Source organism: Stegostoma tigrinum, chromosome 4 (assembly GCF_030684315.1).
Source record: "Stegostoma tigrinum isolate sSteTig4 chromosome 4, sSteTig4.hap1, whole genome shotgun sequence".
NCBI classification, from domain to species: domain Eukaryota; kingdom Metazoa; phylum Chordata; class Chondrichthyes; order Orectolobiformes; family Stegostomatidae; genus Stegostoma; species Stegostoma tigrinum.
In genome coordinates this window covers 122,246,273-122,318,361 of record NC_081357.1, presented here as the reverse complement: position 1 = coordinate 122,318,361, position 72,089 = coordinate 122,246,273, and the positions used below count along the sequence as shown (strand labels likewise).

The 72,089-nt window shown below is 41.5% G+C and overlaps 1 protein-coding gene across 1 annotated transcript; it reads left to right on the top strand.

The window, feature by feature from the left end:
• The first annotated feature begins 33,671 nt into the window (after window positions 1–33,671).
• On the top strand, window positions 33,672–62,370 carry LOC125452659 (tudor domain-containing protein 6-like). The gene is made up of 3 exons (XM_048531323.2): window positions 33,672–40,518; window positions 48,754–48,837; window positions 61,133–62,370. The coding sequence occupies exons 1-3, from the start codon at window positions 33,873–33,875 to the stop codon at window positions 61,498–61,500; spliced, it is 7,098 nt and encodes a 2,365-aa protein (XP_048387280.2). The 5' UTR covers window positions 33,672–33,872; the 3' UTR covers window positions 61,501–62,370.
• Window positions 62,371–72,089: the final 9,719 nt, after the last annotated feature.

Sequence of the window (72,089 nt, the reverse complement as noted above, 5' to 3'; positions counted from 1 at the left end):
CTTCATTTCCAGACTCCCCAACTGCTGCATCTCTCCATTTCCCTGAAAACATGTGCTCTCTCCTCTTACAAGCATAGACATGTTATAGAGTCACTGAGTCAGAAAGCTGTATAGCATGGAAACAGACCCTTGGTCCAACTCGTCCATGCCTAGCAAATATCCTAAATTAATTTATTCCCATTTGCCAGCATTTGGCCCATATTACTTTAAACCCTTCCTATTCATGTACCCATTCAGATGCCATTTAAATGTTATAATTGTATCAGCCTCCACCACTTCCTCTGGCAGTTCATTCCATACATACCCTCTCCGTGAAAAAGTTGCCCCTTATGCCCCTTTTAACTCTTTCCTCTCTCACCTTAAACCTATGCCCTTCAGTTTTGGACTCCCCAACCCTGGCCTTGGCTACTCACCCTATCAAAGCCCCTCATGATTTTATAAACCTCTATCAGGTCACCCCTCAACGTCTGACACTCCAGAGAAAATAGCCCCAGCCTATTCAGCCTCTCCCTATAGCTGAAACCCTCCAACCCTGGCAAAATTCTTGTAAATTTTTTCTGAACTCTTTCGAGCTTCACAACATAAGAAGTGGCTTGTGTGGAGGGGAGGGGAAGTCAATTTCAGTGAAGGGTGTCTGTCAGATCTGGGTGCCAAAGGACAATGGAATGAATGTCTGTGAATGTCAGGCATTCAAATGGGAATCTGAGGTACACACTAAGAAAGGAATGAGACCAAGCTCCAAACTGAATCGACTAGATAATTTCTGTACAAGAGAATGGTGGGAAAGTGCAATGCTTTGAGTGACTAATATTGTCTTTCAGAATAAACTGTGTCACATGAAGTCCTGGAGGTAGACAAAATGAAGACATCTTCACCAATCTTCATCAAACATGACTATCTGAACAGCAATCTGATCGCACACAGCTACAATATCTACACCAAACAGTCATTAGCAAACAGTTCTTGAAGCTGTTCATTCAAAGCAGAAACGGTGTTCTCATATCAAAGTCAACTATGCTGCCTACTTAGATAGACTTGACTGAAGAAATGTATTCTGGCCTTCCCACACAAAGTGCAGAGTGAAGTGGAATACACTTCGAGAAACCATTAACAAAATTGTACTTTTAATGTGTGCAATGTCAGAGCAGAAAAATGTTGACAGGTTCAAAGCTAACATCGCTACAGTGAAACATGTCATTCAAGCCAAACATCTGGACTCATTAATTACAAGAGATAAGGGCATCAGGGTGGCTCACAGTGCAGGGGACCTTGGTTTGATTCCACCTTTAGGTGACTGTGTGGAGTTTGCACATTCTTCCCATAATTTCATGGGTTTGCTTCAGGTGCTTCAGTCGCACAGTCCAAAGATGTGTAGGTTAGGCAGGTTTGGCCATGCTAGGTTACCTATATTAGTATGCAGGGATGTGTAGGCTAGATGGATTAACTGTGAGAAATGCAGGATTACAGGTGGATCTTGTTGGGATGCTCTTTGGAGGGTTGGTGTGGACTCAATGGGCTAATTGGCCTGCTTCCACGCTGTAGGGATTCTATGATTCAGGCCAAAACATTCATAATGCACCAAAAACTACTCATTTTAAAGAACAACAGGCTTTGAGATGGTGCCTCAATGAATTCTGGCCGTAAGTTTGCCAAAATATCCAGATATTCTGGTGAATGCTAGGAGTATGTATGAAGAGAGCAAAAGGGCAACAGATTTGTTCATCAAAAAGAAACAGCACATTTGAAATCAAAAACAGGGGAGGTCTTCACTGCAAAAAACAGTTGGAGAGATGTGTGTAACATTGCCTCGAGTTATACTGGAGGAAGAACATGGTCACCTGAGGGAGCTCTAAACACAATACACCAATTATGGCAACATAGGATAGACATTTCTCCATCAACCTGTTCAGAGATGATATTATGCACCTCGGGTGCAGGTGGGATGAAGCCAGGCCCTCCTAGTTCAGAGGTAGGGACACTACCACTATGTCACAACAGAACGGGATATTAAACTTAGAGCAGAGGAACTTAATAAAGTAATTGATTCACTTGCCATGGCATAAACTCCAGATGCTGGTGCTCTCCAGTCTACACTCATCACGCACAGGAAACAGTCAATCCTGCAGCTTCTGTACAACCACCTCTCTTTGGAGAGAGGAGTCTATGCCCTGGGATATCTGAAATGCCAAGGTTGTGCCACAATAACATTGGCAGCGATTGTAACAACTGTTGAGAGATCTTCCTGTTGAGCATTGTGGGATAGGTGCGTTGCTGTTTCAGATTGCAGATCTGGAGTGAGCCCACCTATCCTGAATCCCAGTGTGGTTCCAGAACTGGAAGAGCCACAACTGACACAGCCCTTTCGGTCTAGTGGCTTACAAGTGAAATGTCATGAATCAAGCAGAGAGCATAATGTTGTCTTCATGAATGTCACCAGGGAATTTCACCATGTGAGCAGGATAGAGGGTTTGGGTAGGCTGCAGGGGATCCTGTAATTCTATTTAAGCCACCAAAGGGAGTTTATTACCCTTTCTTTTTGAGTAACGACATGCTGGATAAGGTCAGCTGTGACATCAGAATGTGACAAGAGATCCACTCTTTGGCATATTATTCTTCTTGTTGCGGTCCAATGCCTTTTGTCCATTGAGAGATGGCATCTCCTTGCATACCATTAGTGAGGCAAGGCTGATCAGCCTTTCCCAACTGGAACTGGAAACAAAACAGCTCAGAGTCCTCATCAGAGATTTGATGAATGCCTGTGATACTGTGCAAACATTCCATACTGAAGAACATGTTGTTTTTCTGTCCTGACTCACACAAACTTATCAATTACACATCAGGGTGACTAATCTGGATCTAGGCTCCGTTTATTTGAATATATGTTACAGGAGAGCATAGCAGGTAGATTTTTGTCATAATGGTTTGGTAACTTTTCTTTCAGGAAAGCACAGCTGCATTCCCTCACATTGCATTCTGCAAGTTTGGCTGTACAATGGCTCCTTGTCTCAAATTCTACTCCCAGTTACTTGCTCATTAGTGTGTTCCCACCTGAAGTAATATATCAACAAACACCTTCAACAACCAAACTGCAAACTCTCTCATGCCTGCTAAGCATTTTGTTTGGCCTTCAGCATTTAGAAGACAAAATGTCAAAGTCTTAGATTTTATCAAACAGCCATCTACCAGCATCAGCAATGTGCCAATAACTTCACATATCCTTCAGACATGTCACCATTCATGAGGCCGCTACAGTCTCATCATCCACATCTTACACCCTGCTGCGCTCTTTCATTGACCAGATAGCCTGGTTGTGGGATGTTAATGCCATGGCTCAGTTAAAGAACCATGGCAAAGATCACTACAGCTATTACTAGGTTTCAACTTACTACTGGTCCCATACATTTTGACTGGAACAGTGAAATGAAAATTCTGTCTTTATACTTCTCAATAAGATCACATTGTTGCATCAGCCAGGGCTCAGAGATGGAAGCAAAGTCAGAAATTTTTGCAAAAGCTCAGCAGGTCTGGCAGCCTCTGTGGAGACAAGATGCACAGATGCTGCTTGACCTGCTGAACTTTTCCGGCAATTTCTATTTTTGTTTCTGATTAACAGCATCGAACATTCTTTCAGTTTTTACTGTGAGAGGTGGACATAAAAGATTCCTTGACACGACTTCAAAGAAGGGAGGGAGAATTACCCTCCTGCCTATTATTTATTCCTGGAACATCACAATAAATCTGGGATTGCACAGTTGGTACAATGGCTAGCACTGAAGCCTCACGGCACTAAGGATCCAGGTTTGATAAAAGTCCAGGATGACTGTGTGTGTGGAGCCTGCATGTTCTTCCTGCATCTGTGTGGGTTTTCTCGGGGTGCTCGGTTTCCTCCCATAGTCCAAGCATGTGCAGGTTACGTGGATTGGCCATGCTAAATCGCCCGTAGTGCCTAGGGATGTGCAGGTTAGGTGGATGAACCATGAGAGGTGCAGGGTTATAGGGATACAGTAGTGGGGTGGGTCTGGTAGGATGCTCTGAAGATGATTGGTATTGACTTGATGTGCTGAATGGCATCTTTCTGTAGGAAAGGTAAAAAATAAAAACAAAGTGCTGTTGCTGCTGGAGTCTGAAATAAAAACAGAGAGGGGCGGAGAAACTCAGCTGGTCTGGCAGTATTTGTGGAGGAAGAAGCAGTTAACTTTTTGAGTTATTAATCAGTTGCAACAAAACCATTATCATATTGCTGCTTGTAGGTGCTTCCTGTCCTTAAACTGACAACACATTAAAACATTGACTATACTTCAAAATACTTCACTGGCTGTAAAATCTGTGGTTGTAAAATGCACTAAATTAGGCCAAATCTTTTTTTGTTTACATTGTAAATCTCTTCACAATGATGTTGATCTGATCTGCAATTTACTGGAATAGAAATAATATGCAGGCATTCTTTCAGTCTGATCTAGACCAGTATGGTTCCAGGTTTCTGCAATTAATTTAAAGGTAGAAAATATTACGTATGTACAGAATGTTGATTAGTGCACATATCAGTGGTTAACAGTTGACTAGAATACAAAGGAGTAATTACACGTAACTATAAATTATGGTTAATTTTACCATTTTAATTACCTGCTGCTGGAAATAGTATCTGTATTTATAAGCTGTGACATTACTAGGTGTTTTAGATACTGTGGTAGATGTGAATTGAAAATAAGGTGCAGAAACTTGAATCTTGCCCATGAAAAGCTGAACATCGACAAGTTTCAGGATTTGTTGTACAGAAGAAGACACATTTTGTTGAAGCTAAACTTCAAATTTAAACAAAGCCTGACAATTACCTGTCAATAGAATTAACAGGTGCATTCTCCATGGCTGTTCCTCAAGGGATGCCTTAGTGGTATTATCACTGGATTGTTGATTCAAAGACGCAGATAATGTTCTGTGGGTTTGAGTTCAAATCCCACAACTGCAGCTGGTGGAATTTGAATTCAATAAATATCTGGAGTTAAGTGTCTGATGGTGACCATGAATCAATTGTTAGCAAAACACATCTGGTTCACTAATGTCCTTTATGGAAGGAAACTGCCATCCTTACCTGGCGTGACCTACACGTGACTCCAGACCCACAGCAATGTGGTTGACTCTTAACTGCCTTCTGCCATCCATTGCACGGATGGGCAATAAATGCTGGGTAGCTGGTGACACCCACATCCCAAGAATGAATATCGTTACCCATTTACCAACCAATCAACGCTCTCTTCTCATGCAACATCACACATATATATATAACAGTTCAAGGGATTTTTCCATTTTTTTTTATAAATGGTCCTAATGAGTACATGATAAAAAGTCTTTCTTTCAGCAATAATCAAGTTTTATACTATCAAATGACTACCAAAAGAAGAAAGAAATTTTTTGATAAAGTTTTGAATTTTTTGTACATTTTACCCTCTGTTGCATATTGTTTCAAAAATGACTGAATCTTTGCAAAGCTTGACACTTGTTTATCTCTAGTACATATATATCTTCATTATTTGTGGTTACTGCTGACCTTCCAAATCAGATGAGATGTGCCTTTTATACGATAGCGTTGTTCTGTTTGTTGTCTGATGATTTTAATCAGGAACTGCTATTCTAATTGAAGGGAGTGGATAATTTTCATGCCAAGATATCCCTCCAAAGCTCCCAGGAACAGCTTTCCACATCAGGCGGACTATAGTGCACACACAGACCAAGTAAATGGCAACCACTATGTCTGTCAGGCGAAACCTCATCATCGCTTTCCATGTGAAAACATAGAGCATAGAGCAGAGAACATTACAGCGCAGCACAGGCCCTTCAGCCCTTGATGTTGTGCTGAACTGTGAAACCAATCTGAAGCCCATCGAACCTACACTATTCCATTATCACCCATATGTTTATCCAATGACCATTTAAATGCCCTTAAAGTTGGCGCATCTACTACTGTTGCAGGCAGGGAATTCCTCGCCCTTACTACTCTCTGAGTAAAGAACCTACCTCTGACATCTGTCCTATATCTATCACCCCTCAATTTAAAGCTATGTCCCCACGTGCTAGCCATCACCAGCTGAGGAAAAAGGCTCTCACTGTCCACCCGATCTAATGCTCTGATCATCTTGTATGTCTCTATTAAGTCACCTTTTAACCTTTTTCTCTCTAACGAAAACAGTCTCAAGCCCTTCAACCTTTTCTCATAAGACCCTCCCTCCATACCAGGCAACATCCTGGTAAATCTAGTATCAGAGATAATGGGAACTGCAGATGCTGGAGAATTCCAAGATAATAAAATGTGAGGCTGGATGAACACAGCAGGCCAAGCAGCATCTCAGGAGCACAAAAGCTGATGTTTCGGGCCTGGACCCTTCATCAGAGAGGGGGATGGGGAGAGGGAACTGGAATAAATAGGGAGAGAGGGGGAGGCGGACCGAAGACGGAGAGTAAAGAAGATAGGTGGAGAGAGTATAGGTGGGGAGGTAGGGAGGGGATAGGTCAGTCCAGGGAAGACTGACAGGTCAAGGAGGTGGGATGAGGTTAGTAGGTAGATGGGGGTGCGGCTTGGGAGGAAGGGATGGGTGAGAGGAAGAACCGGTTAGGTTCCCCTGCAACCGCAGGAAATGCTACACTTGCCCCCACACCTCCTCCCTCACCCCTATCCCAGGCCACAAGATGACATTCCACTTTAAGCAGAGGTTCACCTGCACATCTGCCAATGTGGTATACTGCATCCACTGTACACGGTGTGGCTTCCTCTACATTGGGGAAACCAAGCGGAGGCTTGGAGACCGCTTTGCAGAACACCTCCGCTCAGTTCGCAACAAACAACTGCACCTCCCAGTCGCAAACCATTTCCACTCCCCCTCCCATTCTCTAGATGACATGTCCATCATGGGCCTCCTGCACTGCCACAATGATGCCACCCGAAAGTTGCAGGAACAGCAACTCATATTCCGCCTGGGAACCCTGCAGCCTAATGGTATCAAAGTGGACTTCACCAGTTTCAAAATCTCGCCTTCCCCTACTGCATCCCTAAACCAGCCCAGTTCATCCCCTCCCCCCACTGCACCACACAACCAGCCCAGCTCTTCCCCCCCCACCCACTGCATCCCAATATCAGTCCAACCTGTCTCTGCCTCCCTAGCCGGTTCTTCCTCTCACCCATCCCTTCCTCCCACCCCAAGCCGCACCCCCATCTACCTACTAACCTCATCCCACCTCCTTGACCTGTCCGTCTTCCCTGGACTGACCTATCCCCTCCCTACCTCCCCACCTATACTCTCTCCACCTATCTTCTTTACGCTCCATCTTCGGTCCGCCTCCCCCTCTCTCCCTATTTATTCCAGTTCCCTCACCCCATCCCCCTCTCTGATGAAGGGTCTAGGCCCGAAACGTCAGCTTTTGTGCTCCTGAGATGCTGCTTGGCCTGCTGTGTTCATCCAGCCTCACATTTTATTATCCTGGTAAATCTGCTCTGCACCCTGAAAGGATGCAATGACTAGAATTGTGACCATTTTCAGAGCTGGGAAGGTTTTCTTGAGCATAGATTATTGCACATGAAGTCCATGTGAGTTCAATTTGATCCTGTGGTTTTGCTGAACAGAAAAATTGTACAATTTATGCTCGAATGGTATCTACTTTCTAAACTCAATGATCATATTAGTGGTATTTATATAGCAAGTAGCCACAATGCCCTCACTGTGCAGCAAGAAACAATGCCCATTTTAATTAGAAATGAGATACTGGATGGAGCATTCTTACAGCTATCCTCTACACCATGACTGCTGGCATCTGGCCCATAACAGGAGAGGAGCACTTCATCTAAGACACTGGAGAGGATGGATTGGTTGGGATGTTTTTCACTGGAGCATAGGAGGTTGAGGGGTGACCTTACAGATGTTTATAAAATCATGAGGGGCATAGATTAGCTGAATAGCAAAGGCCTTTTCCCTAGGGGGCAGGGGAAGACAATGTCCCAGGCACTACCATCACTAAACCTGCATATCGCTTGTCCCACCGACAGCACAAACCTACAAGAGGTGGAGGCACAGTGGCATATAATTGGAAGGATGTTGCAAGGGGAGCCTTTAATATTGACTCTGGAACCCATGACGTTTCATGGTATCAGCTCAAGTGCGGTCAAGGAAACCTCCTGCGGAATCCCACTTTGTGGAAGTGCCGGTGTTGGTTTTGTCGACAAAAAGCAGGACAAATTCAACCAATAAATTGCTGCCCCAGCAATCTACTCATGATCATCAGTAAATTGATGGAAGTGCCATCAATACTGCTATCATATTTTACTTTCTTTGAATAACCTGTCCAATGACATTTGATTGGGTTCCATCGGGACCATTTACAGCCTTGGTTCAAACACGAATGAAAGAACTCAATCCCGGGGTGAGGTAAAATGGCTGCTCTTGACATCATGCCAACATTTGATTGAGTGTGGCATTGAGGAGCCTTAGAAAAACTGGAGTCAATGAGGGAAGCAGGGCTAAAGACTCTGCTTGTTGGAGTCATACCTGGTACAATGGAAGATAGCTTTGTTTGTTGGAGAACATTCATCTGAGTATCAGGGCTTGATGGCAAGAGTTCTTCATGGTAGCTCCCCAGGCCTAACCATCTTCAGCTGCCTCATCAAAGACATTCCCTCAACCATAAGATTTAGAAGTGGACCTTTTATGTTAATAATTGCAGATTGTTCAGCACCATTTGTGAATCCTTAGACACTAAACAAGTCTGTGTACCAACGCTGTAAGACTTGGACAATGTCCACGTTTATGCTGAAAAGGGGGCAAATAACATTTGTGTCACACAAATGCTGGGCATGAGCAGCTCCACCAAGAGAGAATTTGACATTCTTTGGTACTACCTTTGCTGAAACCCTCACTGCCAACGTCCAGGAGGACACCATTGACCAGAGACTCAACAGCATCACCCATATAAATGCTGTGGCTACAAGAGTAGTGACTAACTCACCTCCTATCTCCACAAAGACTACATACCCCCATCTACAAAGCATTCAGAAATATGATGGAATATACCCCATTGCCAACGACACTCAAGAAGCTCAACCCTACCCAGGATGGAGCAGCCTGGTTGATTGGCACTTCACCATTTTTGTAAAAATTCTGAAGAGTTAAACGTTTGTGTTACAATGGTTCCATCTACTCCAAAGCCCACACAGTCTGTGGGTGGAGGCAAACAATCATCCTCTTGCCTTCAAAAGGAGCCGATGTATTAGCACCAGCTCTTGAAGGTTCTTGTAATTACACCAGGCCAAATATAGGTGTACTTGAATGTGGCTGAAAACAGAAATTTAGTCAAAGCTTTCATCCTGCACTCATTAATGAAAACAGCGTTTATTATGGTATTTCTTTAAAATTTTCCAAATGAGCCACAGCATCGATAATGCTCAAGTTTTTTTTTACTCCCAAATGATTAGTCATTTTCGTACGTATTATTATCTAAGAACACTACTTCTTCGGTACTTACTTTACAGCAGTCCATCCTGCAATGTGTCTTAGTGTAGGCTTGGAAAAGAGACAAAAGCCAGCCATACATTTAAAATACCAAACCCTTAGTGAAGACAGGCTCTGGAAGGAGCAACAGAAAGCCCAAGGAGGTAAAGTTTGCCGTAAGTGCAAAAGGGAATAATTTCATGAGAAATGGCACAAAGACCAGAAAGGGAAAGTAAAGGCGTGTAAGAGAGGGTTTTCTAGTCTCACAACAAGGATTGCCAATGTTAACATCAGTGAACTGGCAGGAAAAGAAATTTTGGCCAAGGCTACAGAATTAGGAAGGCCTCAGAATTTACTTCAACTGAAATTGAGCAAATCTGAAGAAATTTAGTAGAAGAGTTTAAGCAAGAGAAGAAAAACTAGGACAAGTTAGAATTTTAAAAGTACCAGGATTCAGTAATTAAGCTGAAGTTTCAGCAGAAAGATTAATAAAGACTGCAGCCAGAGAACCTTGTTTACCATTAGTGTAGAAGTGCTTCATCTTTTAGACCGTGAAAGATAGGAAAATATTCAGTTTTGCCATCTATGCTGCAGAAAATGGGAAGCCCTAGAAGAAATGGGTAGTTACTATTTTGATCATTAAGGGCATAAGACTAGGGGCAGGAACAGATTCAGCCTTTCAAGCCCACTCTGTCATTTGATATGAGGGCATAGATGTAAGGTGAGAGAGGAAAGATTTAAAAGGGGCCTGAGGGGTAACTTTTTTTACAAGGACAATAGTGCATATATGGAAAGAGCGGCCAGAGGAAGTGGTAGAGTACAACTGCAACACTTAAAAAACATTTGGACAGGCACTTGGATAGGGAAGGTGGAGAGGGACATGGGCCAAACACAGGCAAGTGGGATTATTCAGTATAGGAAACTTGGTCAGCATGTACAAGTTGGGCCAAAGGCTCTATTTCCATATTGTATGACTATGACTGGATATGATCATGGCTGATTTCATGTCAGTTTCAATTCCACTTTCCTGCCCACTCTCTGTAACTCTTCAACCCATTACTAATTAAAAGTCTGCTTATTTCCTCCTTAAATTTAAACAATGTCCCCGCACGCATCACAGTCTGGGAAAGTGAATTCCATTGATTCACAAGACTTTGATAGAAATCATTTCTCTTCATCTTTGTTTTAAATCTGTTACTCCTTATCCTAAAACTATGACCTCGGGTTCTTGATTGCCCCATACGAGAAAGCATTGTTTCTAGTCTACTTTTTCAACACCTCTCGCATCTTATATGCCTCAAGTAAATCTCTCATTCTTCTAAACTCCAGAGAATATATGCTTTAACTGCTAAATCTCTCTTCCAAAGACAAACTCCGCATCTCTGGAATCAATCTAGTGAACTCCTCTGAACTGCCTCCAGTACAACTCATCCCTCCTTAAGTTAAGGGACCAAAATTGTACACGATACTCTAGCTACTGTTCTCATTAATGGCTTGCACAGTTGCAGCAACACTTCCCTACATTTATATTCTATTCCTTTAACAATGAATGACAAAATTTCATTTACTTTTCTGATTACCTGCCCTGCCTGCATACTAGTTTTCTTCATGAGGACACCCAAATCCCTCCATTTTGAAACATGCTGAAGTTTCTCTCCATTTAGATAATAAATTGCACTTCTATTCCTCCAACCAAAATTGATAACCTCACACTTATTCACATTAATCTTCATCTGCCAAAATTTGGTCCATTCACCTTACCTATTATGTCCATTTGTAAATTTTTCATTTCTTCAATGAAACTTATTTCCCCACCAATTTAAAATCATTGACAAATTAGGCTTTAGTCCTTTCTATCCTGCATCAAGTCATTATTATAGTTTGTAAGATAATAAAATGTGAGGCTGGATGAACACAGCAGGCCCAGCAGCATCTCAGGAGCACAAAAGCTGACATTTCGGGCCTAGACCCTTCATCAGAGTTCATCTGCAGTTCCCATTATCTCTGATACAATTATAGTTTGTAAATGCTTTGAACCAGCCAGGGATCTCCCAGTAGTGTGGTGGTCAGAGATCTGAAAAGAGATTGTAGATCTCACAACTCATTGTGAAATCTGCAATTACACATTCCTGTTATCAGGCAGATCAAAAGACACGGCTTGCAAAGTTTGCATTGAGAAACATTTGCTGAAAGTTAGTGTGAACAACAAATTCAGGAATTTTTAACTGAAGTTGTACCGATGTCACTACAGCATGTGAACAAATTGACACAATAAATCAACCAATGTCAGTGGGAGTTACTATTGAATAAACATGCATCTTTTATCGACATGACTGAAAATCTAAAAAATGTTTCCTTCAAAGTGTCAAATAACCACAATTGGTGACTGAAAACATCCAATGAGATCATAAACCTGAGGGAGATAAGCTGCATGTCTCATTACCATGGGGGCCAGACTAATGCTTACAGACTTAGGAAATCACCATGAAGAAGAAAATGCCTGTTGTGAATGTCCAAGAGACTGCAAAATATAGATTATCTCTTCCAATTTAAAGAGATTGCCTGATCAAAAAATACAGAGAACTACAATGAAAAAAGCATTCATTTCAACAGGGTAGCTGTCTTCTGTGATGGACATTCAGGAGACTAAATGTCCACCAGATGATGTTGTGAGACAACTACCTGAGTTAGCAAACAGGAGTTCCTCGGTTAAGGAAATTCAGGAGATCAAAGTCCTCCGGAAGACAGTGAGCCAACAAAAAGATCTACAAAGAACAACATCATTGGAAGGCTATCAAGAGTAGAAAGATTCTCCAGCAGAGAAATGTTCTAAAATTGGAATTAAGGCCAACAGTGCAGTGAAACACTAACCATTATCAAATCTCATAAGAGCACATTCTAAGAAAAGTCTAAAAGGTGCATTTGTGAAGTCAGAGACCTAGTAGGAAAAGTGGTGATGGTAAGGGCAATAGTGTTACATAATGGATGAAGTATGGAGTATATGTGGGTGGAAGATGTTGTATAAGATAATGGCTCTGAAGGCATTAATGTTCATATTATTTTGGCTTCACTCATCCAATTGATGTCACACATACTCTGTATGGGGTCATGGGTTTCCATTCTGGTTTTCAGAGGGAGTAGATGTATCTCTACCAGTTCTCTAATTACGCCTGACCAAATGCAGTTGTATTTAATGCTATCATGCAGTAAACCTTCTTGTTATGTAAGAACAGTGCCTCTTCTGCAAATATTCTATAGTGGTGGATCCTCCATCACTAATCATTTAGTACAGCCAAGGGAAAGGAGGATTGGTGTCAGCAAATGACCTCAAATAACCATTTCCTTGTATTATGTACTGGAAGAGGTGCAAAATATCACAAGTCACCAAGAAACATAATTGAAAAAATACTACAACATCCATTACATTCAGCATTCACTCCCTCTACCACCGACACACAAAGAAGGTGTGTACATCATCTATAAAATGCACTGCTGCAAGTCATCTTCAATGGCAGCTTTGAAATCTTTAACCCCTAAAACCTAGAGGAAATTAAATCAATGAATCTTAAAACCACAAAATTCTAATGGTACAAATGACATATTTGTTTGCTTTGGCTCTCTGAGCATTTCATTGCAGTACCAGTCTCCTGTCTTTCCTCATAATCTACAGCATTGTTTCTGTTTAAGTAATCATCTCATGCTCATTCTCTTTAACATGCCTCCAACACACTTCCAACCCTAACCACTCAATGTGTGCAAAGTTTTTTTTCACTTGTATTTGTTTGTTTTGCAAAATTCTTTAAAACTGTGCTCATCGGTTCTCAGTCCCTACAAGTCCTTTGAAGAAGTAACAAAGAGGATTGATGAGGGCACAATGGTGGATGTGATGTATAAGGATTTCAATAAAATGTTTGAGAAGGTTCCTCATGGTGGATGAATTAGCAAGGTTAGATCATACTTAATAGAGGGAGAACTAGCCATTTGGATACAGTATTGACTCAAAGGTAGAAGACAGAGGGTACTGGTGGAGGGTTGCTTTTCAGACTGGAGGCCTGTAACCAGTGCTGTTCGATAAAGATTGGTGCTGGATCCACTTCTTTTCATCATTTATATAAATGATTTGGATGTGAATATAGGAGGTACGGTTAGTAAGCTTGCAGATGACACCAAAATTGGAGGTGCAGTTGACAGTGAAGAACGTTATGTCAGAGTACAATGGGATCTTGATCAGATGGGCCAATGGTCTGAGGAGTGGTAGATGGAGTTTAATTTAGATAAACGTGAGTTGCTGCATTTTGAAAAGGCAAATCAGGGTAGGGCTTATGTACTTAATGTTAAGGTCCTGGGGAGTGTTTTTGAACAAAGAGACCTTGGAGTTCAGGTTCTTAGTTCCTTGAAAGTGAAGCACAGGTAGTTAGGTTAGTGAAAAAGGCATTTGGTATGCTTGCCTTTATTGTTCAACGCGTTGAGCATAGGAGTTGGGAGGGTCATATTGTGGTTATACAGGACATTGGTTAGGCCACCATTGGAACGCTGAGTGTAATTCTTGTCTCCCTACTATAGGAAGAATGTTGTGAAGCTTGAAAGGGTTCAGAAAAGGTTTAGATTAGATTATGTACGGTATGGAAACAGGCCCTTCAGCCCAACAAGTCCACACCATCCCTTAGAGCATCCCAGCCAGACACATCCCCCTATAATCCACACACCCCTGAACACTACGGGCAATTTAGCATGGCCAATCCACCTAGCCTGCACATCTTTTGACTGTGGGAGGAAACTGGAGCACCCAGAGGAAACCCACACAGTCACAGGGTGTATGTGCAAACTCTGCATAGACAGTTGCCCGAGGCTGGAATCGAACCCGGGTCCCTGGTGCTGTGAGGCTGCAGTGCTAACCACTGAGTCACTGTGCCACCCACATTTACGTGGATATTGCCAGGGTTGGAGGGTTTCATCTATGGATGGAGGCTGAATGGGCTGGGACTATTTTCCGTGGAGTGTCAGAGGCTGAGGGGTGAACTTATAGAAGTTTATAAAATCATGAGGGGCATGGATAGGGTAAATAGCTAAGGTCTTTTCCCCAGAATGGGGGAGTCCAAAATAAGAGGGCATAGGTTTAAGGTGAGAGGAACCTAAGGGGCAGATTTTTCACATGGAGGGTGGTGAGTGTATGCAATGAGCTGCCAGAGAAAGTCATGAAAATTGGTGCAATTACAACATTTGAAAGGCATCTGGATGGGTACATGAATAGGAAGGGTTTAGAGGGATATGGGCCAAATGCTGGCAATTGGGACTAGGTTTATTTAGGATTTCTGGTCAGATAGATGAATTGGACCAAAGGGTTTGTTTCCGTGCTGTATATCTCTATGAATCTATAAAAGTAGACAGTTTTTTCCATATGCATTCTGTCTCGATCCTTCAAAATATTGAAAATATTCATTAAATCTCCTCAACTTGTACTCTGGAATGTGAACAGTTGCAACATCTCCAACCTTTCTTCGCTACTAAAGTGTATCATCCCTAGAACTACTCTCCTGACTTCCTTCCTATAGTATGGCAAACAGATCTGTCTAATTAATGTCTAATATAAGTTTATCATAACCTCCGGACTCTTGAACTATATGACCTTATTTATGAAGCCTAGAATACTGTATGCTTTTTAAACAGCTCTCTCTACCAGTTCTGCCACTTTTAATAATTTATTGACAGATACACTCGGGTGTCTCAGCTCCTGTACACCCTTTAAAATAGTACCCTTTTATTTTGTACTGTCTCTCCATGTTCTTTGTTTGAATTTGCATTACCCGACACTTTTCTATATTGCATTTCATCAGCCACTTATCTGCCCACTTCGATGTATCAATGCCGTTCTGCTGTTCTGCACCTCACAGATTACAATTTTCCAAAGTTTTGTGTCATCTGCAAGCTCTGCGATTGTGCCCAACACACTAAGATCTAAATCAGATCTAAATATATGTTAGGGAAAGCTAGGGTCCCAAACGAACATCTGGAAAACTCCAGAAAAAAAAACTGCTTCCAAGCTGAGAAATACACATTATATGTTTCTTCTGTTTTCTATCCCTCAGCCTGGAACTTCTTTCTAACAGCACTTTGGATGCACTAACCACCACCACAAGCCAAACTCCCTCCTGCGCCCACTAAGCGTGGATTGAAACAGTTCAAGAAAGCAGCTCACTTCCACTTTCTCAAGTAAAGTTAGGGCTGAATAATAAATGCTGGACTAGACAGTGATGACCATATCAATGACTGAATAAATTAAAGAAATGTATAAGTAGCAGTTAGTAGCGGAAAACCTCCCACTCATGATACTCATTCCGTGCTTTAAAATCTCAAGTGCTTAATCTCTTAAAAATACAATCAAATATCCGTGGAGACTCCACATCAAAGGCGACAAATCATTTAATACCTATTTAAACTGTCAATCATTTTAAACTGTCAACCATGAATTGTCTGCTGAGGTAATTGTAGCTTCTTGTAAATCAAACAGGCATTCATAATAAATAACAATATCCCTTCAGAGAATATCAACCAAGAACTCTATTGCAACAGCACAACCAGATGGTAATGTTTCTTTCAAATCTACACCAGATGGTCTGTCAATCAATGAAGTACAGCAGACAGTCTTCAATTCTCATTGCCAGCTTAAGCCTCTTCTCATCTTTAATGAATGGGAGATCTAAAAACCTCAGATAATGACACTTCAACTGACCTTGTGCATTCTTTCAGAATATTTACATGCATTCCATCAATTTGTGCTTCCTGCGAACTAAGCCTGTTGCAAAAGCCAAAATGCAGCTGGTTTAAACTCAGCACTAAGTTCAAATGTCCTGGCTGAATTTGGGTTTTCCTCCTATCTGAATTATACCACGCCTTTGGCCTGTGGGCACAAATATTTTCATTGAGTTGGTTTTTAACATCCTGTTTGTGGCCAGTACTTTTTAAGATCCACAGAATCTCCACAATCTCATCATAGATCGGATGCTTAGTGACAATTCTTTTAGGTATTAGTAGGTGGAGAGCGCTGGGAAACTGTTAGCTCTTGTGGCTGTGACAAAATAATAGGATAATAAATATCAGATGGCCACTCATGGATCACAGGAAATAACTCAGAAGGAATTACTTTACATTAACAATCATGAGGACGTGAAACTCACTGCCACATGGGACTGTTGAAATAGTTTGCATTGATATTTGAGATAATGGGAACTGCAGATGCTGGAGAATCCAAGATAATAAAGTATGAAGCTGGATGAACACAGCAGGCCAAGCAGCATCTCAGGAGCACAAAAGCTGACGTTTCGGGCCTAGACCCTTCATCAGAGAGGGGGATGGGGTGAGGGTTCTGGAATAAACAGGGAGAGAGGGGGAGGCGGATTACAAGAGAGTTGCAGTGGGAGAGAGATTCCCTGAGGTTGGTTACTCTCCTCCCTCCGGACCAACCTCAGGGAATCTCTCTCCCACTGCAACTCTCTTGTAATCCACCTCCCCCTCTCTCCCTATTTATTCCAGAACCCTCACCTCATCCCCCTCTCTGATGAAGGGTCTAGGCCCGAAATGTCAGCTTTTGTGGTCCTGAGATGCTGCTTGGCCTGCTGTGTTCATCCAGCTTCACACTTTATTATATTGCATTGATATTTGGTTTGATTTGATTTATTGCTGTCATGAGTACCGAGTTTCAGCAAAAAGTGTTGTATGTGCTTTACGGGCAGATTGTACCATACAAGAGCATCAGGGTAACAGAACAGAGTGCAGGATACAAAATTACAGCTGCCAAGAAGGTGCAGGGAGTGATCAACATTAACATTTAAGAGGTCCATTCAAAAGTCTGATATATTTGCATAATGCTAGAAAACGTAAGGGTAGAGTTGGTGGAGCTAATTAGGAAGTGTCTGTACAGTGTATAAACACGCTAAAGATCAAGTGGGCTGAGTGGCCTGTTTCTTGGCTACAGATTCTATGTAAGATTTGACACAGGCTGTCATTTGCATGGCAAATGTAAGCAAGATGGGTGCATTGGTCAGTCTAACCCTACATTTGACTGCCTAGCAAAAACAGGGTTAAAATAATGCACAAGATAGTCCCTATTTAATCATCCCTTGAATACTACAATTCATTTCAAAGTTTTCTATTCTTGGTTTGCATTTCATGCTATGTGAATTATCTCTGGTGACTTGGCAGACACAAAAGTGACTACATATGAAATATGTTTGCATAACTTTGGGCAAAGACAAAGTGAATGGTAAAATGTGAGGCTGGATGAACACAGCAGGCCAAGCAGCATCTCAGGAGCACAAAAGCTGACGTTTCGGGCCTAGACCCTTCATCAGAGAGTTAAAATCTTGTACAACATAACCAAGCAATGCTTTTAGTTTTTGGCTTTGACTCCAAATGCACAAGTGCACGTGTCTGCCATCCATTTTTTTTGTATCAGTGGCTGGTTTGTGATTCAGAGTGACACTAACGTTGTAGTTTCAATTACCCACACTGGCTGAGATTACCTCACCTCAGGCACAGTAACCCTCAGGTTAAACTGCCACCAGTTCTCTCTCTCACTCTCTCTCTCTCTCTCTCTCTCTCTCTCTCGCCCTGATGAAAGAATCGTGCAGCAGTCCAAAGGCACAAAGATATAGGTTGAGGGATGCACTAAAGGTTGTGACAAATGCCTCCATGGGGAAAGGCCAGCATCTAAGGTGGATGTAATATACCAGGGAGCTGTTAGTTTACAGAACCTCTTGGGCATTATGCTTGAATGGAAATGTGTAAATGCCTTGTCATGTTTAGTGAACGTTCCACTTTTATATTTGGATTGAGGCACCCAAAGGTGCAATGTGCTCAACTGAGAAATGTTGAGCAACCACATGGATCGGTAGAACAATGGTTACTTTACCTTTCGTCTTGGTTAGTAAACATGAAATGTCCTCACTAAAAGAGGGTGGTGTACCTCAATCCATAAAGTACAATGTTCACTACTGTTATAAACTTTAGAAAAGATAATAAGGGCACTATAAATACTTAAAGGCTTGTACTTAAATATCATTATTTTGGTATAATTTTCCTCAACTATATTTGGGAGTCATGAAAAACAATTGTAGTTTCAACCATATTCCTCGATTGGCAACACACCAGTGTGTGGCATGAAACTCACCTTGCAATCAACAGATGCATTAAAGATACACATGGCATGGAGACTGGTGTCACTAGACTTCTCACGTTATTCTACCACAAATTTCATTTGGCTTACACCATTAAAGCCCCTATAAGGTTCCACTCAAAGTAATTTTCTCAATATAAAATATGCCAGAAGCTTACTGTTGAACATAAAGAAATTAAAAAGAATTCCAGAGTAAGAGTGGGAATAGTTCTCGTTAGAACTAGCATGGAAATCATTACAATCACATTTTCAGATTTTCTGATATGGTTTCTAATCTATGTTTAATTAATGGCTGCCATCTCAGTTCATCTTTATAACCATCTGTCATCCAGCTTTTGGCTGAAGGCTATTATCACAGAGACATCACTCTGCTGGCCTTTCCCCATGGAGGCATTTGTCACAACCTTTAGTGCATCCCTCAACCTATATCTTTGTGCCTTTGGACTGCTGCACGATTCTTTCATCAGGGCGAGAGAGAGAGAGAGAGAGAGAGAGAGAGAGAGAGAGAGAGAGTGAGAGAGAGAACTGGTGGCAGTTTAACCTGAGGGTTACTGTGCCTGAGGTGAGGTAATCTCAGCCAGTGTGGGTAATTGAAACTACAACGTTAGTGTCACTCTGAATCACAAACCAGCCACTGATACAAAAAAAATGGATGGCAGACACGTGCACTTGTGCATTTGGAGTCAAAGCCAAAAACTAAAAGCATTGCTTGGTTATGTTGTACAAGATTTTATTTTCCTATAGAATGTTCAATCAGGATTTTCCTACAACTATATTTCTATCAAATGCAAATAGTTTTCCATATTGTGCTTTGCATTATTTTATAACATTACTTTTATTACGTTATTATATGATTTAGCACTTCATTCCAAAGGAATTTAACAAGAATATATTTCTGAAACATGCACTTTAGAAAAGCATAAAATCAAAATTATTTCAGTTTCTCAGTGAACAATTGAACTAGGTATAGTCTCGACACATGAGTACAAATAGAACAAGCTCCTAGATCAATTTTCAAAAATGCAAAGTGTTTTATGATTAACAGGGCCATGGATACAGATTCCAATGGATCTTAAAAGGCTTCTGTTCCTACTTGAAACCTGCCCATTGGGTAGCCTATTAGAGCTCTGCTGGCCAGTAGGTGAAATGTTAGGCAGGATTGCCTCAATTAAAGGAAATACAGCAGATAAAATCACAGTATTTAAGGATATGGGGATCTCTTCAACTCTAACACATGCAATAATTATGATGACAAATATCAGCCTGATTCAAACCTGTGCCACACTTACATATGGGAGCAACTAAACAACATTCTCTGGCCTGAATAAGAATGTGTTATCATTTGAAATTTTAGCTATACCAAAGATTACGGCTTCCTTGACACTATGCTGCATATTATGGTTCAGTATCAGTAAAGAAGAGCGGAAAGTAATGACATAGTCTTTTCAATCTTCGACACTTGTCCATGAATGTGCATGATAGTATTGACTGAACAATGTGATTGACATTTAATTCATCCTGTAAATCTGGATTTTCTAAACTGCTTGGAATCTGACAGGATTAATTTTAGTGTGGCTTTACATTGTCCCCCTGTGAGCACTGAGTAATTTTGTTAACATCAGGCTCTTTTAAATGGTGTTGACAACTGTGAAGAACTGTCACCTGTTGGTTGAGCGAAGGGAGGGAAGAGTTAAGGCAGTTGGAGGCTATTGTGGCTAGAATCCCATGGAGTTACCCCAAAAACATACACAATTCTAGCAAAAATGCACTGATTAATTTTGCCAGTCAACACAGTCCCTTAGTTCTCAAATCACTCTTCAACTTTCTTTCAAAGGCTATCCCAACATGTGGTATGTGAAACAGCGTATTCAAGTTTTACTTCACATCTATGAAAAGTCTTGGCTGTCCTTGGTGCAGGTTGATGATTTGGCAAAAGAGTTCCTCCAATGCATTTCCTCCTCCCAAACACTTGTCTCCAATTATGAATACTGCATTAAATTCTGGTCTGCCTGCCACAGGAAAGATGTTGATTAAATTTGAAAGGGTTCAGAAAAGATTTATAAGGATTTTGCTGGGACTGGATGGTTTGAGCTATACAGAGAGGCTGAATAGGTTGGGGCTACTTTCCCTGGAGAGTCAGTGGCTGAGGACTGACCTTATATAGTTTTATAAAATCAAGAGGGGCCTGGATAGGGTGAATGGCCAAGCTTTTTTCCCAGAGAAGGGGAATCCAAAATGAGAGGGCATAGGTTTAAAGTGAGAAGCGAAAGATTCAAGTGAGGAGGGACCGGAGGGGCAACATTTTCACATAGAGAGTGGTGTGTGTATGGAATGAACTCACGGACGACATGACGGGAATTAGTACAAGTACAAAATTTAAAAGGCATCTGATGGGTACATTAATAGGAAGAATTTAAAGGGATATGGTCCAAATACTGACAAATGGGACTAGATCAGTTTTGCATACCTGGTTGGCGCAGATGAGTTGAATTATGTTTCCAAGCCATGTAACTCTATGATTCTATGAGTGACAGACTGGAATGTCCAACAGGTGTCATGCAGCTGTCACATTATCTGCATGAAATCCATCAGGCACCTAATGTTTTATCATACATTTGGACAAGGTAGGATATAGATTGAAAGAGGGCATGCTGGGCTCTACACAACGCCAACCACTACATGTTATTGATTTCATTTCAATGGAGAAGGCAGCCCACAACTAGAGGAGGGGCACAAAAATTGGAGGTGATCGTTTGATCCCCAAAGACATTTGTGTGTCATAAGGAGAAAAACCTGAAAATATATTGAAGTAAACGTTGTTGAGGTTGGTCGGCTCGCCAAGCTGGTTTCTTGTTTCGCAGAAACTTTGTTACTGTGCTTGGTAACATCCTCAGTGCAGCCTCCAATGAAGGGTCGGTGTGTTTTCGCACCTGGTTTTTAAACTCTGGGGTCCATTGAGATGGATTGCCTCACTTTGGTTTTCCTTCGTAGTGGAATGTACATGGGGTCGAGTTCAACGTGTTTATTAATAGCATGCTTTGTGGAGTGCCATGCTTCCTGGAATTCTCGTGCCTGTCTCTGCCCAGCCTGTCCCAGGATCTTGATGTTGTCCCAGTCGAAGTGGTGGTTCTCCTTGTCCATGTGGATTGAGATGAGTGAGTATTGGTCGTGTCTTTTTGTAGTCAGTTGGTGTGCATGTGCTCTTGTTGTTAGTTTCTCCCTGTTTGTCCGATATAGTGTTTCTCGAGTCTCTGCAGGGGATCTTGTAGATGACATTGGTCCTGTCCATGGCAGGGAGTGGGTCTTTAGTTCAGGTGAGCAGTTGTCGTAGGGTTGACGTAGGCTTGTGTGCCACTCTGATGCCCAGCGGTCGTAAGAGTATTGTGGTGAGTTCCGACATGTTCCTGATATAGGGTAGTGTGATGAGTGTTGGGACATGTAGTCTCATTCTGATGCTGTTTGTGTAGGCATCTTCTGACCCAATTCTTTGGATATCCATTATCCTTGAAAATGTGGAAAAGGTATTGTTCTTCTTCTCGGTGTAGTCCCGTGTTGCTGCAGTGTGTTGTTGCCCGTTAAATAGTGTTCGCACGCAGCTTCGTTTGTGTGTGCTGGGATGGTTACTGTTGAACTTCAGTACCAGGTCTGTGTGTGTGGCTTTTCAATGTACTTTTATTTGCAGCTCCCCATTTGTCTTGCGCTCCACCATGACGTACAGGAATGGAAACTGTTTGTTCTTCTCCACTTCTCTGGGGAGTTTTATTCCGTTTATAAGTTTGTGCATCTCCTCTATTTTGGTCTGTTTAATGATGACAAAGGTGTTGTCTATGTAACGTGTCCTTAGTTTAGGTTGGATTTGGAGAAGAGCAGTCCTTTCTAGTCTTTGCATCACTGCTTCTGCTATGAGTCCGGAGATAGGTGATCCTATGGGTGTCCCATTGATTTGCTTGAGCATGGTAGAGCATGGTAGGGCATGGACATCATGGTAGAGTGCAAGATAAATGGGGAACTGCAAATGAAAGTACGCCAAAAAACCACACACACAGACCAGGTGCTGAACTTCAACAGTAACTATCCCAGCACACACAAACAAAGCTGCGTGTGAACACTACTTAAAAGGGCAACAACACACTGCAGCAACATGGGACTACAGCAAAAGGAAGAAGAATACCTCTTCCAGGTGTAAGGATAATGGATATCCAGAGAATCGGGTCAGAAGATGCCTACACAAACAGCATCAGAAAGGGACTACACGCCCCAACACACTCGTCACACTACCCAATATCAGGAACATGTCGGAACTCACCACAAGACTCCTACGACCACTGGGCATCACAGTGGCACACAAGCCCACGTCAATCCTATGACAACTGCTCACCTGAACTAAAGACCCACCCTCCGCCATGGACAGGACCAGTTTCATCTACAAGATCCACTCCAGAGGCTGCGAGAAACACTATATCAAACAAACAGGGACTAAACTAACAACAAGAGTACATGACCACCAACTGGCTACAAAAAGACATGACCAATACTTGCTCATCTCAATCCACATGAACAAACTTCGACTGGGACAACACCAAAGTCCTGGGATAGGCTAGGCAGAGACAGGCGCAAGAATTTCTAGAAGCATAGCACTCCGCAAAGCGTGATATTCATAAACACATTGAACTCGACCCCATATACATTCCACTATGAAGGAAAACCGGAAGTGAGGCAATCCATCTCAACAGGCCCCAGAGTTTAAAAACCACCGGGAAAACACACCGACACTTCATCGGCGGCTGCACTGAGGATGTTACCAATCACAGTAACGAAACGCCTGCGAAACAAGAAGCCAGCTCAGCAAGCCAACCAAGCTCAACGAGGTCAACACCCACAACCCAAGCTACAAATCTACTCCAAAACCTTATATTGAAGTAAAGTTGATTGAAGGTCTGAGTGAGAAAGAGTTTGGTAGATACATATTCATTGTGCACACTAGAACATGAATGGCAAGGTCTTATGTGCTATTTTCCTAGATTTCTACTAAATTCTAAATAGGTTGAACAGAATAGAAACATGTCATTCAGTCCAATAGGACCATATTAACAGCAGCTTCACAGAATAGCTGGTCATTATCAGAACAGAACTTGGTGTGAGCTTATTGTATGCGACTAGGCTACTGTGTTTGCTACATTACACCAGTATCTACAATTCAAAAGTAAATCTTTGGTTGTAATCAATTTTGGGACATCCTGAGGTCATGAAAAGTATAAATGCAAGTTTTTAAACATACCACATGAGCAGAATAGCCACTGAAGGGCCACTTACCACCTTATCCAGCTTCTCCTTCAAGGCTTTTTGTCTACAGTACTCCTCGTGGTAGCAAGTTCCATGTACTAACCACTCTCTATGCTGAAAAAAGGCTTCCCCTGAATTTGCTGTTTGGTATTATATTCACACTCCTACCGCTGGTTTATCAGAGAAGTGGGTGTATCTTTTCTACATGCCTAATGATCAAATCCTTTAATAATCTAGAAAACTCCAGAAAGTCACCCCTCAGCCTTACCTTTTCTGGAGAAAAGAGCCCCAATCTGTTCAATCTTTCTTGATAGGTATAGGCTCTCAGATCTATTTTCTTCCAACTCCTTCTATGCTTGCATATTTTATTTTAAAATATGGAACTGTTCACAGTACTCCAAATGTGATCTAACCAAAGATCTATATACATTTACGTCGATGTCATGCAGAAATTCCCTGTGTTTAAATTCTATTATCTCAAAATGAATGTCAGGACTTTGGTTGCCTTTGTTTAATGATGTAATTAACTTTGGCCAAGACTTTATGCTTTGTGTGCGTGTAACTCTGTTTTGTATTCCACTTAAACTCATATGAGACCTCACTATTGGTCTTTCCGAAATGTACAACCTCACACTTCAAAGTTCAATGAAGTACTCAGTCTTTGTTGTCTACATTGAACAAGACAATCCAAAGGTTGAGAATTTACTACCTCCTATGTTCTCAAAATTTTAAAGACAAATATATCCAGGCTGCATGATTACGGCTAGTATTAATTTGGTAGTTAGCTTAAGGTTTGTCTTCTATACCTATTTATATACACTGCAGATATTGTGTACAGCAGTAAACCTAGCTGCCACTTGCTTTGAAATTGTTGTTTGGAGCGGGTTCATGTAGGAGCGTAACCCCCTTCCTACAACCCCCACCACAGACCCCCAAAGCCCAACCAGGGACAAAGACTCAGGCAGCACGCAGGATTCAGGCAAGTGGCAGACTTTTATTCAAGCAACAGTCAAGTAATTCAGGGAGAGGGCCAAAGACATTCCCTGAATCTGGCCTTGACATGAGAACCCAACCGTTCTCTTAGATAACAGCTCAGGTCAGAAGAGAGATCAATGACTCACTCTGATTTTTACAGTGAAATACAGCATTTTTATAAATTTTGTGTTACAATAATCACATACAGTGTGATCATTGTGACCTTCCCCTTTTTTTTCCATACACTCAATCCTGTAAAGCACCTAATCAATCATGGGCATTCCTAATGACAGCCCCGGGCTTCCATGATCTCATGGTGTTTAACAGACATTGTCATCTCTAGGCCTTGGGATTTTTCTATTCATCCCATAATTAGCATTCCAAAGTTACCAGCTATAGTCCTTCAGGTCTCCTCCAGACTTGCTTATCTCAAGGGACTGCTTGAATTCTGTTATTCATTGCATTCCATGTGCCATCTTTATAAAATTCAGTTATTCCGCTTATATTTTCCACTGTCCCAATTATGTACATAAAAACATAAAAGACAGTTTGTTTTAACCAACTGCTATAAGATTCATAGAATTAATTTCTGTTATAACATTAGTTATAAAGTGTAAAGTTATATAGCTACTTCTACTGTTAGCACTTTGTAACTAATAAGTTGTGACCAGTCTATTTTGTTCAGGGCATACCAGGCATCTCTTTAGCGATAAGAGAAAGCATTTCCTGAGACTAATTGGCCTTCACATCTATGTTTGAATGCCTTTCCCCTAATACTTCTTTTATACTTTGGTTATACGTATATCTGTACTTATGTTGATAGCTATCTCTATGATTATCTGAAGAATCATTATCTAATCATTTCTTAATATTGTGAATAACTTCAAAGACACAAATAATTATTACTATTTAACTGTAGCTGTTGTCTTCAGAGCTGCTGAATGAGTTTGGCTGTTCACCTAACGGGACAGCATCCTTTCATTAATGAGACTAGAATCAATCATTTGTCTATCCTTAGGCATCCTCTTATCAAACCATCTTGGATCGTTGCTTGTAGGGTCCCTCATTCCCTTGGAGTAGCCCTGTTCAAAGGCAACATTATGCTTCACTTAAATGAACTCTTGTGGCCATTTTGTGTCTTAATGCTGGAGCAGGCTGTTTTATTATGTTTAACCCTTGTTGGCCATTTTGCATCTTTCCAACATGGGCCACCCTTGCCGTTCACAGGGTTAGCAAACGGCTTAGTTTGCCTTGCATCCATCTCCAACAGCAGCAACATCTTTGTGCTGCCACCGTTGGAAAGAGGTTTCGGTGTCGGTGCTGGTCCATCATGTGATGAGATTGTGTTTCCTCCTTCCATTTTATTGATGCTACGACTCCATTAACAAAACATTTTTTTTAAAAAACTGAGTTTTTGCAGGACTGCTGAGACCTTTGGATATATAGGCAAGTAAGAGTCAATGGCACCAGCAAAGGAAGTCAAAGATAAAGTTCGTCAGGATCAACAATATGGGAGTAATAAGTTGGGAAAATAAACAATTTCCTGGTTATTAGTGGTTTAAATAAGGAAACTTCACAGGGAACTTAATTCTATTTTGATGCCACCACTGCTATTTTCAGCAAATTCAAAGCTTGGGGGCTTGCTGGGTGGTGCCTAGTGCAAGTTGAGATTGGCTTGTAATATGATGTAGCTATCCTTTGATCCATTGCCCTCTTCAATGTATCACTCCAGCAATGCCATCTTGTACAGTACGTTTTCTGAATTTTATATCTTTTTAATTTGTAATCCTAATCTCCTTTCTGCTCCCGCACCAAATAGAACATTTAGACAAATTGGGGGTGAAAGTTCTGTCATGGGTAATTTCTGTGATTAGACCTACGCAGTTATTGCGAATTGTTTCCGTAACTAGACTGGCTTTATTTTATTGTTTTCGGGATTTGGGAAAAATGGAAAGGCTGTCTGCATTGTCCAGTGATATGACGCTAGGCCACTTTACAGGCAATTAGAAATCAACCAAGCAGCCATTGAAATTGGAGACACATGGAGGCCAGACTGGGTAGTGTTTCGGTCACTTCCTTCCATGCTTTGATGAGCCAGTTGGGTCATTAGTAATAATCTGAGAATTTATTTTTTGGCAATAGCCCCCAAAAACACGATACTTCTGATTAATTTAACTTGCCACAGTGAAATTTAAACTCCAAGTTGCTTGACCTAACCAGGTGACTATAATTTGCTTGAATTCAGCGCATGAGACTGATTTAAATGTCTCCAACAATCACGTAAACTTGCGAAACACTTGCTTAAAAATTCAGGACAAATGGAGACTTCTTGCAGGTATCTAATCATACCGTGAATGAAAACACTGATGATACCCTCAGAACTTTAAAATAAAATTGCAACAATCCCTGGTGCAATTTACATTGGATGATTGAATTAATCTGGATTTGCTGTTCTACCAAAGGAGGGAGTAAACAATGTTGAAATTCAAAACCACGTTTATTAACCCTATGTTTACAGGCAATGGATGTATTTCCCTTGAACAATATAGTGTTAATGCTTCTGTTCACCTCCATGTGCTCTCAGAAATATTTTACATAAACATGACTCCTTCACTTAAGTGAAAGTCTAATTGTTGGCTGGGAATTTATCAAAGAATTTGGTGACAGAGATGGAAGAGATTGTCCTACAAGTGAACAGTTATGTTCCATCTTTGATGCTGTAATAAATTGATCTATATTTGCAAAGCTGCACGACATTTATAATGACTTATCATGCTAGTTATTTCTGCAGCCATTGGCTTGGCATACACTGAAAATCTTATATTTCTTTGATTCCTTTAGGGTTTTCTCAAATGAAGAAAGTTTACAACCCCAACTGACCGGTATACTTGCTTGCAAATTGTGTCAAACCCACCATTTACCCAAAACACCAGCACAGGCAATAGCATCAGAGTAAGCATAAGACATGAGTCTAAGAAACAAACATACAGAATGCGATAGAAACTCAGCAGGCTTGACAACACCTATGGAGAGAGAAGCAGATTTAGGTTTTTGAGTCCAGTCTGACTCTTCTTCAGACCTTCCCATAACGATGATTCTGGAAATCTGAGCCATACAGAACGTACTGGAGAAACTCAGCAATCATCTTCATGGGAAGGTGTGAAGAAGAGTCAGACTGGACTCAAAAACTTAAAGTCTGCTTCTCTCTCCACAAAATGCTGTCAATCCTGCTGAGTTTCTCCAGCATGTTCTACAGGGTTCAGATTTCCAGAATCCACCGTGCTACAAAGAACAATACAGCATAGCAACAGGCCATTTGGCCCTCCAAGCCCGTACCAACATATTTTGCCCTTCCATCCTAAAACTGCCTTCACTTACAGGATCTGTATCCCTCTATTCCCTTCCTATTCATGTATTCATTCGGGTGCTTCTTCAAAGCTGCTCTTGTGTCTGCTTCCACCATCTCCTCTGACAGCATGTTTCAGGCACTCACCACCCTTTGTATGGAAAATCTTGCCTCGCACATCTCTTCTAAACTGCCTGCTACCCACCCTCGCCAAACCCCCACCACCACCGTGAACCTGTCTCTCCTAGTAATTGAACCCAACACCCAGGGGACAAGTCTCATACTTTCCACTTTATCCATTATCATTCACAATGTGCTTTTTATGAACATAATCACAGAATTGTTATGGCACTTGAAATGGGTCTAACATCTAGCGGCAATCCCCCTCAAATTTTCCTCAAATCCCTGTACACTATTTCCAAACAAATCATCGTCCAATACCCACTTGAATGCCTCAATTGAACCTGCTTCCACCACATTTCCTGGCAATGCGTCTCATACCCAACTACTACCGATGTGAAAGAGTTTTATTATCTCATGCCACCTTTGTTTCACTTGAACATCACTTCAAAAAGGTTCATTTTGTAGTCTACAAGTCGGAAATTGTAAATGGAAGTGCAATAAAGGAAGAAAATCAGAACTGAGTTACAAAGCAGAATATGCATTGACTACCTTGGCAAAGGACTAGTATCCTACTTGGTTTTATTTATGTCTGTAATTGAAATAGATGCAGAAGGTCTTTTCCACCTTTTTTTTGTATACAGCCTGCAGTAACCAGTGGCAAAGAGGCAACATTGCATCATGTCCTGATTGCAGTCATTTCTGACATTTTTAACTTAACAAAAACTAACCACTTTTACAAACGGTGGTGACCTTGATTGTCAGGGTGTGGGTTCATGGGTTGTTCTGTGCAACAGCTGGAGCTATGTAAAGCATTACAACATCCCATTGTGATTTTCTCAACCTTTGACGTAGTTGGTTGGGGTAGAAAAATGTTCAACCACCTACAGGTGTCTTTTACCAGTTGGATTTGAAGGACTTAAATTATTTGGAGATAACAATAGCAGCAGGATTAATCTATAATGGAAACACTACTCTTTACTCTTCGGTAGACTGGTGGTCACAACAGTCTAGAATTACACTTGTGCAGTTTCTTTCAAATCTAAATGGGAATACTTCATCAACAATAACGCAATCGAAAGAACAGATGTTACTTTCTCTGAAGGTGGTTGCACTAATCTTCCACTTCATCCAAGTTTTTCAAATGTTGAGGAAGTAGCTGAGAGTGGGAAGTGCTTGTGTTACTGCAAATGGCTCCAGCTATTGTAGGCAGTACCAATGCAGGTGCGGCCTCCATACCTTCACAAAGGACAACTGCAACCTATTAGCAACGTGGTTTCCCTGCCCAACTGTCATATTCTTCAGAAAGCAGTTTTACCCTGAGATCACAAAGGGGAGTACTGTGATCACCAAAGGGAAGCATGGGAGGATTTTGTTTTCTTTAAATATGATTTTGTGGAAATTTGCAAATAGTGATCACTCATAAATGTACAGCCACTAACTGTTCATAATCTTTAAATAATTGAGGCATCACAAACATAAAAGTATTAGGATTCGCCTACCTAACAACTCTATTTGTAGAACTAACAAGGGTTGAATGGCATACTTTCCTGTTTCTGCCTGCTGTGATTACCTGCAGCAAAAACAGAAGTTGCTGGAAAAGCACAGCGCGTTTAAAGGAAGGGTCAGTGGACCCAAAACGTTAACTCTGATTTATTTCTTCAAAGGTGCTGAGGAGCGGCCACCGGACCCGAAATGTTAATTCTGAATTAATTTTCTTCACAGACGCTGCCAGGCCTGCTGAGCTTTTCCAGCAACTTCTGTTTTTGTTCCTGATTTACAGCAATCCGCAGTTCTTTCGGTTTGTATACTCCCGGGAAATATATTTGCCAGTAGAAAATGTAATAAACGGCAGCGGTCAGACGCCTACATTAAGGAGCAGCTATTTCCCGGCAACCAGGCAAGACAGCAGCTTTTTAAACATTGGTTGTGATTTTTGATCCCCCGTACTACTTCCAGTCTGATAATAGATGCTGACGGTACGCATTTGCCTACGGCTGCAGCAGTGAGACCGGTTTGAAAATTAAAACAAACATGAGACGGATGATAACAAACGATGAAGATTGACCCAAAAACTGACTCTTCAGATACAGAGATAATGGGAACTGCAGATGCTGGAGATTCCAAGATAATAAAATGTGAGGCTGGATGAACACAGCAGGCCAAGCAGCATCTCAGGAGCACAAAAGCTGACGTTTCGGGCCTAGACCCTTCATCAGAGAGGGGGATGGGGGGAGGGAACTGGAATAAATAGGGAGAGAGGGGGAGGCGGACCGAAGATGGAGAGTAAAGAAGATAGGTGGAGAGGGTGTAGGTGGGGAGGTAGGGAGGGGATAGGTCAGTCCAGGGAAGACGGACAGGTCAAGGAGGTGGGATGAGGTTAGTAGGTAGCTGGGGGTGCGGCTTGGGGTGGGAGGAAGGGATGGGTGAGAGGAAGAACCGGTTAGGGAGGCAGAGACAGGTTGGACTGGTTTTGGGATGCAGTGGGTGGGGGGGAAGAGCTGGGCTGGTTGTGTGGTGCAGTGGGGGGAGAGGATGAACTGGGCTGGTTTAGGGAGGCAGTGGGGGAAGGGGAGATTTTGAAACTGGTGAAGTCCACATTGATACCATATGGCTGCAGGGTTCCCAGGCGGAATATGAGTTGCTGTTCCTGCAACCTTCGGGTGGCATCATTGTGGCAGTGCAGGAGGCCCATGATGGACATGTCATCAAGAGAATGGGAGGGGGAGTGGAAATGGTTTGCGACTGGGAGGTGCAGTTGTTTGTTGCGAACTGAGCGGAGGTGTTCTGCAAAGCGGTCCCCAAGCCTCCGCTTGGTTTCCCCAATGTAGAGGAAGCCGCACCGGGTACAGTGGATGCAGTATACCACATTGGCAGATGTGCAGGTGAACCTCTGCTTAATGTGGAATGTCATCTTGGGGCCTGGGATGGGGGTGAGGGAGGAGGTGTGGGGACAAGTGTAGCATTTCCTGCGGTTGCAGGGGAAGGTGCCGGGTGTGGTGGGGTTGGAGGGCAGTGTGGAGCGAACAAGGGAGTCACGGAGAGAGTGGTCTCTCCGGAAAGCAGACAGGGGTGGGGATGGAAAAATGTCTTGGGTGGTGGGGTCGGATTGTAAATGGCGGAAGTGTCGGAGGATAATGCGTTGTATCCGGAGGTTGGTAGGGTGGTGTGTGAGAACGAGGGGGATCCTCTTGGGGCGGTTGTGGCGGGGGCGGGGTGTGAGGGATGTGTCGCGGGAAATGCGGGAGACACGGTCAAGGGCGTTCTCAATCACCGTGGGGGGGAAGTTGCGGTCCTTAAAGAACTTGGACATCTGGGATGTGCAGGAGTGGAATGTCTTATCGTGGGAGCAGATGCGGCGGAGGCGGAGGAATTGGGAATAGGGGATGGAATTTTTGCAGGAGGGTGGGTGGGAGGAGGTGTATTCTAGGTAGCTGTGGGAGTCGGTGGGCTTGTAATGGACATCAGTTACAAGCTGATTGCCTGAGATGGAGACTGAGAGGTCCAGGAAGGTGAGGGATGTGCTGGAGATGGCCCAGGTGAACTGAAGGTTGGGGTGGAAGGTGTTGGTGAAGTGGATGAACTGTTCGAGCTCCTCTGGGGAGCAAGAGGCGGCGCCGATACAGTCATCAATGTACCGGAGGAAGAGGTGGGGTTTGGGGCCTGTGTAGGTGCGGAAGATGGACTGTTCCACGTAACCTACAAAGAGGCAGGCATAGCTGGGGCCCATGCGGGTGCCCATGGCCACCCCCTTAGTCTGTAGGAAGTGGGAGGAGTCAAAAGAGAAGTTGTTGAGTGTGAGGACGAGTTCCGCTAGGCGGATGAGAGTGTCGGTGGAGGGGGCCTGGTCGGGCCTGCGGGACAGGAAGAAGCAGAGGGCCTTGAGGCCATCTCCATGCGGAATGCAGGTGTACAGGGACTGGACGTCCATGGTGAATATGAGGTGTTGGGGGCCAGGGAATTGGAAGTCCTGGAGGAGGTGGAGGGCGTGGGTGGTGTCACGGACATAGGTGGGGAGTTCCTGGACCAAAGGGGAGAAAATGGAGTCCAGATAGGTGGAGATGAGTTCGGTGGGGCAGGAGCAGGCTGAGACGATGGGTCGACCAGGGCAGGCAGGTTTGTGGATTTTGGGAAGGAGATAGAAACGGGCCGTGCGGGGTTGGGGAACAATGAGGTTGGAGGCTGTGGGTGGGAGGTCCCCTGAGGTGATGAGGTCATGAATGGTGTTGGAGATGATGGTTTGGTGCTCGGGTGTGGGGTCATGATCGAGGAGGCGGTAGGAGGTGGTGTCGGAGAGTTGGCGTCTGGCCTCGGCGATGTACCTCCCAGTCGCAAACCATTTCCACTCCCCCTCCCATTCTCTTGATGACATGTCCATCATGGGCCTCCTGCACTGCCACAATGATGCCACCCGAAGGTTGCAGGAACAGCAACTCATATTCCGCCTGGGAACCCTGCAGCCATATGGTATCAATGTGGACTTCACCAGTTTCAAAATCTCCCCTTCCCCCACTGCCTCCCTAAACCAGCCCAGTTCATCCTCTCCCCCCACTGCACCACACAACCAGCCCAGCTCTTCCCCCCCACCCACTGCATCCCAAAACCAGTCCAACCTGTCTCTGCCTCCCTAACCGGTTCTTCCTCTCACCCATCCCTTCCTCCCACCCCAAGCCGCACCCCCAGCTACCTACTAACCTCATCCCACCTCCTTGACCTGTCCGTCTTCCCTGGACTGACCTATCCCCTCCCTACCTCCCCACCTACACCCTCTCCACCTATCTTCTTTACTCTCCATCTTCGGTCCGCCTCCCCCCCTCTCCCTATTTATTCCAGTTCCCTCCCCCCATCCCCCTCTCTGAAGGGTCTAGGCCCGAAACGTCAGCTTTTGTGCTCCTGAGATGCTGCTTGGCCTGCTGTGTTCATCCAGCCTCACATTTTATTATCTTCAGATACAGAGCCGCGACTTTTTCCCGGTTCAGAACGTTCCGCCGGAATCATTACGTCACAAACGGACACGCTTCCGTTCCGCGCATGTGCGTGCCCAACACACGTGATACCCAAACCTCGGCGCAGTCCACCTCCTGAAAGGAGGGAACAGTTGCTCGGTTCTACGTAACTCACCAGAAACCCGAAACAATAAATCATGATCTCCACAATAAAAATGCTACCAGCGGTCGAAATTAAATATCTGACTTTCGAAAATGTCAATTGTCTACAGTCAACTCTTCCATGCCTGCTCCTCCTCCACGACCTTCCCTCGCCGTCACCGAGTGAGCGGAGCCAGGTCGGCGCATGTGCAGTGGGGGGTCAACGGAAAGACATTCCACCGCCACTTTTGAAAAAGCCGCTCGATTGTGGCCGCCATGGTGCCAGGTTCCAATCGAATTCAAACGCTAACGGCCCCGGGCTCGTGAATGGGGCTCTGCCCGTTTGCGAAGGAAAACACTTGGACAGGACAGGTTGAGACGAGACGGCACAAGGAGCCGTACATCGCGGTCGCATCACGATGTGCTCGACGGCCGGGCTGCCGCCGGCGGGCGCCTGCCTCGCTTTCCGGGTGACCCGGGTGGACCCACCCCGGCCCGGCTCCGTACTGGTCAGGCTGTGGGGCCGCTTCCAGCAGCGGGAGAGGCAACCCGAGTACCAGAAGCTGCACAACGACATACAGAGCTGGGCCAAGGCGACCCGGCTGGGCGTCGGGCGAGGCGCACAGCCGGCCCCTCCGCTGGAGATCAACGAGCGGTGCCTGGTGGACACGGGCGGCGAGTGGCACCGGGCCAGGGTGCTGAGCCGCGTGGGCGACGATTACACCGTCTTCACCCTGGACGAAGGGCGGGCGCTGCCGGTGCGAGCCCGTAGCCTGGACCGAGGTAAGAAGGACTTTTTCCAGCTGCCGCCCGAGGTGGTCTGCTGCATCCTGGCCAACCTGGTGCCGGCGGCCGGTCCCGGAGGCGGCGGGAACAGCAACAGTGGCGGCAGCAGCAGCGGCAGCAGCCATGTCGTCGCCGCCACCACCAGCACCTCCTCATCCTCCGCCGAGGACGATCAAGAGGAGCCGGAGGAAGTCGAACAGGAGGCGGTACCGGAGGGCGGCAGCGAGGATGGCGGCGGCAAGCAGCGGGGCGGCACGACCTCCTGGCCACCGGGGGCGCTTTCCTTCTTCCGGGCCCTGCAAGGCCGCACCCTGGAGGCGCAAGTGGAGGCCGTGCTGCCCAACCGCCTGGTGCTGGTGGACGTGGCGCGGGTGTCGAGGCAGTTGTGCGAGCTGGGCCTGGCCCGGCCCATCGACCGGGGCGCCTTCCGGCTGATGGTGGAGATGTCCACCTCGCGGCCTTGCGGAGCGGGAGGAACGGCCTCCGCCGCCTCGTCGTCCTTCAGGAAAGAGCGTGTCCCGGTGCCGCTTGGAGGCGGTGCCGGTTCCGCGGGCGAAGCGTCCTCCGCCGTGGCGCACCCGCCGCCTGTTGCCCCCAGCGAGGCGGGATACAGCCTCAACTACTTCTACCCGCTGCTGCAGGTGGACGAGACGGTGACGGTGAGGGTGACCCATGTGCGCTACCCGGACCGCTTCTTCTGCCAACTGCGCTGCCACTGCCCTGAACTCGAGCGGCTGCACGACAGCATGCACCGTTACTATGACAACAGCCGCGCGGCGGCGGCGGCTGCAGGACCGAGTTCAGGGGCAACGCCTGACACCCCGCGCCGCCTCGGATCGCCGTGCGCGGCCAAGAGCGCGGACGGCCGCTGGTACCGCGCGCTCGTGCAACAGACTCTGGCCGACGGCGTGCTCGAGGTCTTCTACGTTGACTACGGCGACCGCGAGGTGGTGCCGGCCCGCGCCGTCCGTAAGCTCAGTCCTGGCTACTTCAAAATGCCGGTCGTCACCTACCCGTTCGCGCTGCGCGACGCCTCCGACTACGGCCGTGGCTGGTCGCCGCGCCACGTAGAGCTGCTCAAGTCGCTGATCCTGCGCCGAGTGCTGCAGGCGAAGGTGGAGTACTATAACTCGGTGGAGAATGTCTATTTTGTCACCTTGCGCCAGGAAGACGGCTCCTCCGTAAACGCGGCTTTCAACGCCCAGGCCGAGAGCCTGCTGACTGGCTACTGCGAACAAGCCCGGGCTAGACCCGACACTCAGAAACTCAGTGCGCTCCAGTGTGGCGGTGACTACCTCATCGGGGACCGAAGGACCGAAGGGGTCTCCTGCAAGACCAAGGATCGTGTCTCTCTGCTGAAGAATGCCAAACTCAAGCTCAACGCGTTTTATGATGTTCTAGTCGAATTTGTGAAAGATCCTTCAGAATTTTGGATACGAACCATGGAAACGGCCAGCGAATTTGAAAAGCTCATGAACAGCATTGCCAAGAAATATGCAAACGTGGGTCGAAATGAAGGATTAGTGAAGAAACCAGAACCTGGCTTGTTATGCTGTGCTAAATTCAAAGCTGACAACTTATTTTATCGAGCTGTTATTACTGAGATTCTTGATGGCCATTTCAGGGTATTCTTCATTGATTATGGAAACATGGAAGTAGTCGACTGGCATGATGTTAAAGCCTTGCTTCCAGAATATAGAAAATTACCTGCCTTGGCAGTGAAGTGCTGCCTTGCTGATCTTGTACCTAAAGATGGGAGTTGGAGTAGAGAAGCGATTGCCTATTTTGAAAAGTCGGTGTTTGAAAAGCATCTGGTGGTTCATGTTTTAGAGAAGGAAATGGACAAGTACTTGATTGAACTTCTCGATGTAGAAGATGAGGGAGAACCCAGTGTGAATAAGTTAATTTTGCTGGCTGGTTATGCTGATCGCAAAGAACTTAAAATATCAAACTTCAGTTCAAAGAATTTGGATTTATTAGGCCATTTACATGTTTCTCATTCATCTGAAGAAATAGTGCACACACATGGCAGAAACAAAAGAGACAAATTGGAGCAAAGACCAGTGACTCCTGACAAAATTAAATCATTTGCTGACTACTGTGGGACACCAACAGCAGGCTTAAGTGATTCTCTAACCACATTATTTTCCAGTCAAGGTGAATTTGAAGGTAGCGCAAGAACCCATATGATGGAATCTGTAATTATGGAGTCCCCATATAAACAAGAATACCTTAAAGTGGGAAGCACTGTGGATGTGCAAGTGTCTTACATTGATGAACCTGGTGACTTTTGGTGTCAAATGACTAAAAATACACATGAGTTGAAGATATTAATGAGTAAAATACAGGAATATTATAATACACATGAAGATAGTTTTCAGCCTGGTCAATCTGCTTGTATTGTAAGATACTCTGAAGATGGAAAGTGGTACAGAGCGCTGATTCTTGGGAAAGTGACTGCGATGGAAGTGGATGTACTGTACATTGATTATGGAAATAGAGAGAGAGTACCCATAAGTGAACTGCGTCTAATAAAACCTGAATTTCTCCTTTTTAAAGGTCAGGCATTTAGGTGCAGTCTTTATAACATCATTCAGCCCATGGGTCCTGATCCGTTCATGTGGAATGAAGATTCAATTGCTGCATTTCAGGAATTTATTGATAACGCTTTAAGCTTGTACATGGAGCTCAAATGCACAGTATATGCATTGACTGTTGTAGAAGGCAAAGGGCTATGCAATGTTGTGGATTTGAATACCCCTTTTCAGAGTGCTTGCCAGTTACTTATTGAGCGAGGCTTGGCTAAATTTGTGGGATCGCCTAGTGTTCTTGCCCCATCAGTAAGCCTTTATACTTATTACTATTCAACTCATGATGTGAAAATTGGTAGTGAAGAAGAAATGTATGTGAGCCATGTTGCAAGCCCAACAAAATTCTACTGTCTACTTGGCAGAAACCTGGGTATACTAGATAAACTTGCTGACAAGGTTAACAAATTGTCTTCCAAGATGCAGGGCTATACTTTTACGCAGGGAATCGATCCTATCTGTCTTGCAAAATACACTGATAACCGGTGGTATCGTGCTTTAGCATGGCCTATGCAAGACAGAATTCGGGTCTCTTTTGTGGACTATGGCAATAAATTAGATATTAATAAAGATGACTTGCTTCCAATACCCAACAGTGCAAAAGATGTTAAATTCTTACCCATGCAAGCAATTAAATGTGGCTTGTCTGATATACCAGTGGACCTGTCTGTTGACATTATTATCTGGTTTAAAAAAGCTGTGATGGATAAGCCTTTAAAAGCTGTAGTTGTAGCAAAAGAAACTGATGGAAAACTGATAGTTGAACTATATGATGGGAACATGCAAATTAATGCAAAGATTAAGGAACAGCTATGCTTGCAGAATACCAATGAAGCCAAAATAAATGGAAATGCCAGTAGGCAAAAAAGTAAAAATGAAAAGTCTTGCTCCCCATACTTGGGGAAGAGTGACCATGATCAATCCCCCCTCAAAAGACGTGCAGCTGAGGACCAGGGTGATAATCGTGAAACTGAGAAAGTAACTATAACTTGCAAGCAGGACAGGTGGAAGAACAGAACAGAGGTTCTTGCACAGACTGAAGAGACTGGAATAAAGAAATGTGTTCACAACAAGATGTATACAAAGAATACAAAAGAATATTTGGATGTAAAATCCACTGTGGAAATTACTGATCACAAATTGGATGGCATTTTGGTTGAAAACACGAGCAAAAAGAACTCTAACTTAAATATACCTTGGCCTAAGCTGACAGATCTCCCTCTGATGACCTTAAGTGGTGGATTTACAAGTGAGGTATCTGTTTCACATGTCATCAGCCCATCACACTTTTTTGTTCAGCTTCTCCAAAATGAAGATAAAGTAACTGCAATGGAAGAAAAGTTGAATACATGCAAGATGAGTGATAACAAAGTTGGAAGCTTTCAGATTGGTAATGTAGTCTGTGCAGAATTTCCTGAAGATGGATCTCAGTACAGAGCTGTTGTAACTCAAATTCATGATGATATGGTTTCTGTAGAATATATAGATTATGGTAATACTGCAACAGTGGATGCATCAAAAGTTTTTCCTCTTCCTAAAGACTTCTTGGAAGTCTACCGGCTTAGCATACCGTGCTTTCTTGCAGGATTTCAGGATTCCTGTTTCGCTGAAAGAAGTGAGGAAGTTGTATCTGAATTCATGAAAAGAACAAATAAAACTGGGATAACGTGTGAATTTATCAAACTGTGTGGGCAACTCTGGGAGGTTCACCTTTACGATGACCAGGGATCAGTCGTGGATTTGTTGAATAGCATTGCATGTAGAAATTGCACACAATATTCCGAGGATCCTGCTGAATACCCCATAATTGATATAAGATCTGCATCAAAGCTTGTTGCATATGTCTCTACAATAAACTCTCCTCATCAGTTTTGGTGTCAGTTTAAGACAACAAGTGATGGCATACTTATTGAATCACTTGAGAAAATGAAAGATAACTGCCATAACTTAAAATCAAAGGAAGATTCCATTCCTAGGGTGGGTGATCTGTGTTTGGTGAAAAGTAAAGCAGGTAATAATTGGGCTACTTGTGAAATTGTGCAAGTTTGTAATAGAGGTGTTGAAGTACGTTTTCTGAAAGAAGGCAATAAGGAAGAAGTAAACCATGAAGACATAAAGGAAGTAACTTCTGTGTTTACACTAACTTATGAGTGTAAGTTGCATGGCTTGTTTCCAATTGATGGAAATAGCTGGTCTAAAGAAGCCACTGAACTCTTTGAAACTTTAGTTTTGCACAAAGCCGTGACTATTAAAGTGATTGACATTTCTGAAGATAATGTATTGCACGTGACTGTATATGATCCCTTGGATAACATTGTAAGCAACAGACTAATGGCTTTAGGATTAGGTGTTGAAAAGCTAAATGTGTGTGTATCTGACACAACTAGTTATGGACGATACATCAAGAAACTTCCTTTAGTGGGACAAACCATTGAAGGGTATATCACTACAGCAGAAAGCCCTAGTTATTTCTGGTGTCAGTATTCATCCCCTGAAGTTCAAATGTTATCTAGGAAAATGCAAGAAGTTGGAGTACTTGGTGTTACTAATAGGGAATTACTCTCTGACATTTCAGTTGATGACAGCTGTTTTTGTAAATATTGTGAAGATGGGCAGTGGTACCGAGCTGAAGTAAAAAAAGTAAATGGAAACATGCTATCTCTACAATATGTTGATTATGGGAATGAAGATGATGTTGGAATAGAACAAGTTAAAAAAATGCCCAAAGAGTTGTTAAAGATTCCCACACAATCTTTTCCATGTTGCCTTTCAGGGTATGATTTGTCTAAAGGATCTTGGAAAGATGGTGCTGTAGATGCTCTCCTTCATCTTTCAGATCAATTGTTAAAAATTACTGTGGTAGTAAATGAATGTAAAGACAACAGTTTACTGCCTGTATTGTGTGTTCAAATTCAGTATGCTGGTGGTATAATCAATGACATGGTGAGACACTTGTGGAGTCCGCACATTGAAAAATTTAGCAAAAGCAGTGAGGTAAACGATAAAGAGTCATTGCATACTGGTCAGTTAACTCCTTTGTTGTCTAGCCTCGGTGGTTTAAATCGAGAAGATAAACTTATGCAGGCTCTAACTTCAAACAGAGCATGCTCTGAAGTACCAGATTTGGAAAACTTTGGTAATTTACACGAGGAGGAAAAATATCTTAATCCAGCTGCAAATATACCAGAAGAAAATACGGAATTCATAATTAATACTCCAAGTATTCGGTCATCTCCCGTAGTAGATGGTATAGATAGTGAAGTATGTGAACAAAATACTTCAAAAACCCATGAATTTGCTGCATTGTCTTCAATTCCCACTGAAGATACTATTGACACAGTTGCAGTTTGCAAATCTGAAAATTCTGTGCCTTCAGATCCAGATGAAGGAACGTCTACAACTCAGGCTTGTATGGAGCAACACTATTTAAATAACCAGATCGAAGATGTAGATCTTAAAGCACAAGGGCCACTTGCTTCAAGTGAACGTCTGCAGGGCTCTGTGCAGAGTATTGATTTGTATGAAGAAATTTTTAATTGCCAACAGAATCAACCTTTCACAGAGGAGATCGGTGATGATTCTATGACCCGTATTCTCATCTCCCATGATGACGATGATGACTACTATGATGATCAAAACCTGTCAGAGCCACAGGTGAATGCCAGTGAAACGGAGGACCATCTTGAGACAGGTGGGTAAGAACTTAGTGTTAAAATTTTAACTATTTCTAGGCTAAAATAGATTTTGGAATCTACAGCTTTTGAATATGTGAATCAGTCTTGACTTTGATGTACCCTTTGGGAACTCTTTTCAATAATTTCTAAGTTATGTTAATTTCTTGTGTCACATTTGCGTGATGTTACATTTCATTGGCTTACGAAAAACGTACACCATATGCCAATGAACACAGAGTAATGGAGCAATTTCTTTTGTGGCTAAAGATCAACAAGTTCTCTGGACTTGTATCCTGGGGTAAATTAATAGGCACCCATGGAGACAGTAATGAATGTGATTGTAGTGATCGTTCAGAAATCCTTAAATTTGGGAAGAAAGTTCAAGGATTGGAAAATTGCCAGTGTAATACCTTTTTATTCAAAAGGGAAGCATAGTGCAAAACATGTAACTGTAGTCAAGTTTGCTTGGTTAAGCTGAGTCAGCTAGCTTTGAGAAGGGAAACCCTGCTTGATAAATTTGTTAGAATTATTTAAGATGGATATATAAAGGGGGCACAATAGATGTAATATGCTTGGAATTTTAGAAGGTATTGTTAAGTTAGCACACGTTCAGCTATTAAGTCTGTAGTATTGAAAGAATATTTACATAGATGAAGGATCGGCTGACTAATAAATGACAAGAGTTTGGATGAAGGGGTGGTTTTCTTAGGCTGGCAGTCTAACTGATAAAGTGCCACAGGGATCGGTGCTACAGCTGTAATTCCTTACAATACAAGGAAGGAAAAGAATATACTAAACCCAAGTTTGCAGATGACACACAGGTGGAGTGGCAGGTGATGAAGATGACAGCTTTCAGAAGAATATAATAAAGGAGTTAAGCATGTGGGCAAAAACTTGACTGATTAAATATAATATGGGGATATATAAGGTTATGCAGTCTTCTAGAAAGATTAGAGAAGCCGAACAATATTCATCAGAATAGGGAACGATGAGGCAACCTTGTTGAACCATACAAGATTCTTGGACTTGACAGTTGTGAAAAGGATGTTTTACCCTTGTAATGTCTCTGAGCAGAAGGCACAGTCTCAGAAAAGGGGTCATACATAGATCGAGAGGAATTTCTGCTGAGGGTAGAGAATCTGTGTAATCCTTTCCGGCAGAAGGCTGTTGAGGCTGAGTCACTGAGGATATTCAAGGCTGTGAGAAACCGTTTTTTGTCTTAATCAGTAAGTGAATCCAGGATTATGGGAAATGGCAGGAAAGTGAAATTTGAAGATATCAGATCAACTATGAAAGGCAGAATAGGATACTTTTTGTCATGTTGCAAGTGTTTTAATTTAAAATTTAAAACATACCATACAACTTGTCTCAGCTCATGTGCCGATATTTCGAATAGTTATTTGGAAAGTTGAGCTCACTTCCAAGCTTCAGGTGCAAGGCTTGTTAGATTGGATCTAAACTGCAATCCTGCCACATCCAGTAATGAATGCTCCATGAGTATATTTATCTTCATCTTTGAGGGAAGCCCAGTACATTAAAGCAAAAGACACTGCTGAAATATTTTACTTTATCTACAGCCAAAAGTGCTGAACAGATGATCTATCTCTTGTCGTCTCCTGAGGTCATCCAGGACCACAAATACCAGGCTTTGACTGATTTGATTTCATTCTGTGATACCAAGAAGCAGCTGAAGGCACTGGGTACTGCAAAGACTGTGCCCTTGATAACATTGAGTGTTGTACAGAAGACTTGTGCAGCCGTGCTGAGGTATTTCACGGTGTACAGACATACGTCGTGTCCGTCACCAAGACTTAGTCCCAGTATGTCTTGCAGATGATAAACACTATATAGAACTTCACCAAGGCTCTCTCAACAACCCCTTCCAAATCCATGACTACTACAATCTAGAAGGATAATGACAGTAGATATATAGGAGCACAACTACTGACCAGTCCCCTTCCAAGCCAGTCACACTGTCCTAACTTGGAAACCACACTGTCTCACCACACTGACCTAGCAACACCTGAAGGAATGGCAGAGTCCTAGAATTCTGCCCCTCATGGCATTATGGGTCTACCTAGAATGGATTGCAGCCATTTAGGTATGTAGCTCACTCCACCACAAGGGCAACTACAGATGGATATCAAACGCTGGCTCAAACAGTGGCATTCACATCCCTTGATTGAATGAAAACAAATACCTTTCTGAAGAAGGGGCTCAGCCTGAAACGTCAGCCTTCCTGCTCCTCCAAAGCTGCTTGGCTTGCTGTGTTCATCCAGCTCTATACCTTGTTATCTCACCTACTATAACACTGACATCTACCTGATGACATGGTAGAAAATGGTCCAAGTATGTCCTGTGAGTGTATACTGGACGAATTCTACCTGTCAAATTTCTGTCCCATAATTCTATTTTCCTTCAGCAAAGTGATGGAAACTGATTACACCCAGTTTGGGGCCCTAGGGTCACTCCACTGCTGACCTCTGTTACAGCCTTAGAGGGCTGAACGTCAGAGATGAGGTGAGTGATATCAAGATAGCAAGCCTCCTTTTTGACCAAATGTGGCATAGGAGCCTTAGCAAAACTGAATGCAAAGACTATTTATAGATTCTCTACAATGTGGAAGGATGTCATTTTTAGTCCATCAAGTCCATCCTACCCACTGACCCTGCTACCCTCTCCCCATTACCCTACGTTTTGTACGGCCAGTCTATCTAGCCTACGCATCTTTGGACTGTAGGAGGATCCCCACCTAGGCATGGGGAGAGTGTGCAAACTCCACGCACAGTCGCCTGTGGGTGGGATCAAACCTGGGTCCTTGGTGCTAAGGAAATAGTGCCAGCCACTGCTGCTCACTGCGGTTCTTGGTTAATCATTTCCACCCCAGGACATCGTATGAGCAATTCCTCCAAGGTAATGACTGAAGACCCAGCAGTGTTTATTAACTGTGTTTCCTCAGTTAAAGCCAGAAGTGGGAATACACAATGTTCACTGCCATCTGCAACACTTTGGATCCTGTAGCAGTCGCTGTCCATATGCAATAAGGCTCAGACTAATAACTGGAAAGTGATGTTAATGCCAGGCAATGACTATCTTGAATATGGCATATGACAGTCACCCCTTGAAGTTCAGTGGCATCACCAAAAACTGAACTAGTCTATCTGTACTCTTGGACTTCCAAGATTTGTGGTCTGTTTATTGAATTCAGGCAGGTGACCATTAAGTAATTTTCAGATAATTTAAAGTTTGAGTTGTCTAGCTACAGTGCATTATTTTTGTCCAAATTAGATATACGTCCTGTCATGGGTGACAAATGTTTTACTGATCCCAAAGCCACTTTGTAGAATGGAGGAGCAGGGTTGTTGGACCCCTGTAATTTTAGGGTTTTGTAGTCTTTTGCTCTTCCCTTGGACTGAGAGTCAGTGGAGGCATGCAGTGTGGAAATAAGCTGTTTGGCCCAACTCAGGTTTCTTGAACTGAACTAGTTGCAGTTGCCTACTTTTGGGCCATATCCCTCTAAACCTTTCCTACCCTTGTACCTGTCCAAATGTCTTTTTTAGATGTTGTAATTGTACCCCCCCTCAACTTTCTCTGGCAGCTGTTGTTATTGTATAATTCTATAATGTTGTTATTCGCATCTTCATCAAACTCCTAGAAGTAAACTTAATGTACTGACATGTTCTAAAGTTAGTCCATTTAAAACACTTGCGAGTTGGGATCATACATACTTCCTATTTGCTATCTAAACTGTTTTGGTTCTGTGTGACCTGTCGTACATGCCCTGTTCTGTTCAGTCCTCCTGTGTTGGTTTGTATATTATGTTGGCATTATGTTTCAATCATGTGACTTGAGTTTATCTAACTGATAGCATATCTTTTTGTTTTTAACCAGAGCATTCTAATTATGGGCAAACATTGCCATTTGTGCTGTACTTTCAAACCAGATGAAAGGCACACCACAAAAGCTAAATACTGTGGGTTCTGGAAATCTTACATAAGGGAAGTATTCAGTCAGGCAGCTAGAGAGAGAATCAAGGTTAATGTTACAGTTGATGACCATTTACAGGACCTGGAAAAAGTTGGAAGTTTAATGGGTGTAGAAGAACTGAAAGTGGGGGGGCAGCGGGATGAAAGAGTCTACAATAGAAACGGGGAAAATGAGAGCTAAAGTTACTTAGGGTTTCTTGTAATCAAAGGGAGTAGTAATGAGGCCAGTAGGGCAATAATGTGCCTAGTGGAGATGCTTAGAACCTTGGGCAGGCAGAGGGAAGGATGCAAATAATGCATGGAAAGATGGCTTAGAGAGAATGACAGGGTTAAATTATTTGTAAAAGAAATGGTTCCATTCGGAATGAGTGCTTGCAAATGCTTAACCCTCCATCTTGACTTCCCTCTATCTTTCTCCATCTTCTCCACAAATCCAACCCTGCCGACCCAAACGCTTGACTTACTGAATAAATATTTCCCTGATTATCCGATACCGCTAGATAATTTTAAACTTGTTGGTACTGAGTGCATGTTGTTACGGGAATATACTATTCCTTTGTGTACAACTCATTGTGAAGGTTTTTGTGATCAGAAATAATGGGAACTGCAGATGCTGGAGAATCCAAGATAACAAAGTGTGGGGCTGGATGAACACAGCAGGCCAAGCAGCATCTAAGGAGCACTAAAGCTGACGTTTCGGGCCTAGACCCTTTGTCAGAAAAGGGGGATGGGGTGAGGATTCTGAAATAAATAGGGAGAGAGGGGGAGGTGGACTGAAGATGGATAGAGGAGAAGATGGGTGGGGAGGTAGGGAGGGGATAGGTCAGTCCAGGGAGGATGGACAGGGCAAGGGGGCGGGATGAGGTTAGTAGGTAGGAAGTGGAGGTGCTGCTTGAGGTGCGAGGAGGGGATAGGTGAGAGGAAGAACAGGTTAGGCAGGCAGGGATGAGCTGGGCTGGTTTTGGGATGCAGCAGGGGGAGGGGCCACTTTGAAGCTGGTGAAATCCACATTGATACCATTGGGCTGCAAGGTTCCCAAGTGGAATATGAGTTGCTGTTCCTGCAACCTACTGGTGGCATTATGGCACTGCAGGAGGCCCAGGATGGACATGTCGTCTAAGGAATGGGAGGGGGAGTTGAAATGGTTTGCGACTGGGAGGTGCAGTTGTTTACAGCGAATTGAGCGTAGGTGTTCCGCAAAGTGGTTCCCAAGCCTCTGCTTGGTTTCCCCAATGTAGAGGAAGCCACAATGTACAGCGGATACAGTATACCACATTGGCAGATGTGCACGTGAACATCTGCTTGATGTGGACAGTCATCTTGGGGCCTGGGATGGGAGTGTGGGGGCAGGTGTAGCACTTCCTGCAGTTGCAGGGGGGTGTGGTGGGGTTGGAGGGGAGTGTGGAGCAGACAAGAGCCGTGGAGAGAGTGGTCTCTCCGGAAGGCAGACACGGGTGGGGATGGAAAAATGTCTTTACTGGTGGGGTCGGATTGTAGATGGCAGAAGTGTCGGAGGATGATGTGTTGTATTCGGAGGTTGGTGGGGTTGTATGTAAGGACTAGGGGGATTCTCTCTTGGCGGTTATTGCGAGGGCGCGGTATGAGTGATGAGGTGTGGGAAATGTGGGAGACGCGGTCAAGGGCGTTCTGAACCACTGCGGTGGGGTGGGAGGGTGGTTGCGGCCCTTGAAGAACGAGGACATCTGGGATGTGCGGGAGTGGAATGCCTCATCCTGGGAGCAGATGTGGCAGAGGCAAAGGAATTGGGAATAGGGGATGGGATTTTTGCAAGAAGGTGGGTGGGGGGGGAGGTGTATTCCAAGTAGCTGTGGGAGTTGGTGGGCTTGAAATGGACATTGGTTTGTAGGTGGTTGCCTGAGAAGGAGACAAAGGTCCAGGAAGGTAAGGGTTGTGTTCGAGATGGCCAGGTGAACTTGAGGTTGGGTTGGAAGGTGTTGGTGAAATGGCTGAACTGTCCGAGCTCCTCTTGGGAGCATGAGGCAGTGTCGATACAGTCATCAATGTAACTGAGGAAGAGGTGGAGTTTAGGGCCGGTGTAGCTATGGAAGAGGGATTGTTCCATGTCACCTACAAAGAGGCAAGCGTGGCTTGGGCCCATGTGGGTACCTATGGCCACCCCCTTAATCTGTAGGAACTGGGAGAAATGGAAAGAGAAGTTGTTGAGGGTGAGGATGAGTTCGGCTAGGCAGATGAGGGTGTCGGTGATCATGATCCCCATCCTGAGTGACGAATGCAATAGGCTGTAAGTTGAAAGTAGTTCAGATAAATTATTCTTTGACTTGGAAGGGCTTTTTAAAAGCTTGGACAGGAAGAAGTGAGGTAAAGAAGCAGATTTTCAACTTCTGTAAAAATGTGAGGGTGTACCTGGTGACTGAATTGGTTCATGATTTTACAAAATAATTAATTTGCTCAACTCTTTAGAATTGGAGGGATTTGTATTTAGCTTAATAGTATTGAGGCTGAAAATTGTCTTGACATTGAAACACTCCTTTCCCCCCACCCCCACCAAAAAAAGGAGGAAATGAACACTGCATGCTTGACATGAGGCTTTTAACATGAAAAGAATTGTTGTTAATCTTCTGATTTAAACTGCTCCCATATTCTCGTTATTCAGTTTTAGTTTGACTTTAGGTGGTAGTTGTTCTTCAATTTATAGCCACCAGTCTCTTGCTTGTTAGTGGCCTGGTTCATTTTTTTCATTCATGGGACATTGGCAATAAGTACTGACTCAGCAGTGATGCCAATCCCTAATTGATAGAGAAGATGTAGAAATACCTACAATGCTGCTACGAAAGGAGTTTTAAGATTTTTGACAGCAACGGTGAAAGAACAGCAACATATTTCCATTTCAGGATAGTCCTGTGGCTTGGAGGGGAGCTTGAAGGTGTTGGTATTCCCATGCAGCTGACTTACTAATCTTCCAAATGTAGAGGTTGAGTTTGGAAGGTGCTGTCGGAGAAATCTGGGTGAGTTACTTTTCTGTTTCTTCGCATTGGTATGCGGTACTGCTGTGATTGGTACTCCATTTACCGTATTTAACAGGCATTCCCTTCACCAGTGCAATTAAGTTTACTTTAGCATGGATGGTGTCAAGTGGAGGGTACTCTGTCACATTCCTGACCCGTGACTTGATGGTGGACAGGCAGTAGGGAGTTCTGAACCTCTGGCATGCTTTTGTGGCTGCAGGATTAATATGACTTGTTTAGTTAAGTTTCTGGTCAGTGGTAACCTACAAGATGTTGATAGTATGGAGTTCTGTGGTAATGCTGTTGAATGTCATAAGATGATGGTTAGATACTCATTCTTGTTGGAGGTGGTCATTGCTCAACACTTGTGTGGCAACAAAAATTACTGTCGCCTTGGTCCAAGCTGGATGTTGTCCAATGGATTGCTTCAGTATCTGCAGTGTCGCGAATGTTGCTGAATATCATGTTGGCTGTTCGCTGATGATTACAACTGAAGTATTGGAGGGAAGATCATTGAAGCACTTGATAATGACGCATGAAAAAGATTTATCTAGATTCATGCCTTTCTCTCTTCAGCTTCATGTACCTAAAAAATGGAATACTTTGTTGTCAATATGAAATGGATATTTTTATCAATAAATTAAAATCAAGCTAAAGTTTGAGTCCTGGAGCATGTACATTGAAAATTTGAAATTTTTGTGCCTAAGCAGTTGAGTGTGAATGTGTATTTCAGTATTTTGCTAAGAGGAAGCTTAAGGTTGCACAATGATGACGTGACCTAACTTCTAAAAGAAATTGATCCCTCGCAAACCTCTTCACAGTTGGTATTTGCAACAGCTTGGATGTAGTTCTGTTTTCTTCATCAAGTAACTTTTTTCAAGCAGCATACACTTCATTCCTTGACCGGGTTGCCATTACTCTCAAGGTGCCTTGCTTGTCATAGAGCAAAAAAGTGCTCTGTTTTTAATTGCAAATATTAGTTCAAATACATAGTTTGATGTCCTGTTTCCTGTACAGGAGGAAGAACTTCTAGTGAAATGAATTTTCTTTTTATATTAATCTATTGCTGAATTGAAGTTACATTGAGGCAGCTTTCTTCTGCATAGAATTAATGGAGTTAAAAGCTTAATAAAGACAGGTGGTCTGTTTTGCCTAGCTACTGCTCAGGTGTAAAATATTTTATAAAAAAGACTTTTGCAACATATTGCACTTGTAATTTTTGAATATTAATTCATTTAGATATAATGAATGGATGGTACTTTCAATTTTCTCCCCTCAGGATTACAGATAACAATAACTGAAAAAGTTGCTGTAAAAGAGGAAAGCATTCCTTTGAAAGAGCCATTTACTGGCATGGAAAAAGGTACTTAAAGTTTTGAAAAGAATCCTAGTGATTTTTACTTGTGTTTCTGCACTTAAATGCACTTGTTAGTGAACCACATGTAATTTTGCAAAGCATTAATTGCCTTTGTAGATTGTATGATGTCAAATCTGAAATTTTCTTGTTGCACTTGTCTGTTTAGTCTTCATGTTTAAAACATTTTCTTTTATTGTGATTCTATTCCACTGTTGGCGTATCGTGTTATAAGCTGTTGTGTCTTGTCTTTCAAATGTTATGGTTTGTTTTGTTTGGAGGGGGAAGGTAAGAATGAGCCAGTTCGATCCTGTTATGGTATAAACCTGTTTGTGACTTTTTTCAACATGGAGCGATTTGGCTGTTGCTTGCCAACTGCCTTCCTAACATTTGAGCTACCACTTTAAATTTCCAACATGAGTCTTCCAGAAACAAACAAACAAAATTGTGTTTTTTAGAAAAATCATGTTCTGCAAAGAATTGAATAATTGCTGATTACAAAAGAAATGGGGCACAGAAACAGACGTTTCAACCCAATCAATCTGAGAGCATTTAAACCTCACTTGAATCTCCTATCTAACTACCTATTCACTTTTCTTTCAGATGCTTGACAAGTTTCCCTTAAATCTGTACTAATCACTTCCTCACCATTCCCATTCCTTAAATTTTCTTTTCTGAATTTCTGTTGGGTTTCTTTTTAATTACTATCATGAAGCCCCTATGTTCTTCCACCTTTTTTGTTTGTTCAAAACATTTCATTAATTTTTAAAAATTCCTTCTTTTCACCCCCACCCTTACCTAGACTTGCACATTCACAAATAATAACTACCTCACATTCATCCACTAGAATTAATTTGCCTATGTTTTCTCTCTTTCTCTTTCTCTCTACCCCCAATTCAAGACTTCAAAATTGTTGCAGCCCCTCAGTGAGAAATTGGTCAGAGTTCCACAGCCATTGCTGCTTCAAAGTCTATGACCACACCTTGACAATCTTTTACCAGTAAAGACCCAGCCTATTAATTCTTTCCTAAAATGTGCATGAATTTCTGGTGTAATTGTTGTAAATCTCCTCTCCACCCTTTTTTAATCACTGTACATCTTTTGTGTAAGATGATGTCTAGAACTTGTTGAGCATGGCTTCCCAACATTTCAGTTCCATCCCTTTTTAAAAAATAAAATCCAGTCCTAGGTTTATGTATATGTTGGCCTGCTAACCTGTAGTGCAGCCTTTAGTAGTATATTTGATTGTACCTTGTACTCTCAAAATTTCCTTGTTTCTCTGTGTACACCCCAACCCCCCTCACTTGCACTTTCACAACCGCCTTACACTTAACAATTAGAAATCACTTGTCAATGTCTCCACACTTATACAAAAAGGTCATTCAGGATAGTGATTGAGATTTCTTATTTTTTAAATCCATTGTGACTATTCAGTATTTCTCTATGTTCTTGTTTTCTCTTTCAGTAATGATTCCGTTAATTTTCTTGCCACCGGTCTTAGGTTAACTAGACTCTAATTCCTTGGATGTGCTCTCTTGTTCCCCCTTTAAACATAGGGATTAATTTTGCTATCCACTAGTCCTTTGCCCAATACTTCCACCAAACAACATATTTAATATATAGTTCTGCCTCATTAACTAAATGTTCACAAAATTCTTTAAAATTATGTATGTGAAATTCATCTTGACCATAATGGGTTTTTCCAATAATCGACAATGGGTTCATGGTCCTCATTTAGATTCTTAATTCCAGATATTATATTCAGTTCAAATTCTACCATCCACCGTGGCGGGATTCAAACCTTCAGAACATTATCACTGGACTGTTAATTCAAAGACCCAGATAATGTCACTAGGCGATTGTTTATATAATTGGCAAACAAAGTAGGCCCAGTACCGATCCCTGTGGAACACTGGTCACAATCTCCAGTCCAAAAAGCAACCCTCCATCACCACCCTCTCTCTCTCCTCCCATTAAGCCAATTTTGTATTCAGTTGGCAAGCTGACCCTGAATCCCATCCGATCTAACTTTGCTAATTAGTCTACCATGTGAAATCTTGTCAAAGACTTTGCTAAAGTCATGGACACAATGTCTGCCACCCTGCCCTCAATCAGTCCTTTTGGATACTACCTGAAAAAATTCACTCAAGTTTGTGGGACACTACTTCCCTTGCATAAAACCATGCTGACTATCCTTAATCAGCCTTCGCTTCTCCAAATACATGTTGTCCCTGTCTTTCAAAATCAACCTTCAACAACTTTATCTACCTACGATGCCAGATTCACAGGCCTGTAGTTCCCAGGCTTCTCCTTAACAGCCTTCCTTAAATAAAGGCACAACTTTAGTCACCATCCAGTCATCTGCCTCTTCATGTGGTTATAGACCAAACTCCCTGCTAGGGACCCCTCAAATTTCCCCTAACTGCCCGTAACATCCTGGGATACACTTGATCAGCTATTAGAGACTTATCCACCTTGTTTTCTAAACTGCCAATACTACTACTGTAATGGTGAGCTGTTTTCAAAACATTGGTATTTATTTCCCTCAGTTCTCTAGCCTCCATTTCTTTCTCCACGTTATAAACTGATGTGAAATTTCATTTAGTATCTCTCCTATCTCCTGAAGCTCAACATGTAGACGACCCTATTCTCTCCCTAGTTGTTGTTGTTTTGCTCTTATAGAATCTCTTTAGATTATCCTTAATCTTATCTACCAAGACTATCTTATTCCATTTTTGCCCCATTTATTTCCCTATTAAGAATGCCCCTGCACTCTTTATACTTTTCAGGACATTCATTTGAACCCAGTTGCTGATACCTAATATGAATTTCTTGTTTTTAACCAGAACCCCTCTAATCTTTATTCACTATTGTTCCCCACTCTTACCAGCCCTACCTTTCACTCTAACAGGAATATAATGCTTCTGAACTCTTGTTATTACACTTTTTTGAAGGCCTTTCACTTGTCAGTCTTCTCTTTACCTGCGAACAGTCTATTCTGATCCACTTCTTCTGAGTGTTCCTGTGTCGTAGCATTAAAATTTGTCTTACTCAATTAAGTTCTTAACTATTATAGAAGGCCTATCCTTTTCTGTAACTATTTTAAAGCTAATAGAATTATGATTGCTCACTGCAAAGTGTTCCCCTACTAACACTTTAAGTTATTTGTCCTGTCTCACTTCCCAAGTGAAGGTCAAGTTTTGTTCCTTTCCTAATAGGTAGATGTACATTTTGATAAGGAAAACTATCTTGAACACATCAAACAAATTCCTCACCATCCAAACCCTTAAACACTTTTGCAGTCCAAGTCAATGTTTGCAAAATTAAAACTCCCTACTATTATAATTCCATAATTTTTACATGTATCTAAGATTTTTCTATAAATTTTCTCTTCACTTTTCCTCTGATTACTGGGATCCTGCATTACAATTCCATCATGATGATAATCCCTCTCATTTCTAAGCTCTACTCATGTAGTTTCACTGGACAGTTCCTCAGAAATGACCTCTCTAAGTAGGTAGTAGCTTTTTTCCTTAATCAAAAAAGCCACTCCTCTTCTTATCCTTCCTATAGCATCTGAAAGCCAGAATATTGAGCTGCCAATCCTATCTTTTCCTTCAGCCTTGCCTTGAAATAAATATACAGTCAATGACACTTGACAAACACGTAGACGGGCCTGTCCTACAAACTCCATGTGAAAAATGTCAGTCCTCTTTTACGTATTATTTTTACTTGTTTTTATTTCTGCACTACAAAGGTTCCAAAAATTTTAAATGAAAAATTCCAGCTTCTATTTAAAAGACAGTGAAAATTCATAAAGAAATTCTGCTACTTGGGAGCAGCTGCAAGATCATGTTACTCTTGTTCAATCATATATTTTTGTTCCCAATGTGCATATGGTGTGTTATGGCAGAACACGTCTGATAGTCAGCATTCGTGATACGTTATTTGGTGTTGTATGAAGGGAGAACTTACTCCCTTCATACAACACCAAATAACGTATCACGAATGCTGACTATCTATTCTATATAGATGCTTATCAATGTCTGAAATTCCCACCTAGTTCTAACTTAGTTGGTTTAGAGAAGATAGCTAACATCTGGTCTGAGGATGCTGTGTGCACCATGTATATGTAAATAATACATCTTGGAGATGAAAACCATGTTTAATACTATGGTAATTTAAAATCCTTTCAAAGTGGCTTAGCTGACTAGTTAGAAAATATGCTCATCTTGAATGTTAAGACCCACCTGTAATTTTGGAATGACTTGGATAACTGAGGTATAGTAGTTAGTAGTAATTTAGGGTAGACGCCTTTTGCAACAGTAGAAATCTATATGTCTAAAGTGTTTGGAACACATCCCTTAGATGGCTTTTTAACTGCTGTGTTAGTTTTTGACCATTTTAAATCTTAGCTGGACTCTCCATTATTCATGTCTGAATCAGTTTCCTGCATGAAACACTAGGTATTGTCCACTTCCTGTCCTTGGAATGCTGGCTTTTCCAGAAAACTGGACAATGGCAGAGCATCTTAATCCTGTCACTACATATGAGTTTCTGGTTCTCTGGTTGAATCTTGGTTATTAGTGCGATAGGCCTATTGTCAGAAGCTAACAATGTTGAAGAGACTCAGCAGGTCTTGACAATTTCTTTTTGGAGTAAAAGATTTAACTTTTCAATTTCCGTATGACTCTTCAGGACTCTTCTTGGACTCAGTATTAACATGCTACTCTCCACAGATGCAACCAGACTTCCTGAATTTCTCCAGCATCCTGCTTTTGTTTCAGATTTCCAGCATTCTGCTTTTATTCTATTGACTGAGATTTGTTTCTCAGTTACTTCCATCTTGAGAATCTGAAATCATGAGAAATAGCAGCATAATGTAGGAATTTTACTCTTGCATCTTGTTCTTCACCCTTGTAATTTACTTGCCCATGTGACACTGACAGATGGGATTCTTTACTGGATCTGTGCTCCTGTAAATGAACAAATCACTTGGTGTGCCAACAGACCTAAATTCTGACTGCATGTATATATATTGCTGTTGTAATGAATGGAAGTGATCATGTTTTGTTGTCGGCATCATAGTATCCACAGGCAACTTAATTTTGTTGATGTCTTGTTTTTATTACCTTTGCTCATTGTGACAACAATGCTGGAACTCCCTACCTGACATGTGAACTCATTGCTAACACATGAAAGACAGCATGACAGGGTGTTCTGCTATAATGTGATAGTTGCATTCCAGCACAACATTGTGTTGTAGAAAAACGTGTTATATAAATAACTGGGTCAATGGGAAAAGTGGGGTTAGAGGCAGACCATCAAAAAAGCAAAACACAAAGGATAGCACTGCTTTCAGCAGCTGTTCACACAGGTTGGTCTGACTGTGACAGTGGCTTTGCAGCTCCTTCTCTGATTGACACAACCGTCCTCATTATTTCCAAAATATGCAGGATAGCTATCCAGGTGTCCAGGTCAATGCGTACCCCTTAGTTAGCAACACAGTTGACAGATTGTCCAATCTTTATCACATTGCTGCTTGTGGTAGTGTTGTGTGAAATTAGCTGCTGTATTTTCGACAACGACTGAACTTCAAAAATACTTTAGTGGCTGTTAAGCTGTTTGTAACATTTGAGGTTGTGAAAAGTAAGCAAGAAGATCTAGGTTCAAGTCTGCCTCAGAACTCGGTGGTCAGGGTAGGTGCATTCAGTGTGCCGAAAAAGATTGAGTATCAGTCAGCAAATTCTTCCAACACTGCCAGTAGCAGACTGAAAGATTGGGAGAGACTCCTGGTCAGTCATGTGACTGAAAGACTTTACCACCACTGCCACAGCTCCAGACTGCAACATATACATGTGTGTATATTGCCATAGCAACTTAGACTCCTTCAGCAATCTTATCGCCACACCACAAGGGTATTGAGGGATATGGAGCAAAGGTGGGAAAATCAAGTTGACGCACAAGATAATCATGACCTGACTAATTACTTAAATAGGCTGCTGGATCCTCTTATTGTACTTGGGTCCTGTGCCTCAGTGTTTCCTTTCCAGGGAAGTTAAATATACTGTTTTTCATTCACCTTGCTTTTCCTGATAACAGACCTGCTGACTTTTTTTTTCGGTTTTAATGAGGGCCGACAGCGAGAATTTCTCTGGGACTCTCTCTCTCAGCATCGTACGAGTGCAGCGTAGGTGTCATTAGCAAAGGGCTCCTAACAGCAAGATGCCTACTCAATGGAATCGTGTTATGGCAAACACGTTCATGTTTTAGAAATAGTGTTCCCCTATTTGTCAATCACATTATAGCCAATTTGCATTGCCGGAACACGCGTCACAGCAGAACCCCCTGTATTTCAAGGAGGCAGCTCGAGACGCTTCTCCAGACCAGTTATAGATGGGCAATAAATGCTGGCCGAATCAGTTATGCCCACATGCCTTTTTTTTTGAGTTGCTCTTTGAGGAAATTGCTCCAATGTGCAACATAGATTTCCAGTTTCTTAATTAACGTTACAGTTAACGTACCTCTTCTAAACTTGGTTTTAAAAAAATGTCACTGTAGTAGTGTGTGAAACTATGACTTCTATATTTGAACTTGTTGACCTGCACAGAATGTTGAGTAGAACCAAAATAGCTCTAAAGAAATCATTAGTTAGTCGGAACTGCAGATGCTAGAGAATCTGAGATAACAAGGTGTAGAGCTGGATGAACACAGCAGGCCAAGCAGCATCAGGAGCAGAAAGGCTGACATTTTGGGCCTAGACCCTTCTTCAGAAAATGAAAAATTCAGGAAATTTCTGAAGGGTCTAGGCCTGAGATTTCAGCCTTCCTGCTGCTCTGATGCTGTGTTCATCCAGCTCTACACCACCTTGTCTTTTAAGAAATCATATTAGTTTTGTCATTTTGTTCAATGTTGAGGTCAGATAAACTGATTTTTTAAAAAAAATCTTTGGCTAACATGCCTCCACTATCCCTGCAGCCTTCCAAGTAGTTAGCAGTAACATCACTTAACTAACTTCGTTCATGGATGTGAGAGTCATCGGCAAAGCCAGTATTTGTTGTGCATGACTTTAACAGAAGTTGATATTTTATTGTGCTACATATCCAGCCCAGTAATGTGCTAACTAAGTGGTAGGAGACCACCTTCTGCAGGAGGAGGGTGTACTGTGTTCCCATGTGAAACAGTAATATTCTTTTCATATGAATTAATTTGAGTGTTAAAACTGATTTTGCTGGAAAGCTAAATTGCAATCAGTGGTTGGCATTGACATCACAGCTTCCATCAGTTTTCATTGTGCATTTGGTTGATTGGAGGTATTTCTTTGGCTGTCATTTTTTTAGACTTAAGTTTATTGTTTGTGGTGATGTAGGGGTAACTTGAAATAGTCAAGGTAGAAACTGGTTCCTTAGATAATATTTTGACCTTCACAATTGTGATTCCTAACTAATGTCTGTTGATCTCTTGAATGTGCACAATGACTGAATATCCATACTGTCTATGGTTTTTTTTAAAAAAAGAATTCAAAACTTGGTAAAGATGTTCCTCCTTATTCCATTCATAATAGCTCAATTCCTTTATCCTGGGATTGTGATTCACTGTTTGCAATTCACAAGCTTGGGGAGCTATCCAATTGATGTTTATTCTATTAAGTTCTCAAAAAATTAGAACTTTTAGGTGATTTGTAAACTACAGAATTTAAAACTATTTTTCACTATTTCTCCTCATAGGATAGTCATCATTCTCATGAATTTCTTGCACTGCCTGCTAAGCAGCACTACTTCAGTAAGGAGATCAAAACCACACAGCACCCTTCACGGGCTTGCACTAAAGCCAAATATAGCTGTAGCAAGAGTGTTTTACTCTAGCCTTTTTATTATAAAAGCAAACATACGATGTGCCTTCCTAAATTTTTTTCTGTTAATTTTGTGATTTGTGTACACATACACCAAATCTATCTTATCCTCTGAATATCAGTATGTTAAGTTTCACTTTTTTGCACAAATATGTTTGATATTTTTATAAAGTTTACTCATTCTCCTTAACCAAAACCCATAATTTATTATATGGCATGTTTAAATGTCACTCTAAGTATAACCCTGGACATGGTAGTGATTTCAGTTTTGTTTATAAACTTTTTTAAATTTTGGTTATTCATGGGATGTTGAAATTGTAACTGCCAAATGTACGGCATGTGCCAAAAAAACGTTTTTGTCTTAATTATATTTTGAATAAATAATTAATAAACCATTATGATTACTTATTTGTAATTTACTTTATTTCACTTTTAATCATTACCATTCATTACAATCTCTTTGGAATTCAGTCAGGTCCATAATAGTCATGCATAACAACCCCTCATATGTCATGACATATAAGTGTCAACCCAGTAACTCTTAACCTGGGGAAAAAAAAAGTTGGTATCAAAAAATCAACTTGTATTTTACTTTCCTAGTCCTATAGAAGTAGACAATTGTACAGTTTCCCACATTTGTATTCAATTTGCCCTTTACAGTTAAACTGCCAATATCTTTCTGCAGCCCTTCCTCTCTATTTTATTGTCAGCAAGCTTGGATATATATAATTTTTTTTGTCTAAGTCAGTGATACTGATTTGCTGAGGCCCAAGCATTCATCCTTGCAGTATTCCACAATTTACAACTTGCCAATGTGATATGGCATTTATAATATTTCTTCTAGTTTGTGGCCACATTGTAACTCCATGCCATCAAGTGACCACAGTGGGCTTTGTATTTTGGAGAGTTTGTGTTTCAATGTGCACCAAGGTTTGAATGGCTGATTATTACAAATTTCAAGCCTGCCCTAGATATTCTGACTGATTTTGGCTGCTTTAAAATATTTTTTCCAAGCTTTTAGTCGTCCTCCAACTGTCTTTGACTCAGTGTCTGCTTTTTCGAGTCACATCTTGTATTGCAGTTGGAAAGTATTTTTGTTAAAGATTGTCAGTGTACAATAAACAAATCCAGCATCTCTTATGATCTTGTGATTGGGCCTGGCAATGGCTAAGTGATTTTTTTTAAAAAAAATGTTACTTGAACTGGATAACACAATCTTGTATGCTGCCACCATGTGTTCTCCTTCAGCCTTCCAGAAAGGGCACTAATTGATTAATATTCAATCTGGTGACCTGAAGTTAACTATAAACCAATAGGTAGAATTGTTGTGTACAGTCCATGGCCACTAACAATGACCATAGTAAATCATGCGTAACTTTGACCAAGGATTTGTCTGATCATGACTGACCCTTCTATGTGGAGATTAATCATTTCTTCTTATCTCAAGATATTCTGTAGTGAGTTAAAACTATCTTCTAACTGGATAGAAGCTCTCCTGATATTCATAGGCAAGAATTGCAGAAATTACCTTTCTTTTCTGTTCTCAAATGGATAACTCATACAAAAATAGATGTTGAAATTCATTGAACTTGCTTGTCTCTAGATGTGGTTTGGAGAGAGGCAGAATTTAATTATATCATCCAGGTTTAGCTACCATTTGGCACCCTGTGGCTTATTTGAGAGTTTAAATTTAATTAGGTAAGCCCTGTGCTGAATTATGAATCAGCAGTAATTGTGCCCACGTTAATGAGATTACATTATTTGGGCTTTTAGACAGAAACATTTCGACATTTGCATTATTACGAATTTATATTGTCATTTTGAGCCTTATTGGGAACTTAATGAACTGGATGTAGATCCTAATGATTTCACCCCAATAGTGAAATAACAAAAACAGGTTGCTGACAGATCTGACAGCATCTGTGGAAAGAAATCAGTTAAAATCGTGGCTCCAGTGACTTTTTTCCCTTCAGAACTTCCTCAGTTGGTAAGATGATAAAGGAGGTGTACAGCATGCTTGCCTTCATTGGTCATGGTATTGAGTATAAAAGTTGGCAAGTTGTGTTGTCTAAAATTTCAGGCCACGTTTGGAGTATTGTGTGCAGTTCTTGTTGCTATGCTTTAGGAATGATGTGGAGGCTTTGGAAAGAATGCAAAAGAGATGTACCAGGTTTTTGCAGAATTCAAGTGTATATATAAAATTTGAGGCATAGACAGGGTGGATAGTTGGAGTCTTTTCCCTGGGCTGGAAACGTCAAGTAGTAGGGGGCATAGGTTTAAAGTGAGATGGACGAAAGTTTAAAAGTGATGTGTGAGGCGGGGTAGTAAGCATGTGGAACGGGATAAGGTAGCAACATTTGAGACATCTGACACATGAGCAGGCAGAGTCTAGAGGGATGCATATGTGCAGACAGATGGGATTAGTTTAGCAAGTCATTATGACACAGGTATAGGGTGAAGGGCCTGTTCCTGTGCTGTACTGTTTTGTTCTTGAACTTGTATGTTTTAAGGAAATCTTCTCTCATGCATCTGATTAATAGAAAAATGGACATTCTTAGACTAGGGAACTTGTTTTGATATCCATGTCAGAAAATCTGTTCTACGTCAAACGGCATTTGATTTCTAACTTTAATTTGTTTTTGCATTGTAGGATAATGCTTCATTTAGGAAACATTGAAGGTTGTGGGGATTTACAGGCATACATTTTAATAGCAAAAAGGAGTTGCAATTCTGGTGTGACTATCGTAAAAGTGTACAAATGAACAACCTGGTGATAAAAATTTCAGTGTTATTGTTGGAACTTCTCTTTGAAATAACTATAGAAAATGTAAAAGTGCATTTGAAGAAATAGCCCTTATGGATGAATTGTTTGTTTGTTTTTTCAGTGGTTACTCTTATGAAATAAAACCAGTAGCACTGTTTGTGATTTGGACCAGATATTTGTCTTTTGCACATGTATTTCTTCAATTTTTCCAAAGGCACACTTGAACAAACTCTTGGTGAGTCGAAAGGAAATAAAGCAGTATAATGATTCATATCAGGTGGGTGTACTGGAAAAGTTAAGATTACTTTCTTCCTATCAAAACTTATATAATTTCAATTCATCCTATTCCATTTGGGCCAGTATGGAGTTTGACTTAAAATCTGATTCCTAACTCTTGTCCTCGTAGCCTAGCATAAACAGGCAAGCTAAATGCCCTGGCTTTCAAACACTTGATTGTCCATGCTGAAATTAGTGTATTTTTGTTCTCTATTTTCAGCCCAGGTACACTGTACAGTGAGTAACCATGAGGCATTTCCTGCAATAACCTAACTGCAGTTTGAAGAATCATCAAAACTAGTTTTTATAATTGACCTGACATAATGAATAGATCTATTTTTGGAATAATTACACACAGCATACTAACTTTAGATGTTCCAATGTTTTTAAGGCATGAAACATGGCCTTACTATGGTCCGCTTGGTCCTGCCTCAGTAAAAATGGAAGAAAAGTACCTAATATTGAAAATAATTCCCTAATGGATGGCTGTATTTTTAAGTTTTTAATGAAATAACAAATGTGTAAAATTAATCTCCATACCTACAGTTTTCTTTGTAAGTGCTCTCCTACCCCACTTTGGCCTCTACTGTTGGATTGAGATTGGCTGTACCTCAAACAGCAGCTTCACTTTCCTTCCTCCTCAGTCTTTGAGTGTGTAGTAGCAATCAGGAACAATTTGTTCTTGCTGTCCTTCATATGGTTTCAATTTCCAGGTCTGTTAATCTAAGGTAAAGCTCTGTTTTGAAGTTTGATCTTAATTTGTTCTGTAAGCTTGTACGGCAAACTTGAACAACTATTGTGTAATGTCTTTCAACATTTGGGTCTCTGGTTCTTTTGTTATGTTAATTTACCTTTTTCAAAACTGCTTAGCTCTCTTAGTTGGCATAACTGTTCTGGTAAATGCCGGGTGTAAATCATCTCCTAGACCCTGTTGTGATGCAGTATTGTAAACCATAAATATCTGTGGCAAATTTATCATAATGTAGAAGATTTCAACCCTGAGTTTTGAGTTGATTGCAGTATGGAATTTAGGTCTGTTAATAATCAAGACATGTCTTTGCACAACAGACATGGGGCTGTAACTAGGCCATTTTAAAGCATTCTTAATCCTGCAATTCCCAATAAAAGAACAATGATATCATGAATGTGGCTGGTTGCTAAATTTGTTAGAAGTATGGGTTTTTTTTGGCTTAACCAGTTGAAGATATTTAGGGTCGGGGATGAACAATTAAAACTGGGATTTGATTAAAGATTAGTAGTCCTTTTGCAACACTCTTATCCACTTGTGTCCCTTATTAGGGTCATCACGTGAAGATCATGGTTATGTAGTTTTCAATGCTGTCCCAAAATTTCCTGATTACAAAAAAACAAGGTTTTGATTTTTCCTTTGTTTATTTTTGTTTCTTTAATAGAATCACCCTCATTGATACTTCATGCTGATCATGATATTTGTGTGGATGTTCAAAGTGAGAAGGAACACCAGAACAGTGGGTCCAGCTACCCAAATCCCAGTACTGATGTCTCCCAAAAGGAAATTGTTGGTTTTGAAGCTCACTGTGAAAAACAAGATGGTCAAACGCTTTGTTCGCTTATGGCAATAACTGCTGTTGATAGTGTTGAATTAGACGAAGAACAATTGATTGATGGTGCCAGCGTCAATGTCACTGATGCTATAAAACCTTCTACTGATTCAGAAGTTACGTCGCTCGAACATTTCATAGATCAAAACCAAAAATACCAATTGATGCCTATTGCTGCACTTTCAGCGCCAGAAAAATGAAGCGGACGTGAAAATTTGTCAAACAAATATGTAAAAACCGAAAGAACTATCATCGTAGAGGGCACTTCTACAGGAGACTCGGTGGTTTGTCTTCAATAATGTCATCAGAGATCTTTGGGGAAGATTTGTAAAGAATTGTTCTGATTATTCCTTATTAAAAATACCATGGCTACAAATACTGAAAAATGAGCTTTTCATTTAGCCTTTACTTGCTCAACTGATTTTAAAGATTCTTTGGAGAAGAATACTGTAGACTCTGGAATCAATCCCCAGTCCCTAAAGCAGAAACCACTCCATGTTTGATTGATCAGGTTCCTAATAGAATAATGTATGATCTTTATATTTTGGGATGTTACAGTATTTCAGTGTATGTTTTAAATTTTGGATTGAAGCTTGCATACAATTCACAGCAAAACCCAGGGTTTTCTCTTAATCGCCATGAAGATGTCTAAATTTCTGAGGGATGCTGTGGGGGGAAGCGGGGTGATGGTCCAGTAGTAGTTATTAACAGGTGTGGCCTGTTGGATAGAATTTAAATTTAAAGGTTACTGCTGGTACCAGTCAGTTAAAATTGACCATTTTCATCTATAATGGTGAACATAGATACTTGAAGTTGTAAAATATGATAATTCTATTAAGCAAAAATTGTAAAGAATCTTGCTGAAATCGGATCAGTATGCAAGTCTGTCAATTGTCAGAATTATTTCTATATGTACGTCACAGCCAAAAGTATAATCACCCTTGGTTCCTTTTTAAAAAAGGCCGAACACAAACTTTAAATTATGGATTATTATGCAAGCCAACAACTACAAGTCCTAGAAATAAGCAGGATATTTCCAAAAGTAGTAGTCATCAAATACTTTTAATGTACACAGCAACCTGTTTAAAATGTGTTCACCTGAAATAACAAATAAAAGCTTGTTTATCAGACATTTTTGCAGTTTCATGAAATCTTCATGTTGACACTTAGCAGTTGCTTTGTGTTTTACACCCATTTTATTGCACAGCAGATTATGGAAAACCAAGTCATCAGATTCTGGTTCTCCATTTTCCCAATTACATATTGGTATGCCAGACCTTACTATAAAGTAATCATGCTTTCTCATTTATGTGCTTGTGATGTGTATGAAAGTTCTTGACAATTCTAAATGATCCTTCAATTTTATGGCTAGAATGTTTGTTTATTTAGTGCATTATGTAGCATTGCTGGTTTTCAGCATTTGTTGCAATTGAAATGTCCTTTTTTTAATAGCTTTGTCTACTGATGTGAGAATTGTGGGTGGATTAAAAACTTGCTGGAGGGAGCAAGTTTTAAAGGGTAAGATGTCCCAGTTAGTAACAGTAATGTTAATTTCCTTGGCGTTTAATGTTTTGTTTCTAAGAAGTATCAAGAATGAAAGATGATTACTGCACTACACAAAAACGGCAGTTTGATTGTCTGAGTGTAAGTAAATGACACTGCCCAGTGGCCATTCTGTTCCATCTCTTCGTTCAGATACAGCATTTGTAGACAGCTCAATCATGACAGTAGCATCACAAGTCACCAGTTTCACTGAACTCGGCTTATCTTTCACCTCCCATTATAAACAATTGGAGTACTCATACCATGATATCTTATTAGGTAATAAGGTGAAGTGATAAATTATAATTAAGTGCATAATTAACTTCGCTTTTGAGTTATGACCTTGTCCTCCTGAATTTACCAAGCTAGTGGCCCAAGTGTAAGAATATAGACCACTACAAGCTTGGAGAATTTGAACTCACTTAGCTCAGGAATTGTTTTACTAATTGATCATTAACTTTAGTTAATCTGGTTCAGTTACCTCCAATAGGAAGGGAAATAGATCCTTGCCCACTAGAGAAAGCAGCACAAGATGGAGTTGTTGGAGCTCTGAACATCAACTGGGAAAGAAAACTTCCTGCTGATTACCACTCATTGCATTCCAGCCTATCCCTTGGTTATGAATCAGCACTAATTCATGTTAAATACCACTTGAAAGAATCACTGATAGACGCAAAATTTACTTGAGATTTCAGTGACAAGGCATAACTGTTAAACCAGATCTAGGACAGGTGCTGATGGAACCAGCAAGATGGAATAAACTAATTGATGTTGACTTCACCAATTTTGTCTAGCATAATCATTGATAGATGCATCTAAGTTAGTAGGTGTGGCCGTTGTGGATTGTCTTGACACTGACAATACCTGCCATTGTCAGGCACTACCTCTGCTAGAGGTGATAGATTTCTAACTTAAATCTGGCATTCATTATAGACTGTGTGGCAGTTGCAAAATTGTCTTCAACCACAATTTCTGACCTTTTGTCACCCAGATAGTCTTCATTCTGCCCTTGCTGTCAATCTGGGGCATCAATCTTGCTTTGAAGAAAACAGCTGGTGCACCTTTTTTCAAAAAGAAATCCTGATTTGTGAAGCTGCAACACAAAGACATGTTGATTCCATTGTTTGAAATGAATTTGATTAGCTCAATGAACCCACTATCAAAGGATTAGATCTAAACTCTAATATCGACGATTAAACAACTAACTAAGTTAATAGCGTGCCTTTTAAAACTCAGTGTAGTAAACACAGCGAGACTAGGCTGAAGCATCCAGCTTCTTTGTCCAGATCCAAGTCTGGAGTTTAGTGCTTCTGTAAACTGATCTATTGTAAAATTCTATTCATTCTACAAGTTCAACAACATTCTAAAGTCACTTGCATTTAATTAAACAAACCCTGGCCTTGGATTGTTTATAAAAAGATCCATTTATAGGAGCCACTTGGATTGAGGAAGAGATACTTTAGAGTTAGGATTTCTGTTTCCTGAGCTATGTTATCCTGCTATGTTCTGATGATAGGAACTTAAGTAGGCTGTTCAGCCTGTTGAGCTTGCCTTGCAATTCAATATGATTATAACCGATTAACACTTTAACCCATCTCATAACCCTGTCCAGTCTCTAAGACATCACTACTGCAGCCTTCTGCAGTAGAGAATGCTAGATATTCACAATGTGCAGCTTAAAAATTTATTTGGAACTAAGCAACATTCCTTGCTTGGGGGAAACCTCTTACCTGCACATACATTGTAGGTCTCCCTTCGCATTCTGTAGGTTTCAGTAAGACCACTTCTCATTCTTCGGACAAACTGAGCCTGTATTTCCCTAGTATTTCAGTCTGTCTCTGGAACAGTACTACCACTCCTGGGAACAAGTGTAGGGAACCTTTTGTTTCTGCCCTTCAATGGAATGTTATCTTTCCTGAGATAGACTAAAACATCTCAGTATTTCAAGTGCAGTCTAACCAACTAATTGTGTTGTGCCCACTTGTCACAGCCTGCCAACATGATTGGTTATTTTTTCCTACTATCAGTTTTCTGTCTGTTAGCTGATCGTTGATACATGCTGGTACACTACCAACTGTGCCATGTGCATTAATTCTTCCGATAAGCCTCCATTGGGGAACTAAAAACATTCTCAAAATCTGTTAATATTACCATTAGTTCCCCTTCATCAACTGTTGTTAACATCTTCAAAATAAAACTTTATCAAACTCAATTTCTTATTTGCAATTCCATTTTGATTATGCCCATCAGATAATTACCAACCAGCTGTTCATTTATTGCATGCTTTATAATCGATTTAAGCTGTTCCCTAAATACTAATGTAAGGCTAACAGGTCTCTAGTTAAATTGTGCTGGTGTAACCTGATGATATGTATATCTGTGAAACTATTCCAAATTCTGGGTAGTCCATTTAACTGGTGTGGATGTAAACTTGCAATGCACTCCCTTGGTGTCATCCTTCACTACAGCACAAGATCTAATTTATATAGCTCCACTTTAAATCTCTGTTGTGGAGCAAGAGGGACTGCAGCTTCAGGAATGAAACTAGTAACAGCAGCCCAACTGTGTTTCCCTCTCTTGTGGTATGCCATAAGGCAGCAGTGATCCTGTTGGGAGGAGATGGGACCCCAAAACAGTCTCCAGGCAGAGTGGACTCTCAATATGATTGTGAAACCAGTAGTGGTGAATCTGTTGGAGAAGATGCTGAGAGACAGGATTCATTCACATTTGGAAGCAATTGGATTTGTTAGTGATAGGCAGCATGCGTATGTGAGGGCAAGGTCATATCTTACCAACTTTATTGAGTTTTTCGAGAGGATGACAAAAATGATTCGAGGGTGGGGGGGAAGGGCAATGGATGTTGTATACTTGGACTTCAGTAAGGCATTTGAAAAGGTACCTCATGGCAGGCTGGTACAGGTGGTCGACTTTTCATGGGATCTGGAGTGAGCTAGCTGGATGGATGTGAAAATGGCTTGGTCAAAAGCGACAGAGTAGCAGGGAAAGGGTGCTTTTCAGAATGGAATTCAACAACTAGTGGTGTTCTTCACGGGTCACTGCTGGGAACTTCATTGTTTGTAGTAAGTATAAATGATCTAGAGGAAAATGTAGGTGTTCTGCTGAGTAAGTTTGTGTATGATGCCAAAATTGGTGGAGTTACAGATAGTGGGTGGGGGATTGTCAAAGGATACAATGGGATATTGATAGATTGCAAATTTGGGCAGCAAAACTGCAGATGGAGTTATAGCAGCATCCTGGCGGCTAACACACTTGCCAACTCGGCTAAACAGCAAGGAATGCTGGGTACATTGGCCAAATGAAATTCTGAAATCACAAAACCCACCCACCAAATAGATTGCAAACACAGCAGCCAATGCAAAAGGCAACAGTTAATTTGCACAAAACACCCCCCAAAAAATCCACTAAATAAAGGGAAGCCCAGACAGAAAGGCACCAGGTCCTGCTACAAAAGAAACTTAACAGTAGCATGCCATCTAAATGATTGACTCTTGTTTCAAACTTTTAAGGGTATCTACCTGATTGGTCAGAACTACAGAAAGTTCCAGAAGACCATCTAAATTCGGTGGAGTGGTGGACAGTGTGGAAGAGTGTTGCAGGTTGCAGGATGACTTGGATAAACTGCAGAATTGGGCCAAAAGGTGGCAAATGGAGTTTAATACGGATAAGCGTGAGGTGATTCACTTTGGGAGGAATAATAGGAAGGCAGAATACTGGGTCAATGGAAAGATTCTTGGTAGTGTGGATGTGCAGAGGGATCTTGGTGTCCATGTACATAGATCCCTGAAAGTTGCCACCCAGGTTGATAGTGCTGTTAAGAACGCTTATGGTGTGTTAGGTTTTATTGATTGAGGGATTGAGTTCCAGAGCCGTGATGTCATGCTGCAACTGTACAAAATGCTAGTGCGGCCTTATTTGGAATATTACGGGCAGTTCTGGTCACCCCATTACAGAAGGATGTGGAAGCATTGGAAAAGGTGCAGAGGAGATTTACCAGGATGTTGCCTGGTCTGGAGCGCAAGCCCTATGAAGAAAGGCTGAGGGACTTGGGTCTGTTCTCATTAGAGAGAAGGAGGCTAAGAGGGGATTTAATAGAGACATACAAGATGATCAGAGGATTAAATAGGGTGGACAGTGAGAGTCTTTTTCCGAGGATGATGACTTCAACTTGTACAAGGGGGCCTAGCTACAAATGGAGGGGTGATAGATTTAAGACAGATGTCAGAGACAGGTTCTTTACTCAGAGGGTGGTAAGGGTATGGAACGCCCTGCCTGCCAGTGTAGTTAATTCAGCCACATTAGGGGCATTTAAACAGTCCTTGGATAAGCATATGGATAATGATGGCATAGTGTAGGGGGAGGGGCTTAGATTAGTTCACAGGTCGGCGCAACATCGAGGGCCAAAGGGCCTGTTCTGCGCTGTATTGTTCTATGTTCTCAGGTATAAAAACAAGCCTGCTGTCTTGGAATTGTCTGAGGCCTTTTTGAGGAAAGCAGCTGACCATCTGGAGGGAAGGGGAGGGAGGAAGAGAGAGAGCGATAAAGCAGCTTTGCAGACCCAGAGACAGTGACTGTAAACTTACAAGAGATTCAGGAAATATTGTAACCATAAGTGGCCAAATAGAATTAGGCGTAATATGTTTAGTGTTAAAAATTATTGTAATTTTGTTCCTAATAAAGTGGGAATGTTCTGCTTTGGTACTGGCTTGTAGTTATATTGATTTGACCACTTTGGTATTGTGGGACACCTGGGAAAATTCATTTATAACATTCTGGTCAGAGTTGTCTGCAACTTGTTTAAAGAGGAACCAGACAACAGAGTTTAATCTGGCCAATGCGAGTTGATGCATTTTGGAAGATCAAATTCAGGTACAAATTATACAACAAATGGCAGAACCCTTAGGAGCATTGACATACAGAGGGATCTGGGCGTACAAGTCAGATCCCTGAAGGTTGATAAGGTGATCGTGAAAGCATATAGCACACTTGCTTTCATTGGACCGGGCATTGAGTATAAAAGTAGGTAAGTTATGTTACAGCTGTAACATAACTTTAGTTAGTCCACATTTGGAATATTGTATGAAGTTCTGGTTGCCACATTACCAGAAGGACATAGATGCTTTGCAGAAGGTGCAGAGTAGCGGCATGTTGCTTGGTCTGGAGGGTTTAGTTATGAGGAGAGGTTGGACAAACTCGAATTACTTTTGCTGGAAAGAGTGGCTGAGGGGCAACCTGATAGAGGTCTACAAAATTAGGAGAGGAATAGATTAGGTGGATAGTCAGAGGCCTTTTCCAATGGTGGAAAGTTCAACTACAAGAGGGCACAGGTTCAAGATGAGAGAGGAAAGTTTATGGGAGAAGTGGGCAAAAGTTTTTCACACAGAGGGTTGTGGATACTTGGAACGTATTTCCATTGGAAGTCATGGAAACAGCCATGTTAGCAACATTTAAGGCTTAACTTAATAGACACATGAACAGGAGGCAAACAGAAGGATTGAAACTGCATTTGGGCAATAAGTAGCGGGTCTAAATAAGGATTGGAATCAGCACAGGTTCGGTGGGCTGAAGGGCCTGTTCCTATGCTGTATTGGAATTTATTTGTATTATTTAAGAAATAAAATTTAAGTGGCATAATCATTATTCAATGATAACAATACTACTTCTACACTAGCAGTAGTAATATGTTGATAGTAAACATACAATGACTTATACAGCAATCTTATTTTACATTAAGTCCATCAGCGCCATATCACTCAGTGCCCTTCTCTGTGCTCTTGATAAAGCATCCACCATAAAATTTTCTTTTCCAGACACGTAAACAATACATTGTTGGAGAACTAAGTTTCATCAAAAGAATCTTAAATTCTAATCCCAAACTTTTCCGAGAAAATCAAAGGATTCTGGCCCTTCTTGTTTCTTTCATGTTGTTGCTAATGTACATTTAAAAATGATATGGAGCCAGCACAAGTTTGCTTCTTCATCGTAAAATGATTTTGCTGAAACGCAGTTGGTTTATTTGAAAATACCCGAAAGGCTATTCGATCCCCATGCAATCATTTTACAGTATAACCACTCCCATACCAATGTTGCTGGCATGAATAACCAGCTTGAATGACCTCATAATTAGGTCTGGCTAACCACTGTTGCAATTGTCAACACAGCTTTCAAAGGGACTTTGACAGTCTGTAATTCATTTAGATTTTCTGCTTTGTTAATGGTACAACAACAGTGCTTAAGTTCAGAACAAACTTGAATCTACTTATGCCAACATTCCTGGAAAATTTCACACTTTGTCTTGGCATATGAAAATACAAAATAGCCTGTCCTTTCACTTCTCTAGGTGTTACTTGGTCTTGGCTCACAGTGTGGCCCAAATAAATCACCTTGGCCTTGGCAAATTCACTGTTACCCAACTGAAGACAATAAGGACTGCAGATGCTGGAAGCCAGAGTCTATAGGTGTGAAGCTGGAAAAGCACAGCAGGTCAGGCATCATCTGAGGAGCAGGTAAGCTAACATTTCAGCCCGAAACTTTAACTTAACTGCAGTTTGGATGCTGTCTGACCTGCCGTGCTTTCCCAGCCTTACACCTATAGACTCACTCTTAGACAAGTTTATCGCCACTTTGGCATTTGGTACCTGGTCAAATAGTTCAGTCCAGTGATGTAACTGTTCTTCCTAGTTCTGGTTCGAAACAACTAAATCGTTGATGTAAACAACACAGGACAGAGTTCTGCAATGACTGCATTGTTTAATAGTTTAAATGTTGGTGTATTTTCGTTTCAAATGGTATGACTTTGCATTAATAAAGTCCATTCAGTGTTACAAATACCAGTATTTCTTTAGCTCCATCAATCAATGGCACTTGCCAATATCCTTTTAGCAAGTCAATTTTGTGACAACTCGAGTAACAAACTCATTCAATATAGTCCTCTAGTCTTGGTGTAGGCTATGAGTCCACTTTCATTACCACATTGACTTTGCAATAATACAGAATCCTCAAAACCCATTCAATTTCAGTACCATCACAATAGGTGAACTCTAGCTACTATACTTTGGTTCAAAAATGTCATTGTCACAAAATTCTATCTCTTTCCTCACTTGAGCTAAAGTTTCTGGATTGATTCTGTAACGTTGTTTCTGAGGTTAATGTGGGAGTGCATTAAATTGTGGAAAAGCAGAACTGTTTTTCCTAGACTATTTCCCACAAATTGATTCATAGTTCTGTATAATTGTTCTAAGTCACAACAGTCGTTTCATGGAAGGTAAAACATGATACTAGCTAATCTTTTAAGCACCTTTGTGTTTTCTAATCTGATTGTTGGAGGGTCAACTTTTGAATTTTCAGTTTCTGATTTATTCTCACATTTCTCTATCACGCCATGTATTTTCCACTACCATAAATGTACTTTTCTCATAATATCTTTAAAACACGTTAGTTTATCTACTGACTGATTCATTCTGACTGGAGCTACATACTTCACGTTATTGAGTGTCTTTGATTTGATAAGGTCCCAGTGAACCTTGCTTTCAATGCCACTGCAGAGACAAGTAACAACACTAGCATCTTGTCCCATGTTACAAAATGTCAAAACTTTACCTTTTGTCTGCTCTTGTTTTCATTGTTTGTTGAGCACTCTAACTGCTTTTTTAGCCAACTCTCATGTTTTGGTCAGTTTTTCTTTGAAAGGAGAGTTTCATTTCTCAGCTTTGCATTATCAATTTTGCTTTCATTTATGTAGTCTACTCAACTCATATCCATATATTAGTTCATCAAGATCAAATCCTTTATTAAAATCATCCCGAATGGCAAATAGTAGCAAAAGAAAATTATTTCTCCTTATCATTGGTACATTCTTGGCAAGTAGCTGTAATCATGGTCTTCAATTTTTGATGCCATGTTTCCAATGCACCTTGAAATTGTGAATGACAAACCAAAGATGTAAATTATTTTATTATGAAACTATTCATAATTTGTTTGAATATTACAGCATAAAATGAAAACCTTGATCTGGTTGTACTTCATCAGATAATCCATATTTTTGTAAAAAATGGACTAAAAACTTCAGGAAATCTGGTGGAAACATTCATATTCTAAAAGACATTGGTTTCCATTCCTGGTTTCTGGTTAAGATCCTACAGAAGCTATTACGACCTTTTTAACTGGTTCTTGGAAAGCTGATATTCTAATTAGAGGTGCAGGTTAATTGGGGATTGGGATTTCCCTACTACCTGACATGTTTGGCATAATTTGATTGCATCTTTATATAATCCTGGCCAATGTCAAGATTTAAACTCTTTAGCTTGTGTTTTCCTGATATACAAATGATCTACCTTTGGAATTTCATAGCCAGTCATAAAATTTGAAAATTACTCATGAAAAGGGTGGATCACTGTCCATTTGTTGGTACTTGAGGTGGTCTGCATTTCTTCACTAAGACCTCATCTTTCAAATAACATTCTAATTCAGTGTCTGAGCATACTGTTTGGTCTAACTCTTTCTAATACAACAAAATCCATTTGTTGCATTTCTATTAAAGATGATGGGTTAGACATATAAGCCTCCTTTACCTACATCCTTTTAAGTTACATTCTTAAATATTGTATTCAGTAACTGAATATCCAGGTCATGTCTTTGTTTCATAGACTCACTTTTGTTCTGTCTAATTCTATGGGTTAAGATCTAGTTATAACAAAGCCAGGGCTATTTGAGGAATTTCAGTTTAGTCTACCAGCACAGTTGTTCCACTACCTTTATGAAGTCAATATTCTTGAACTTGCCAGTGATTTCCCAAATAAATTCAATTCCTTCTGATAGGAATGTGCTTTATTTCTCCCATTCCAACATCTCCATTTACTAAGTCACTCTAATCTAATTCTGTATTACAGTTTGTCACTTCCAAGTATACCTCCAATTCAGTCCCCTGGAAGACAGATAGTCACTGATGCTGATAATAATACTAACTTGTTCCAGTAACACTCAATATATTTATCAGTTTATCTCCTTGATTCTAAACATAAGGAAGTAAGAACATACTGCTTTTGCAGTCCCCATCTCTATTTCATTGCTGGCAGCAGACAATGTACAATTCGGTTGTTCCAACAACTGCTCAGATGGCATATTGTTCCAATGCTGTAGGTGTCAGTAACGATCTGTTATGAAACCTACAGCCTCTTGGGAATCCTTCATTTGACAAATTAATACATCATCCCACCCACCATTTCTGACT

What these genes read in the sequence shown, in the direction of transcription:
- LOC125452659 (XM_048531323.2), top strand. Translation starts at nt 33,873, where the DNA reads ATGTGCTCGACGGCCGGGCTGCCGCCGGCGGGCGCCTGCCTCGCTTTC. An exon ending in GGAGGACCATCTTGAGACAG is followed by an intron (nt 40,519 to 48,753) that starts GTGGGTAAGAAC and finishes TTCTCCCCTCAG; the next exon opens with GATTACAGATAACAATAACT. An exon ending in ATTTACTGGCATGGAAAAAG is followed by an intron (nt 48,838 to 61,132) that starts GTACTTAAAGTT and finishes TTTCTTTAATAG; the next exon opens with AATCACCCTCATTGATACTT.